The sequence below is a fragment of the Coptis chinensis genome, chromosome 2 (genome assembly GCF_015680905.1).
Source record: "Coptis chinensis isolate HL-2020 chromosome 2, ASM1568090v1, whole genome shotgun sequence".
Taxonomy (NCBI): domain Eukaryota; kingdom Viridiplantae; phylum Streptophyta; class Magnoliopsida; order Ranunculales; family Ranunculaceae; genus Coptis; species Coptis chinensis.
Window position 1 is genome coordinate 44,200,809 of NC_141457.1, and position 72,089 is coordinate 44,272,897.

At 37.5% G+C, this 72,089-nt stretch overlaps 2 protein-coding genes across 5 annotated transcripts; one reads left to right on the forward strand and one right to left on the reverse strand.

The window, feature by feature from the left end:
- Nucleotides 1-2,133: 2,133 nt before the first annotated feature.
- On the reverse strand, nt 2,134-14,213 carry LOC147516156 (phenylalanine ammonia-lyase 1-like). Its single transcript, XM_086588823.1, is given in 5 exon segments — nt 2,134-2,652; nt 2,655-2,686; nt 3,066-4,111; nt 4,144-4,462; nt 13,214-14,213. Coding segments are annotated over 5 exon segments (2,121 nt in total). The 5' UTR covers nt 13,603-14,213; the 3' UTR covers nt 2,134-2,317.
- A 49,436-nt stretch (nt 14,214-63,649) lies between these two features.
- LOC147516157 (phosphate transporter PHO1 homolog 3-like) lies at nt 63,650-71,695 on the forward strand. Of its 4 annotated transcripts, XR_015210956.1 has the most exons (3): nt 63,942-64,916; nt 70,440-70,732; nt 71,397-71,695. XR_015210956.1 is itself a non-coding variant. In XM_086588824.1 (2 exons), exons 1-2 carry the CDS (start codon nt 64,625-64,627, stop codon nt 71,423-71,425), a joined length of 321 nt encoding a protein of 106 aa, XP_086444950.1. In that variant the 5' UTR covers nt 63,942-64,624; the 3' UTR covers nt 71,426-71,672. The 4 variants fall into 4 exon arrangements, 2 of the variants coding, with proteins under 2 accessions (XP_086444950.1, XP_086444952.1); XR_015210957.1 differs by lacking the exons at nt 70,440-70,732; nt 71,397-71,695 and adding an exon at nt 67,017-68,130 and having other exon boundaries at nt 63,650-64,916; XM_086588824.1 differs by lacking the exon at nt 70,440-70,732 and having other exon boundaries at nt 71,397-71,672.
- The last annotated feature ends 394 nt before the right edge of the window (nt 71,696-72,089 follow it).

Consider the following 72,089-nt stretch of genomic DNA (forward strand, 5'->3'; position numbering starts at 1 on the left):
GAAAACACCTATTGGATTATGAACAATCATTGTTCTTATCTATTTGGGGTATGGACAATCACTATTCATACCTCAACATAATGTATGATCACTAAAAAAACACCAATTGGATTATGAACAATCATTGTTCTTATCTATTTAGGGTATGAACAATCATTGTTCATACCTCAACATAATGTATGATCAGTAAGACCTATTAGTATATGAACACTCATTGTTTATACATATTTGGGGTATGAGTATGAACAATGACCTAAACATGAGCTATGAACAATCACTATTAGTTCATTCTTAACATAATGTATGATTAGTAAGAACACCTATTGAAGTATGAACACTTATTGTTCATACTATACCTTAATATGAGCTATGAACAATCTCTGTTCATACCTCAACATAATGTATGAACAATAATTGTTAACTTATTTGGAGTAAGAACAAACACTGTTCACACGAGGAGGTAATACCAAAACGATAGAAAGGATAAAATCGGAAGATATTAATTTCAAATACGGGCTATTTGTCCTTAAGAGCTATTTTCACCCGAAAATCCGGATTGTGAGTGATTTCGAAAAAAAAAAAAAAAAAAAAAAAACGCAGTGTTCTCCAAGGTATTGTGGTTTCTGATGGTCCTGCCTTCGGTGATCTACAATGGCGTTTATCGACACTCCCATTACGTCTGGGTGGTTTAGGTATTTATTGTGCCATTGATGTTTTTACATTTGCTTTTGTGGCATCCCGTTTTCAGACTTCTGAGCTTCAGGACCACATTCTTAGGAGTTGTGGTACAGTGCCTTTGAATGAGATTTTTGATGCTGCTAGCAATGCATTGAGTCTCTGCCTACTTGATTTTGACCTCAATTCTCTGGCTATGAATGCTACCGTCCCCTCAAAACCACAAAAAGTTTTGGCAGAAGCGTTCTATGGTAAGATTGTTGCTAGTCTCGAGAGGGAGTTTGATTTTTCTGTTCGTCAAAAGGCAGTTATGGGATGCTTGCAGTCGGAACACGCAAAAGATTTTCTACTTGCTATTCCGATGGAGGGACTTGGACAGCGAATGTCGCCAGTGGAGTATCGTTCTATTCTTCGATACCGTCTCATGATTCATTTGTACTCTGACAGTGGTTTATGCCCTGTTTGCAAAAAGAGTAGATTGGATGTTTTTGGGGACCATGCAGTACACTGTCGACATTTTTCAGGTTTCAAATACCGACATGATCATGTTAGATACATTTTATGTGATGCATTTTGGAGGGCTGGAGTACAAGTGAAGAAAGAAGCTCATGTTAACTTTCTCACTGATCCGAATGAGGGAAGATCGACTCTTCGGCCTGTGGATGTCTTGATTTACTGTTGGTCTGAGGGAAAACATGCATGTGTTGATGTAACTGGAGTCTCTCCGTTGGTAGGGTTGGGGAATGGTGACTTTGAGGTGGGAGAAGCAGCTAAAAGAGCAACGACAGGGAAGACAGTGAAGCATGAGGAAGCTTGCAGGGCTAACAATCATTGTTTCATTCCGTTTAGTTTCGACACTTTCGGTTTCTTGGAACAACAGTCTGTTGAGCTTCTCAAGAGACTTTAGAAAGTTATGAACAGTAACGTTATGACAGCTGGTTCTAACGAGTTTGTTTTTAGAATGATAAAATTTGCTATTCAGAAAGGACTTGCGGCGCAGCTTGTTGCACGCTTGTCCTAATTATTTGTAAAATTTCTCATCAGTATTAATAAAATTTCCACTTAAAAAAAAAAAAAAAAAGGTGTTTGTTGATTTTGGCGATTTCTTGTTCTTATAATTGTTGGCAAACCGACTCCATTGTTTTCTTATAAACAATTGCAATTAAGTCTAACATGGTTGTCAAATTTCTCAGTCTGGTCACTTGGTCAGGAGGACAACTTTTATGAATAATGAATACAGTTTTCTTATTTGGTTTTAAGAATGGATACTGGATAGTCCTTCCCGTTGTCGGAAAGCCGAACTGCTAAAGCGTAATGGTGCCCATAAGTTGCCTATGGGAATTTCTCTACTGATCTTCACATCTCAATTAGAGATGACAGTGTTACGGGCATGTCGTATCAAATATTTGGAATGATCTGTATAGTACATCATCAATGCAAAGATATGCCAATGTTCAAAGAAACTAACTTTATATATAATTTAAAATAAATAGACATCATTAAGGGTCCGGAGATCACATTTTTCCGGTATAGACATGGTGCTCTTATGAATACATGGTATATCTTACGACATGGACATTGAAGAAGACTAAAAAATCCCCGTAATCAAAACCAAATAATTTCAAATGAAGCTGTGAATGTCCTAACAGATTGGAAGTGGTTCACCATTCCAGTCACTTAGGCAATCGAAAAGGGGATCAATGATCTTCCCTTCGCACATTGCTATAAAGACCTTGTCGAGCACCTCGCCTGGCGATTGGACCATCTCCCCAGTCAGTAATCCAGTTCCCAACTCCTCCCTCACAAACTTGTACAATGGGTATGACCTGCACTCCTTTATCTGGTTAGCAATTGCCAAGGTACCAGTCTCGTACGAGTTTCTTGCGCTCTCAACTTCCTTAGGCAAAAGGCTTTTTAGTTCCTCCTCGAAGGCACTAATCTTTTGGAAGATTGAGTTGTCAAAGTTCCTTTCTTGGTCAATGCATGTTCAACAAGGACTTGTATAAACCTAGTATCGAAAAACAGTAATAAGAAAACAATTTCCTTAAGACGAAAAACGCCGCCGGTATGGCGCAACTCAAGGCTAGAGCCACGACGTGACATTTGACTCCTTATATCTGGAGCTCAGCTCCCACCTCCCGCGCGCGACGTGTGCACTAAGGTTTTCTGGAGCTCCCACCTCCCGAGAGCCCCCAAACCAAGGAGGCCTTGTGTGCGCGCAAGCACCTCCTTATATCTCTCTACACTATCCCTCCATAAGGACACAACCAATATAAACTTAAGAGTCTTAAGTTTAGTAACCAATGTGAGACTAAAGCCCCCCACATTAGAGTGTAGTAGATACAAAAGGTCATGGGTTCAAACCCATGAGGACACAAATTCCTTCACATTTCCAACAGGGGTATGTTGCGCTGCATGGGTCGTCGATGTAGGCAAAGACATACTCGCAATCAACAACCTTGAGCAAGTCCTTTTCACAAAACCTTGAAGGATGAAGTTCGCCGTTAACACCCATTGCTAGAACTTTCATAGCCACTTGGCTCACTGTGTTCTTGACTGTGCTCTTTAAGTTCTCCTCCAAATGCCTCAGGTCGATTGCTTGACATAGTGCAACCAAGAAGCTTGTAGACATGAGCTTCAAAATGTCGATGGCTTCAGCAGTTTTCCTAGAAGAGATTAAGCCCAAGGAGTTCACATCTTGATTGTGTTGTTCTGCACTTTGAACATGATTAGTTACTGGATTAGCAAGGAACTGCAGTTCAGAGCAGTAGGAAGCCATTGCAATCTCGGCACCCTTGAAACCATAGTCCAAGCTTGGATTCCTACCACCAGATAGATTTGAAGGCAACCCGTTGTTGTAAAAGTCATTAACAAGCTCAGAGAATTGCGCAAGCATTAGCCTCCCAATCGATGCAATTGCCAATCTTGTGTTGTCCATTGAGACTCCAATAGGAGTCCCCTGGAAGTTCCCACCATGCAAGGCCTTGTTCCTTGACACATCAATCAATGGATTATCATTGACAGAGTTGATTTCTCGTTCAATGGATTTGGTTGACGATCGAATGACTTCAATGTGAGGTCCTAGCCATTGTGGAGAAGTACGAAAAGCATACCGGTCTTTCTTAGGCTTTTGTAAGGGATCAATTTCATGTAGCTTCTTAGCTGCTTTCACATAGGAACTGCCATCCAAAATGTGTTCCATAATGGCTGCAGCCTCAATTTGACCCGGGTGGTGCTTCAGTTTGTGTGTCAAATGGTCCGTAAACTCGGGTTTACCTTGCATGACTTCAGCGAAAATCGCTGATAGGACTTCTGAGAGAAGGGCTAGAATGTTGGCATCAAATAAAACCATTGAAGCTAGGCCTGATCCTACTGCAGTGCCATTAACAAGTCCAAGACCTTCCTTGGGCTGTAATTCAAAGAATCCACTATTGATCTCAGCCAATTTAAAAGCTTGTTGATCTCAGCCAATTTAAAAGCTTGTTGAGCATCAAGAGATTGACCGTCGGGCCTGACAGCTTTGGAATTGGGTCGTCCAGTTAGAAGCCCAGCAATGTAGGACAGAGGAACTAGATCACCTGAAGCAGTGATTGTGCCCCGAAGTGGTAAGCATGGGGTGATGTTTTGATTGAGAAACTTGGTTATTGCTTCCAATATTTCAAAACGGATGCCTGAGTATCCTTGTAGAAGTGTGTTGATCCGGACCAACATTGCTGCTCTTGTTGCAGGCTGGGGCAGTGTGTGGCCAGATTCAGTCCCATTCCCAAATACTCCAGCGTTCAAGAATCTGATCCAACAAGTTTCAAACAAAAAGAATAGTAATTGAGTTGAAATGATATATAATAAGAGAATAAACCATTATATCGCATTAAGTAAAGGCTACGCTTATAAAAATTAATTGTTTTTTCTTTCTGAAATAAAGTTGGGTCATAATATAGTGGATTAGTTAAAAAGAAAAGTTCGGCGAAGAATAAAAAAAGTGAGCACTGATGGTCAGTGATGGATCAAATAAAATCGATGCTGAAGCAAAGCATGTGCATATAATTGTTTATGTACTTTTAAAAAAAGTGCATATCCCATAATTGTTTATGTACTTGCGGATATTCTTTTCTTTAATAGAAGACACGCTCACACGCCAACACTCTTAAAAGCTGCATACCTTTCTCTGAAATGTCCACAATACCCCCGGATGTCAAATGGTTGTCAGCACCGCTCCGCGTAGAAACTAGTAGAATACAAGATTTCTTTAGGCGCAATATTGACTTGGCTCGAAACCAGGATTTTTTTTTTTTTTTTTTTTAAGATTTAACCTTTTATTAGACCAAACGTAATTTACATAATTCTAAGACATCATAAAGAACTTGCATATTTACAACCATTGGGGGCTGATGCCACCACACAGACGAGAAAGGCGGAAGGAAAGACAGGTCTCGAGCAGGGCTAGGTGAAAAGTGTACAGTTGATTGCCGTGACAAACGAAAGTTCTTTACTTGATCCGCTGCATGCGATGCCAGCGCGTCAACAGCACCATTTGCTTCCCGATAAACCCAACTGAAGTGCACTTCTTGGAAGTTACTCAGCACTATCTTAATCTGAGTAATAATTCGAGCTAGTAACCAATGACAGTTCAAGTTCTCATCCTTTAAAACCTTATATAGCAATTGAGAATCTGTTTCTACCTCCACCTTCATATATCCCACTTCTACCACAATTTGAAGTCCATATAATAGAGCTACAAATTCCGCCTCATTGCTGGTTGCGAAGAAAATTGGTATCGAAGCTCCCATTATAAAACGACCCGCAGAATCCTTGAGAATACATCCTCCCCCTGCATGTCCTGGATTCCCAATCGAAGCCCCATCTGTATTCAGTTTAACCATGCCTTCATTGGGTGGAAACCATTTAATATAAACAAGCACTTTTTCTTTATGCTTCTGACGGAACATGATTTCCATAACCAGCTGTATGTGTTTCAAGGCTCTGCTGATGTATCGAGATGGATGAAGACGCTTACCTTGAAACTTTGTTTCATTTCTCGTGATCCAAATAATCCACAAAACCCCAACAAAATAGCAGTACTGCACGTCCCCATTTTGCATTGTCCTTATATATTTTAATAAACACAGTAACTGGTCCTTAAAACTGCCAACATTCATATTCCTCTGATCAACAAGGCCACTAAAATTTGTTCCACACCAAATAGCTCTAGAAAAGGAACACTCAAAGAAAACATGAGTTTGAGTTTCAGGAAAGCTCTCACACATGGTGCATTCTGGATAAACTTGAAAATGATGAGATGCCAAAATATCCGGCCATTGGGGACGACACCTTGCAAGCATTGCCATCTGAAAAAATCTTTGTTTGAATGAGACTTTCATCTTCCAAACCTGTTTATAAAAATTGTTATCCCGATCCAAAGTATCTCATTCTTTGTAATCAACCTGAATGCAACCATTATATCATTTCACGAGTATTCGCCATTATCCTCCCATTTCCAGATCAAAGTATCCTTCTCATTTGGTGTTAAAGGTATGGAAACAATTCTCTCCACATATTCTACAGGCCAAAATTCATTTAACCTCTCCCAATCCCATGTATTAGTATCCATGTCAATGAAGTCAGAAACAAAGTGAAAAGGACAGTCAAGTGGTTTCTGAGTAATTTCAGGCAAATCCTCAGAATGTGGAATCCATTTTTCCTCCCATGCCTTAATAGAAGTACCATTCCCCAACTTCCAGACCGATCCAGCATTGATAATTTTTCGTGTTTCACAAATCCTTTTCCACATAACTGATGAAGTAGATTTGACTTCCGCCTTCAAGAAACTGGAGTTGTGAAAGTATCTCTGTTTCATTTGATGAGCCCATAATGATGTTGGATTTAGAAGATCCCATCCTTTCTTTGCTAATAAAACATAATTTTGTAACTGCAGTTCCTTGATGCCCAGCCCTCCATTATTCTTTGACATACATGCTAACTTCCACGGGAAATAATGTAGTTTCCTTGTCGCTGGTGTATGGCCCCATAAAAAAGATCTTATGATAATCTCCATTCGATCCAGTATTTGTGCAGGTAAAATTGTACATGACATCATATGAGTAGGCAGCGAAGATAAAACAGAATTTACCAGAGTGAGTCGGCCTGCCTTAGATAAACAATTAGCTTTCCATCCGGCCAGTTTCATTTGAAATCTTTCCAGAAGAGGACTAAACCTGTGAACTCGACCCTTCCCTGTTAAATTTGGTACTCCCAAGTACATTGGCAGGACAGAAGTAGACGGCATCATGAAACTTTTTCTCAAAAAGTAAACGAACCTTCTATGCAATTTGGGGTGATGAATTATTTGCGACTTGGTTCTATTGATAGTCTGACATGAAACTTTACAATACTCCTTTAGCAGATTGTTCAAATGATGCTGCTCCTCAAATCCACACTTACCCAGGACTAAAAGATCATCAGCATACATTAAGTGAGACACCGGCTGAGAAAATCTCCCCAATTTGCAACCATGTATAAGCCCTTCTCTATTCATTTTCAAGAAATTCAAAGACAGTAGCTCTGAACATAAAATAAAAAGGTAGGGCGAAAGGGGATCACCCTGTCTTAGTCCTCTAGATGGCTTAAAAAAACCATGTGCAGCACCATTTAGTAACACAGAGTAAGAAACATTCTGAACACAAAACATTATCTTGTTAATCCAGTCCACTGGAAACTCAAACTTGGTTAGCATCACCCTCAGAAAACTCCATTCAATTTTATCATAAGCTTTCTGCATATCAATCTTCAGAGCAAAATATTTAGCTTTTCTATTCCCATGCCCTCTTATTTTATGATAAAATTCATTTGCAAGCAAAACATTGTCATGAATACTTCTCTTGGGTAAGAAGGCAGTCTGAAATGGACCAATAATTCTTTGCAGGATAGGTCTCAATCGATTGACAATAATCTTAGAGATAATTTTGTAAACCACATTTGTCAAACTGATTGGCCGAAAATGTTCCGGGAGTGAAGGATTCATGATTTTTGGAATTAAAGCAATGAAGGAATGATTTAGGCTGCGGGGAGAAAAGAGCCCGAAAAGGAAAAAAGACTTTACTGTCGCACTTACTTGATCCCCCACCAAATTCCAGAAATGCTGGAAAAAAAATGCCTGATATCCATCCGGTCCTGGAGATTTAAAAGGCTTCATATGCTTCAGAGCAGTGACTATTTCATCAGTATCAACTCCTTTTAACAAGTTAGATTTTTCATCTTCATCAAGAGATGGGGCTTGAACATTGAAAATCTGTGACATAAGATTAGGATCCGAAGTAGTCATTGTGTCTTCAAAAAATTCACTGAGCCTATCACCTATCTGTCTCCTTTCAGTTAAAATGCCACCATTTCTATCTCTGATTGAGTGTATATAATTCCTTTGTCTTCGACAGTTTACCATATTATGGTAGAACCTTGTATTCTGTTCTCCAAATTGGAACCAATCTAGACAAGCTTTCTGCCCCCAATGATTTGCTTTCTGTACCAGTATATCATTATGTTCCAGTATCAATTCATTCTCCACCCTGAATAAATCTTCTGTCTTGTTGTCATTCTCTATCAAACTTTGAATCTCACTCAGCCTCTGTAAAACACAGTCCAACTTATGTTCCACCTCACCAAATACATGCTTATTCCACCATTTTAACTTTTCTTGACAGTTTTGCAGCTTCTTACATAAGACAAAAGAAGGAGAACCTCGCAAGTCATTGTGAAAAGCATCTCTTATCTGTTCCTGACAGCCATCATGTTGCGCCCACATTATTTCAAACCTGAACGGTCGTCTAACCGTTACCCTGTCTTGTAGCAACTTTAGAATCAGAAACTTATGATCAGAACTGGTGGCCAACTCATGATGAACTCTACAGCCAGAGAATCTTGAACGCCAACCTTCATTTGCCATCATTCGATCGATTCGTTCCCATATTCTATGCCTCCCATTCTGTCTATTTGTCCAGGTGTAAATACTACCCACAAAACCCAAATCAAACAGCTCACAATTATCCATCATATCCAAGAAATTCCTCACTTTGGAATAATTAAAAGGTTTTCCCCCACATTTTTCTTCTGGACAAGTTATTTCATTAAAATCGCCCATGAGCAACCATGCTTCATTATTTGTGGGTTTAAACATAGTAAGAACAGGCCACTGTAATCTCCTAATACAAGATTTAGAGTTACCATAGACACATGACAAAAAGAAACCTTCATGTACTCCATTCACTTTTCTTGATATTTTACGATTGAATGAACCAAGAGTCGGACATCAAAACTTCAACAACCACAGATTTTTCCCAAAAGATCCACAAACCACCAGACAACCCGCGGCTTGGAACTACAAAAGACTCAAAATCCCCTAATCTTTTAATTAAACTGACTCCTTTATTTACAGAACACTTAGTTTCCATAACAAACATAAAGATAGGCCTGACATCCTTGATTTGTTTTTTCAGCTCTTCCATCATCGAAGGTCGGCCACTCCCTCGACTGTTCCAAGCTAGTAGACTCATGGAATCTTTGGGGTCTGCTTACGGCCAGAACCCTTAACCGATTGAAGTTTTTTTCCTTTCCCTACTGAATTCTTCTTCTGCAGTATGTTAGGGCGGTCAACCTCCACCTCACATTCATGAATATGAATTTTTCTTCTTGATTCTCGATCCTCCTCAAGGAAACTTTCAACCAGTTCATTGACATTCTCCCTGTCTTGTTTCATCTTATCCTTGGCTGCAACCCCTTGCGATATCTCTTGTCTTTTATAAGAGTAATCCTCCTAATGAACAACCTGATTATGTAGCTGAGCCAAATCAATGAAATGAAGCTTCTTAGGATCAGTTGATATCTGAGCAAATCCAGGCGGACATTCCAGTTCATGCAAAGGATGAAAATTATTGAAATCCATTTGAGTTGAAAAACCCAGCTGTCCAGGGTTATGCGCTTCCACTGCAAGAGGTAGGTGATCATGTGGAATTTGCCATCCAGGTTCATTGCTAGGGCCATCATGCGCATGCAGTTGAGGTGACGATATGTCAATGATCATGGGAGCTTTTAAATGTTCAGCAGTTGTGTTCATGCGCTTTGAATTAACCGAGGAGTCAGCTACATTTGTGATCATCGGAAGAAAAGGTTGGTTTAGATCAGTGGTAAACAGCAAGAAGAAGCCAGAAACAATTCGGTCTCCAAAGGGTTTTGGAACATAACGAGTTTTGGAAGAGTAAAACTGAAACCTTTGTCCTCCTGGAGAAACTCGAACTTCAGTCCCATGACTATCTTCAGTTACATTACAAGCTGCAAAATGATGTCCAATGAAGCCACACTTAAAACAGAAAACTGGGAGGTACTCAAAAACAAAAGATATCCAGTCGACTCCATCTATGGATTCCGGAATGAGAAAGCCAGGGGGAATTGGTGCATGAACATCCAGTACCACTTTAACTCGAACACAACTAGGTTGCATTTCAGTCTTAGGATACAACTCCATAAATTTGAGATCCGACATATCAAAATAACCAGATTCCACCAAGTTCCCCTCAATAATCTCCTTGTCCAAATATACCTCAGGATAGTTATGTAAATGCATCCACACATAAAACTTTGAGAAATTTAACTCCTTGGTTTCATAGAAGTCCATCCATGGGATAATCTGAAAAATGTGCTGAGCTACAATCCAAGGCTGCCCCAGCAGAAGTGCAGCCACCTGTTCCTGAGACTCCATCTTGATTTGATATATTTCACCTTTGTACAAAACCATGTCTTCAATCTTAAAAGGGTACCATGCTTTTTCAAGAGTTGATTTAATAGTGGTCATATTCAGCCTTCCATCCAGAACACGACCAAACAGAGTGGACTTATTATGGTCTACATATATACTCTTCATTTTCTCAGAGCTGGTTATCATTGGAGGATCTGTATAAGGCATCTTCATCTTGGCAGCAAATTCCACAGATAGAAGTTCAACAGAATTTGGGTGCTTGGAGGAAGACAGAAACTTGTTTGTGTTAGGGCTCATGTAAAGAAGGAAGTGAAGAATCTCGATTTGAAGAACTATGAAGAACCAGTAAGCTGCCAATAACCTTTTATACAGCCCAAATTCATCCACAATCCCTCCACATTCAAGAAGTATCAACGCCACCTCATTGCTTACCCATTCATACAAGTCCATCTGTTTGCATAAAACCCCATAATCAGTCCATAATCTCCTTTTTATGAAACTAATCCGCTAAATGGCTACCTCTGTACGCAGACCATCATTACCCATTGATCTCGTAACCCTCACTAAGACAGAAAAGAGTCTAGATTAATGCAGTCATCATAACAAGTAAACTCAGCAAAATCCTGTTTAGAGCTTATAAAGATTTGAAACCCAACTCTGCAGGGAAAAAATCTCCACATAAAAGTCGTGCATTAGACGTCAAATATCAGCTGAGAGAAGAACAGAATCACTGTTTCTAAAACGAAGTAAACCCCCAATGGAAGTTCTGAACCCACATGCAGAAACTGATATGTTTGAGAGAGAGAGCACGAGCATTAACCCATAGCCACAGTTAGCCAATCTAGAGAAGATGTGATAAACACCCAATAAGAATGTCTGAACCAACATGCAGAAACTGATATGTTTGAGAGAGAGAGCACGAGCATTAATCCATAGCCACAACAATGCAATCGAGATAAGATGGTATAACAGCCAATGAGATGCGTTGTTTCCTGAACTAACAATGTTTACATTGTAGGATTTTACCAGGAATATAACGACATATAGAAAGTTGGGCTATTATTAATCATGGGCTTGTGAAGGAGAACTAAAGAAAGTAGGCTTAAACTGCCTAGGATTAGAAAGGTGCGAATTGCTACTCAACTGATAGTTAGACTGATATTGTGTATTGAATTTAGAAGGTATTTTGGAAATTCGGTTTGATAAAAATGAGATTGAAAAACGGATTCATGAATTTGGGCTATGATATTGATAATTGAGAATTTGGGATTTGTGAATTATGATTTTGAATTAAGGCTATGATATTGCTGATTGAAATTTGGATGTGATTTTGAGAATTGAGAAATTAGAATTAGGGATTTAAGAATTAAGAATTGAGAAAGGAGAATTAGTTCGAAACCAGGATTTGGCATACCATGTCTCATTTCAAGTTTTCGTAATAAGTCAAATTAAGTGACCAATTGACTAAGAGCTTGACGTGCACTCCTCTAAAGGTACAAAATACTTGTTTTTGGAGTGTTATCTAAACTGATATTAGGAACACAATCATTAATTCATTTGTTTGTAGAGTATAGCTACTAGTCCATTCCTAGTTCTAACATGCGATTGTTTTTTAAAATCAGTCCCGTGATAATCTGCCGAATATTTGTTGTTAATTAGATTATATACAAGCTATAGTCTATAGGAGCATAGGATCTACATACTCTCCCTGTTGGTCCCGCATATCCTAAAATTGATCATATCATAAATGAGTAAATGGCTATGGTAAACATATTACTGACTCAGTTGGGTGCCTCTCAAGTCGCCTACCTATATTTATAACTAGTATATAGCCTGTGCCGTACCGCCCGTACGGCACTAAAAAACCCCTATCAAATCTCGACTAAAAAAACTCCAATGGAAGTCTATTAGAAATCCGACAAAAAAATCCAACCGAAGCCCACTAAAAATCTAGCCGCATTTATTGATTTCAATAATAATGCAATACTCTTATTCCACACTATTAAACGACCCACACCTTATGAGCTCTACGATTCGCCTCGTCATAAGCTAGATCAAATCAATACTATTCTTGAAATTATCAGACAATGAGCATGCTGCAGGGAGCGTTATTGCATTATTATTATCATCGATCAATTCATCATCAAATCATTTAGAAGAAAGACAGCGTCAGTTTTTAATGAACGTAAAGCGTAATAAAAGGCTCACGTGCATAACTCCAATGACATTAATGTGCTCCTCACCTTTCTTTATTAACTTACTAGTATTTGCCCGTGCGGCAAGATAGATATGCGTCTGTAGCGCCTCCCCTCACCAGATCCACCCACCCTCTTCAGGCACAAATCGCATAAATCTTTTCGCCCCGACAAGATCCGCCCCGTCGGCATGATGTGTAAAAAAAAAAACCCAGCCCAAGTCCACCAACTTAAAAAGCCCAAAAAGTGTAAAAAGGCCTAACATAAAAGGCCCATCCCAAATAGTTATAGTGTCCATTCACAAAGTGTAAATGGCCCAATGTTAAAAGCCCAGCCCATGTAGCCTTTGTTGACCAAATGGTTATGGAGTGACTTAACAAAGTTGCACACACCCCATCATCTTTTAGATCCTCCATGTCATAAAATTAATCCAAAGGTTAGAGGGAGGTGTGGTTGGTCCGACACCACCCTATTTTGTTATATAGATTACAACCAGAAGATATAAAGATTTTCATAAAGATATAGAGACACATAAAACTTGTGATCATTCGTAGAAGAGTTGAATAATGTGGACAAACCTATCAAATTACAAACAGCTCACCTAATGAGTTCATTCTGAAGTGCACCTCCTTGTTTAGTTCTTCTGTGAGAAGTTGAACCAAATCCAGTTGTAACACTATTGCTATCTGTGCCTTTATTCATGCTGTCCATCACCTAATCACTACTTGCTTTCACTCCTGCTCTAGCTGACTCAGATAACTCAACCTTCACATTTGCACCATGTGCAGCAATTCCAGCCACTTGAGATATAGTAAGTGTCTCACCTCCAAGTTTGACAAATGGTTTTCTGAACTTTGCCACCATTTTCTTAACTTCATCAAGGTGACTTCCTTTTAATGACTCAGCTGCCGTGCCCCAGTTAAATGGGTCTTTGTTATTATTAATGTACAGACTCTCAGCACCATTACCATTTTGATGAATGCTAGTCATGTTCTTCAACAGTAAACGTACACAACACAGTGGCAATATATAACCAAAATATATATGCACAAGCAATGAAGTTTCAAGTTTAGGTATGTAGTGAAAAAGCCAAAACGAGATCAAGCTGTTAAGATCTTTGTATCTTGAATGACAAAATAAGAGACAACAGGAAAACAAAAGAAAGAAAGCAAGAAAACTGATGGGCTTGTAAGGAAAGGTAAAGGGTTTGGTTGTTGTATTGTGTATAAGAGAGGATTAGATATTCCTGAGTCTTGTTCAACTACTTTTGCAACTTTATAAAGAGCTGTTGGCTCACCGAGGTTTGCCGAGAATGCCCGAAATGTTAGGTGAATTGAATCGCTGACTGTTAGATTATTCATGTCATCTAACGGTAAGGTGGTCTCCATGACTGGTGCGAGTCGGGAGGAACGAACGTGGGTTGTTGCTCGTCAAGGATAACGCCATAAAGCTTGTAGTTGGTGAGGAGTTTTATTTTGCTGCAAATTAAAATGCGATAGACCATACTTATTCGATCTCTAAGTATTCCTGCATACCAAATGTAGATGTTTGTTAGTTTATTGGACAACGACATGATGATTTGTGTGATGGGGAATGACTGCACTCTTCTTGGAATAAGAATTGCCTACGTATTAAGTTTCTTGGGGTCAAACTTGAATCAAGCCTTACGTAGTTCATCTCTCTCTACTTATAAATGTTTGAGCTGACCTTCCTTATTTGCTCCATGCCGTTACGAAGTGTAGATCCACCTTGTGTGCTATCTTGATGATTCGCCATTATTCTGATGTTACAGAGTAAATGACTCATTGATTGTTGTATTGACTGAGCTCCAAGATTGCGCTAGATGATTTGTTTCTATATATGGCTGTAACTGATGCTGGGACGACCTGGATTTGAGACGTTTGGTACGTTCTAATTGATTGATACGAGTTGATGGAGTACGACCTGGTGTGTGGACACGTGTACTGTAGTGTAGAACGGAGGGTATTTACACCAAGTAATTATATCAACTGAAGTGATTATTCTCGACATATTGAATTTCGATTTGGACTACACTTCACTCTGTAAATGAACTATAAAACTTTTGATGTACGTACTGATCTAGCTAGGCTTTTGATGTCACATATGAATATCTAAATAGCCAATGACTAGATGCTATAAAAATTAAAAAAAATTCCTATAAAAAAAAAAATTAAAAATTTAACGTTACCTGAATAAATCGTCTTGGTTTAACGACGAAAATCAATAAGAGATATCTAACGGCGACTATGCTTCGGTTATAGAACGGAGAGCAGTGCATGGGGGTGTGGACAGTGGAGTGAGACCTCTTTTTATAGAATTATTATAGCCTATACAATAAGATTCTATTGCTATCATGGAACGGATCATTTGTGTTTGTAGAATCTGTCAAAATTTATGCACACAGACACACCATATAGCAGCTTAATGATAATTTTTTTTTTATGCTAAAGAACATAAATTAGAACACCCCTATATCCAAAGATTATATAATATATTTGGATATAAACTACATGTTTGTCTAGGCCATCTCTGCCACCAACCAAATGCGGTACTAGTGCATGTAATTGTCATCATATATTGTTAATAATTCTTTCTTAACTTTACAAATGCCCAGCTACATTGTCTACGGTTGAATCAACTACTCCAGTATTTTTTTCAACAATTTTTAGTTCCAACAACTTTGAATATTATATGCTGCAAATGAGAATTACTTGTCATGATGCTAAAACATGATATGCTTAGTTGAGATCCACCATCCATATGCATTTAGCTTATAAGCCAGAAACTCATATATGTCAACAAAGTCAAATTAGGGTTAGGGTTACCCCCATTATTAGTTGCAATTAGTGTTAAACACCCCCCCTCTATTTTCAAAAATATTAGTGATACCTCTATTTGTAAGATCCAACGGTTGGATCTTGCAACCGAGTAGTTTAAATCAAAAGTAAAAATCCTGCTCACATGATTCCCTTGGCGAGAAATTTCCAATTGGTTGTTAACTAGAGTTCTAGCCTTTTGGTTTGGAATGAAACTCTTGCTCGAAATAAATTGCAACGTGCATGTGAGTGAGGTGTTTGAACGAGTGTACTCGAGTGTGTGTGAGAACCAGTTTTTGCACGTGTAAAAGTACATTTATCAATTGGCGCCGCTGTCATCCTAAAGGCTCGAGAAACCGCATACCAAGTTGGAATAGCTCAACTGGGAACCCCCCACTCCTACCCTTTCATCTCTTTCATTTTTCATTTTGCATTTGGTTTTTGTTAGAATTTTACTCGTGTTTTGCTACTGATTAGGTACTGTCATTTATTTAGTTCTAGCCAACTGCCCATAGTTTAGAGCACGCACGCACCCTTGATTGACCTGTCCAGAGCGCGCCTCGTTTCTCGATCCAATAAAAAGACTGCCCGCATACCAATTGTACCGAGTGCGCCCCACGCCTTATTTTGCCTATTTTAGAGCGCGCCCGCCCTCCAAGTAATACTGATCAGGTTGAGTTTTTTTGAGGACATCCCAATTCACTTCTCGAACCTGGAACCGTACTCGGATCGTGTTCCAATAGAATAAGAACGTGCTTCAAGGCTGTTGAAGGTGCTTATAACACCCCGTGTTTTTATTTAATATTTTCTTAGTACAATAAATAATAAAAATAATAAAAAGAGATAAAATAAAATAAAAGGATAAATATTATAAATAGATAAGGTAAAAAGGATAAAGATTATAAAGAGATAGGGTAAAGTGGATAAAGCCCATTCCATATTTTTCGGGGTGGTTTTAAAGTTAAAAGAAAAAAAAAATGATTCACACGGGGAAGGGATTGGACACACAGAGAAGAAAATAAAAATGGAGTTTTTTCACATAAAGAAGAAGAGGGGATTCTTGCTGGAAATCTACTGATAGATAGCTGCTAGCAGGAGCGTATCACGGGTGAGTAGTTTAAACATATTCTTTAAAATTTTATTTGATTGATAATCATATGATTCTATTAGTTATTTACTTAGTTTATATATTGGAACCTTGTAATGAAAATATTGGTGTGGTCAAACAGAGTTAATTGGCATTCTTGCGAACTCAAGCCTTACTTTGGTTATGCATAAATAGTCATGGGTATGTTCTCTATGGTCAATGGTGGCTGGCATATATATAAATATTTGGAAGTAGGTTTGCGTGGTGCCTTCTTTTTGTTTTTGAGTGTCACACCCACGTGTTAAAATTGAACCATCATATTGTATAGAATGGAAACTTTGGAGAGAGCGGAAATTAAGCTATGGGATGCACATTTTTTATATGAATACAACCCACCGTCTGGGATTATCAAGGCATTTTTTTATCTCACCATTGATTATGTACAGCCCTTCCGAGGTGGTGTGTTCTTCTAATGAGCTATTTATTTAAAACTTATATGTAATTTGCTTAGAAGGCCGCATATCTAGATTTAGGTGACCTTATTTGTATTGTATGGCAGCTTCAAACATTTTTCGGCCCCTAGATTTAATTGATAGAGGGTGTATAGTGGTAGGCCCACTACCTTGTTTTGTTACACGTATAAACTTAAGGTATTTAGTGAAGGTTTCCCAATATACTGCATGGGATGTATTAGCTAAGCAAACTTAAGGTCTTTGTTGTTTAACAACAATTTCTTAGCTATCTGGGTTTCCCTTTCCTTTATGTTTTGTCTTTCCTTGGGAGAACTTGAGGTGGAGGTCCATTTATATTTTGGAAATGGGAACTGTACTCGTGAGAAACAGAAACATAAAGGCGGTACATACCTCACCTACCTGAGAAATCTACTTGTCTAATATATAAGAAGTACATGCTGAATTTGCTTAAGAAATGTTTGACTATAGTTACTGTGCACCTCTTTATGTTATTAGATGTGCGTCTACTGGGAATGTCCATGTTTGATTTCTACACACAGCTACAGAGTGAAGTAAATTCATATACAATTGAATGAGATGTGGTCAAAAGTAGAAATGTTTGACTGAGATACATGAATATATTTTTCTCTGTCCCATGATTAAATACCGAGTGTTGTCGCTGGTCTGATTTCGAACTAAATTATGATTTAGTTATAGTTTGAATTAGAATTTTAAGAAAACATAAAAATATAAGGTCTGGAAGTCTGCTTTCCAACCCAATCGACCTCGTTGCATTCCGAGGTTTGTGGATATGGTTACGGTGTTCGGAAGTTAGCACGTCAGAATTTTCTGACTGCAGAAATCCGGATCTGTGCCTGTTTTCGAACCACGTTTTCATATAGTTAGGTTCGGATTCAAAACCTCGCCAAAACATGAAAGAGTGAGTTTTCTGAGTCTTCTTTCCAACCCAATTGGCCTCGACGCATTCCGAGGTCTGTGGAGATAGATATAAGGTATAGAAGTTTGGTTGACAGAAAACAGTGCGTCAGAAATCAGTTTCTACGCACTGTGTTCAAGTCCAGTTTTAAAATAGTTAGGGTGAGAGTTAGAATTTTTATAAAACATAAAAAAGTAAGATTTGGAAGTCTGCTTTCTATTCCAATTGGCCTCATCGCATTCCGAGACCCGTGGAATTAATTATGATGTTTGGAAGTTTGACTGGCAGAAAACAATGCGTCAGAAATCAGTTTCTGTGCACTGTGTTCGAGCTTAGCTATCGAACATTTAGAATGAGATTGGGTATTTTTGTAAAACATAAGAAAGTAAGTTCTGTGTGTTATCTTTTCAACGCAAAAAGCCTCGATGCATTTGGACACCTGTGGAAAACGTTGTGTCATTCAGAAAATAGTCCGTCAGAAATCTAGTTTGCTGAAAATTAGGATTTTTACCGTTTTCAACTTAAGTTTTCTTCTAGATAGGCTGAGGTTGGGACTTCGAGTTCTACATGAAAAAGTATGTCTACATACCCTAGTTTCTAAATAATTAAGTTACATGTCCTTTGGATGAATGTAGAAAAAAAACTATAGCATTGACTATGTGGCTGGTAAGAACTACGAAGGCTTGATTCCAATCTTAAAAGATTTGGATACGTAGGCAGCTTTGAGCAAAAGTGCAGCCACTACACTATATCTATAATATATATATATATATTAGTTTATGTGATAACTATGTGATTTGTGTTAGAAATTACTGTTGTTTTGAGACTACATAAATATATATGTGTGAGATAGAAGTTGTATATGAATATAGACTTTAGTATATGTGGATATGTTTTGGACATTTGTGTGTGTGGACTTGAATTTGGACTAATGAACTATTTGTTTACGATATTGTATATATGAGTGTGGTTATGTAAATTGTATTTGTTTGATTATAAGTCTATTTACATTTAATAATATTTAAGTGTTTGATTTGCCTTGTCGCGCGAAAATGACTCTCTGTATGTGTGGTCTATTTTGACACGAGTAATGTTAGTATAATTATAAGTGATAATAATGTTTTAATGTGTCGCCCACATCTTTAGAACTCTCCACGCCTCAGGATTTGGTAATGAAAAGAAATGTTTATGACTTGTGATGTCATGTGATAGATGGGTATTCATTGAATGTGCCATGAATGACCCAATCGTTTGGACTGCCCTAGAGAGGAACTAAGGTATTCGCCTTGCGGGTTGGTCGTATTCCTTGAATGTACGGGAATGTAGGTTTGGGTATTCCTTGAATGTGGCGGGAATGACTCAGGGCATTTATTGAATGTGCCATGAATGGCCCGTTAGTGTTATGATGGGTATTCCTTGAATGTGGCGGGAATGACCCAAGGTATTCATTGAATGTGCCATGAATGACCTGATATTTTGTTATGCCCAAAAGAGGCTTTGTGATTATGTGTATGGAAAGCCCAGAGATGGCTGTGACTCACAAGTTACGAGTTTACAAGATGAAAGTATGTTTCCTGGAGGCGATATCCCGCTTGGGACGTATGTCTTGTAGTGGTACTCGGTGTGAGTGAGGCGCACGGATATGTGTGATTTGACAAATGTGTGTAGTGCAAATCGTGGAGTAGGAACTAAAGGTTGGGCTGTGTCTTTGAATAAAGGAGTCAACAAGATAATTAATAAGCAAAGTAAAAATATTGATTTTACGTGTGATGGAGTTATTGCATATGATGTCTATAATTTCTTATGAGAAATGTTTACGTGGTTTGTATGAGTTGATACTCACAAGGGATGAATGTACTCCTTGGTTGTGACTTTTCCTCGTTCTCATAAGTAGACGAGTGATACTAAAGTAAAAATATATGAATTGTGTGATGTTATGGATATGAAGTGTGACGGTGAATACTACTAATAAATGATTGTGAGTTCTATGTGACTGTGAATTGACTATAACTTGATATGTTATTACAAAACTATTAATGACTTGTGATAGTCTGAGATCTATGATTATGCACGCAGAAACTTTATGACGTAATGATGTCATATGAATGACTACCCTTGATATAGGTATTATGATAAGTGGTATTCCCGAATATCTTGGATCTAAACTAGGTCATATCAATTAGACTTAAATGTCTTAAATGAGGTTTGGTTATGAATGGAATTTTGACTGGCTGAGATAACTCATTTTATTGTAATGTCTAACTCTGTTTTGCAGGAGGGTAGGATCTATTAATCTTTTCTGCAGGGACGTACATATCCTACCCTAAGACGACGTGTTGGCTTAAAGGTAAGGTATACCAAACTCATTTTTATTTGGTTATCATATGTGCAGTTAATAAATGGAATGTAAGTGGTATTGTATTGTGAGTTATTTTGGAAAGTGGGAATGACGAGTACTATTATATGAGATTATTGGAATTTGTATGTTGGGGGTGAAATCTTACTTGGGAAGAAACTACACGCCGTTTTTGGAAAACGGAACTATATTGTCTTCCAAGTTGAAATTGTTTGTAATGTTATATTTATTCATTTGAAATATTATTATATATATTTTTGTTGTTAGTCTACTCATACCAAAATTCAATTTGTTGACCCATGTTTGCTTTGTTTTGGTAACGTGGGTGTGTTCTTGGGAACATAGATGGTGGAGTCAGATGGATGAAGACACGTGACTTGGATTTGCTCTTGGAGTCTTCGGTTTAAGTTTTTCGAAAGTGTACGGTTTTGAATTGGAAACAAGTGTAATAGAGTTGGTTAATAAAAATATATATATATTTGTAAATGAAGCGTTGTTCGTTCAGTTTTAATTTGATCTCAGATTTTAATAGCGTTGTTGATAATATTTTGGTGGGTTTTGTTTCACCCCGGGTTTTCAGATGATTGAATATCAGTTTTAAATTTTTCTGAAAATTTGGGGTGTGACAGTGCTATTTATAAGCGTAGCAAGGCCACTTCTAGGTTTCAACTCCTAATACTCCCGTATCTCTATATTACCATGTTATATATTACGATTTACATGATAGTGTATATATACGTATGAGTGGAATTTGTTTGCATGTTTAGCATATATATATGTATCAGTGGACGTTGTTGCATGATAGATACTATTCATATGTCTATAGTATTTGTTTTGTATGAAGCATGTGTATATTAGCATGTATAACTGATATTTGCATGTTTGACATATCTAGATACGTATGAGTGGTTTCGATTTGCCTGTTAGCGTAGATTTACGTATACGTAATATATATTTGCCTATTAGCATCCATATACGTATTATTGATATATATATTTGCATGTTAGTATAGAAGTATATAGATGATACATCTTTGCCTATATATATACGTATGAGTAGAATCTCACATACTAACATCATATAGCTACGTTTGAGTGGACTATGTTCGCATGATTAGATTTTATATGCATATTGAGTAACTTACACTTGAAAAAAAAAGAATAATAATAATGATAAAAAATAACATAAAAAAAAAATTATTCCTTTATCCTATACATAATTTGTAAATAACTTAAAAAAAAAAAACATATTCCAACAGTGTCTAGGAAACTTGAAAGATTGATGTTCTCTAATTAAGGAACGTGCTTGCATGGAAAACCTCTCTCATATCTCTCTTGTGACCTGGCTGTTGGTATATGCACACGTATTCATCGCCTTGCTGCTGCTATTAGCAGAAGCTCAGGGTTACGTTGTTCACCTCAAATGCTTACATCTATGAAAAAATTCATGTAAAAATAAGTTCCTTTTGTGCCTTAGATTTAAATTTATGCTTGCATGAGATTAAGGTCTAGTAATAATAAATAATTTGAACATACTTATCGTAGGAGAAAATACGATAAACAATTGCGTAAGTTCTCACCTCAACAAAGTTTTTCATCTGTTAATAAAAATCATCAAAATCCTTTGACGCCATTAATTCCATTCGTTATGGCCGACGAAACAAATCCTCCAGCAGAGAAGCCCCTTTCGGACTTCTATACTGCCTTACAGGAAAGACCTTCTTCCTGCATCAAACTCGAGGATATTGAGGGTGATTTTCGAATTCCGCCCAACGTTTTCAGATTGTTACCTATTTATCATGGTTTAGACCATGAGAAACCGTACAATCACCTTCGTAGGATTCAGCAAGTAGCCACCACTTTCCAACATCCATCTGTCTCCAACGAACAAGTCTTGCTGAGGTTGTTTCCTTTCACCTTAGCTGATAAAGCTTTAGTTTGGCTAGTAGGTCAACCGCCACAATCCATCGACACATGGAACAAACTTGTGCAGTCTTTCATGGTCAAATTCTACACTCAGAAGAAAACTACTAAAATGCTTTAGAAAATCCAATTCTTTCACCAACATCCTCATGAATCGTTTATCGAAGCATGAAGTCGATTTACTGATCTTCTTTTGGAATGTCCCCATCATCAACTTGACACCGTTGTTCTCGTCCGTTCATTCTTTAATGGTCTTTCCGATCATAAAAAAGAAACGCTTGATATTATGAACAGTGGTTGTTTCATGGACAATGGGACTACTGAGGCGTACACTTTTCTTGAAAAACAAGCAACGAAAGGTACCCATTGGGTTAACATTGATTCTTCCAAATCATCTAAGGACAATGTACCCAAAGCTACATCTGTGTTTGAGGTAAAACCCGATCCAGAATTAAAACCTTGATCGAATCCCTAACGAAGAAGGTAGATGCTCTCGCAGTTCAAGTGAACGATCAAAAACCAAAATAGGTCATGAACATTAATTAACACTTCCCCAATGTCTTCTTTGCCTAAGTCCTGACCATCCTGATGCCTATTGTCCGTTGTTATATGATTCCACTGCCCAAACATCTGAAGAAGCTTGTGCGTTCAACATCCCTAATGCACCATGGAGCCAACATCTGAATTTCGCTTGGCGACCAAATACACAGCAGATTGCTCCAGGTTTCACCAATCTGCCTATTTGACCATCCACCAACTATACTCCATACCATCAAAGGAATAATCAGCAGTACCAACAAGGTCAAAATCAATTTCCACGCAATTCAAATCATACCTACCAAAACAATCGTAACCTTGTTCAATGAATCAAAGTTATGGCTATCATCCTCCGCCCATCAACAATAATCGTGAATTAGTTCCTGTTGCACCACCATTGTAACTCTATGCTGATTAGACGAGTGAAACTTTTTTGGCTTACATGAACCAACAGTCTAAAATCCTGACTTCTATCCAGCAATCTCTGCAACTCTTATTGTAGGATAAGAGTCAAAAGTGCGTGTTTCCTAGACAAGCAGTTCCAAACCCTAAGCCAACAAACACTGTCTTTGAACTCAACAATGCACCAGGTGCAAGTAATCTAAACCAAGGTGAGGTGAATGCAGTCACTACTCTTCGTTCTGGCAAAATCGTAGATAATCAAATACGTATGCTAGATGATCACCCAAATGTAGCTGAACCTCCCAATGTATGTTTCTAATGTTGAACTTACACGGGAAGCAACTCTTCCAAACAAGTCACCGTCTACCACACTGGGAAACGAGCAAGCTGATCCATATGCTAAATTCTGACCAAAGGCACCGTTTCCTGCACGTTTGGTAAAGGACAAACCTGATGAAAATTTTGATGAGATTCGAGAAACGTTCAAGAATTTGACCATCAACTTACTGATAAGCACCCAAAAGTGTATTATGAAACCCCATTGAGACATATAAATTTGGTTCATTATGTGTTTAATAATCATGAAATAAATATGTTTTCATACTTTTGCGTGTATTTGCGATAAACATGGAAATATTGGTTAAACTGCAATAAAGCACGAGGAACGGTATATATGAATTCTCCCAAATCCACGTTGAAGCATCAAACTTCCAAAGCTCCTACCTCTCAAACCCGGGACTCGAATCGACAAGAGAGCTGCTTTCGGACAATCGTATGCGATGAACTCTACGCATAGGCGGGAAGTTGTAAAAGCCAAAAATACCGGATCGCCAATCGATCACATGGACCCACTATCTTGGGGCCACAAGATTGGATGAGTCATCAATCATGGAGCATGTCAAGACAAAGATAACAAATTATTGGTGCAAAGTTGACACCTTGCATGTAATAAATTAGATTAGGTGTTAATAGTGAAAAAAAAGGCAAGGTGTCACTTTGTTTTAATGTGGTAGATAAAAATGAATCAATGTGGTTTGATAATTCACGTGGGAGGAAATGAGATTTCTCTCAAATGGAGAAGAAATTAGACAAATGTGGGGACACTCCAATTACTCCCTTGACTTATTTTTCTCACATGACATTATTTTAGTTCCTTAGTGAAAATGAGAAGTTAGTTTTTGATTTTATTGAAAAGCTTGTAATAGTTTTAATGGAGGAACACTTGTTCTTCTAAGAAAGAATAGAAGTGAGTTTGGTTATGGATTTTCTTCTCTCTCTCTCTCTCTCTCTTTTTCTTTTTGAGTTTTATTAGTTCATAAGTCCTTGTCCCAAGGATCATGAGCTAACTTCCCTTTGGGGAGTTAGTCTAACTCATGTGAGGTAAACCAATTGTTGGTTTGGTAGGTTTAGGAAGAACAACTAACTCTACATCCTACCCCAAAATGGTAGTTGGTGTAGAGTTTAGTTAGAAATCAATCAATGAGCTTAGAGATAAGTCATTGTTTGGTTTCACTTGCTAGCATGTATGAGTTCTTTAGTGAGCCATGCATGCTAGGGATCAAATCTATTTTTCCGTTAGGGACTTGTCTATGAGTTTAGGAAGAATCAAAACCTATTTCAAATCAACACTAATGGTAGTTCACATGAGGAGGATTAACTCTCCAATTTCTCTTTCAAATTTCCATTTCGGTATTAAGTGCATGTTTTCATTTTAATGTTTTTATTAATAGGAAGGAAAAATCTAGCATTAATAATTACTCCTTACTCTTTAGTTCCCTTATTGTAAATTCCAATTTGTAGTTGTTCTAAGCTTTAGTTTAGTTCGAATCTTTATTCCAACTCTACGAAACGAAGATCGTGAGTAAGGAACCTTGATTGCTTTTTCACCAATTTAGAGAGTTCAAAACTCTAAGTAGTGTCCAAGCATATATCAAATGGCGCCGCTGCTGTTCTAAAGTCATAGAACGTGTGCTAAAGATCGGAAGTTGCATCAAGGGGGAACCCCCATTCTCTTCAATCCTTTCCTCTTCGTTCGTTTACCTTTTTTTTTTTTTTTTTTTTTCCGTATTTTTACCACGAAAAAGACCTGTTCGCTAAAAAATTTTGCGTTCCACTTGCAGGTACCAAAAGTTAGGACTGGGAAACAAAACTCCAGAAGATTATAAGACTTCTGAGAAAATTTGGATGTGTTCTGAATTACTGGACAAGCGTGCGCGGGTGTAGAGTCGCGTGCGCGAGTGGGACCCGCGTCCGCGGGTGAATTTCGTCAGTTTTTGCTCCTGTTCAACCAGCAGCATCTACAGATCTACATTGATCCATTTCCAGGCCTAAATATCATACCTTGTACCTGAAAATATCGATAATCCTTTGGGATTAATCGCGTCGACAAATTGAAACGTTTGTAAGACGGGCGAAAACGCGGGAAGCTACATGTTCCAATTTTCAATATTATTGTAATTTATTTTTATTATTATTATTATGTTTTTCTGCATGTATGCCATGTATATAGTATTAGGAAAAATTTATGGATTATTATTTAAGCTTTAGCCTCGAATTATGCATGAATCAAATTCGTATACCGGTAAATATTTATATACGATTACACGGACATGAATTGCATATGAATGTATATTTACATATTAATGGTATTGTATTGCATGGGTATATGTCTTTCTACGTATAAATGTTGCTTGTTAAATGTTTGATATTTCTCTACGTATACGTACACGGTATTGTCTAATATGTCGATTTTGTCAAGAAAGAGGAGAACATTCCAACGAGGGTTAAAATCTTAGTTGGGTAAGTTGTTTCTAAACCCTACGGGGTAAAGCTGCTCTCTATAGGACATTCGCAATCTCAATGAGTATTGTCGAAATCGATTTATTATGCAATACAAGAGTCGATTTTAGTTTAGGTATAAAACTTTGCATGTTTAGTTTTGTCATCTATTCTCACATTATGTATAATGTATTAGGTATGCTAATGTATTTAGATACGTTATGAGTGATTCAAATTAAGCTGTTCTTGTTGATATACATTTACGTAATATCGATTTACAAATTAAGCGTACATATCATTATTCTACTGATGTATATTTGCATGCGTATGGAAATATTTATCGATGACACAAGCTTGCCTATTCGTATAGCTATAAGTATGAGTAGAGTACCTTCACATGCTACTGCACCTAGTATTGTATGAGTAGATCGTATTTGTATGTTTGTATTTTAAACCTTGCATAAATCTTAAAAAAAAAAAAAAAAAAATTAAATTAAAATTAAATTAATAATTTAATACCACCTTTGCATAAATTTTAATTCCATAAATCTTAATCATATTCCAATGGTGTCTAGGAAACTTGAAAGATTGAGGTTACTTAATTAGAACCGTGCTTGCACGGAAATCCTCCCTCATATCTATCTTGTGACCTGGCTGTTGGTTTATGCACACGCGTATTCCTAGCTTCATCAAGTTTCGTTAGCGTTGAAAGCTTAGGCATATGTTGTTCAACCCTAATGCTTAAGATAATAATAAAATTCGAGTCCTCATAATTCATTCCGTAAGTTAGATCTAATTTTATGCTTGCATGAGATTAAAGGTCCGGTTCCACTAAAGAAATTGAACAAACCTATCGTCGAAAAAATACGATAAGCAATTTAACGTAAGTTCTCACATAAAAATTGTTCTTCTTCCTCGCTAATTACCTTCATCACAATCCTTCGTTAGCCATCAACTTCCGTCATTATGGCCGACGATCCTCCACCAGCAGAGAAGCCCCTCTCGGACTTCTATACTGCATTACAGGAAGGACCTTCTTCCTGCATTAAACTTGAGGACATTGTCGGTGATTTTCAGATCCCACCAAACGCCTTCAGTTTGTTACCAATATATCATGGTTTGGAGCACGAAAAACCGTGACAATCATCTTCGTGAAGCTTCAACAAGTGGCAACAACATTTCATCATCCAAATAGCTCTAAGGAACAACTCTTGCTTCGATTGTTTCCATTCACTTTAGCGGAAAAAGCATCAATCTGGCTAGCAGGACAACAATCACAATCCATAGACACATGGAATAAACTAGTTCAAGCTTTTATGCTTCAATTTTACACTCGAAGAAAAACAACCTAAATGCTTGAAAAATTCAATTCTTTCGTCAAAATCCTCATGAATCCTTTACGGAAGCATGGAGTCGTTTTACTGATCTTCTGTTAGAATGTCCTCACCACCAACTAGAAAAAGCTGTCCTTGTTCGTTCATTCTTTAATGGTCTGTCTGATCATCAAAAAGAAACTCTTGATATAATGAACGGAGGTTGCTTCATGGACAAAGGAGCTACTGAAGCTTATACTTTTCTTGAAAAACAAGCGAAAAAAGGTACACACTGGGGTAACACTGAGCCGTCTAGATCATCAAAGGATACTGTTACAAAAGCCACATCTATTTTTGAGGTAAAACCCGATCCTGAAATAAAAAATTTGATAGAATCCCTAACTAAAAAAGTAGATGCCCTTGCAGTTCAAGTAAACGATCAACTACCAAAACCAGTCATGAACGTTGACACCGCTCCTTGTGTCCTTTGTCTTAGTCCTGATCATCCTGATGCATATTGTCCCTTGTTATATGCTTCCCTACTCAACAAGCGGAGGAGGCATGTGCATTCAACATGCCCAATGCACCGTGGAGACAACATCCGAATTTAAGCGGCCAAGCCAAAATAACCAACAAATGGGGGCTCCTCCGGTTTCGCTTAATCAACCTGCTTCGACCTACCAATAATTTTATTCCATACCGCCAAGGAAATAATCAACAATACCAACAAGGTCAATTTCAAAATAATTCTAATTATCGGACCAACCGCACCTTGTTCCAATTAATCCAAATCCCAACTATAATCAACAACTTCTAAGCAATAATCGAGAACTACTACCACAATTGCCTGACTGCGCCAACCATTACGGATAGGACAAATGAGACTTTCCCGGCTTACATGAACCAAATAAATCCTCAAATTTTAACGCCTATCCAACAATCACTTCAAAGAATTGGCGCAAGAAAAGAGTCGAAGGTGTGTTTCCTGCACAAGCGGTCCAAACCCTAAACCAAAAACCACGACCTTTGAACCCGACCAATGCCCCCGGTATACAAGCACCCCACCCAAGGTGAGGTCCATGCAATCACGACTCTACGATCTGGAAAAACTGTAGACAATCGATACGTATGCCGGATGATCAACCAAAAGAACGGGGAGGGTTCCAAGGAATCTATTTCTAAGAATGAACCTACGGAAGATTCCCCGGATTCAACAGAGTCAACACCTCCGAATGTAGGAAACAAGCAAGTAGACCCCTTTGCCAAATTCACCCTAAGGCACCGCGTTTCCAAAGACGCTTTAGCAAATAATAAACTGATGACAATTTTGCTGAAATTCGAGAGACTTTTCAAAATTTAACAATAAACTTACCTTTTCTCGATGCCTTAAAATTATTATTACAAAACATGCAAAATTTCAAAAGATATGTGCACCACAAAAGAAGAACTAATGTTCCTCAACAAGCGTTCCTCATCAACAGTTTCCCTCCATCACCCAACACAATGGTATAGTAAAATACAAGGGGCCCCGGTAGACCAATCCGTTCCATGCACCTTAGGTGACAAATACACGACTTTCTTGCTTTCTACTAGACCTAGGAGCTAGTGTGAACTTACTTCCATATTATTTATTTAAACAACTAGGTCTTCATGAACTTGAACCTACCACCATGACTCTACAGTTAGCGATCGTTCCATAAAGTATCCAAAAGGAATTGTGGAAAACGTCCTTGTAAAAAGTCTAAGATTTCTTCTATCCCCGTAGACTTTGTTATTTTGGATACAGAGGTTGCATGTGATTCCATTCCTATCATCTTAGGACGTCCGTTCCTTGCCACTTTGCTAATGCTCTTATTAATTGTCGAGATGGTTCCATGACCATGTCCTTCGAAATCTTTCGGTCGAGGTGAATGTGTTCAAGTTGATGAAACAACTTCCGTGAGCGACATTAATGGTGAGGTTAATGGGGTTGACAAAGATTCCGCGAAGAGTATTTTACAAACTCTTTTCCGAAGATGAAGTGTACCCGATTTCTTTCCTTTAAGCGACTCGAGTTTGAGGGCGATGATTATACACAAAGAAGTAAATGAGTTATTAGAGTCGGTATCTTATTATTTGACCCTACAACGGTGATGTCAAGTAACTTGATGATCATCAATCTGCTTTACTACATAGATGATGACCTTCCTCAAGAATCTTTAATACCCACTCCACCCCCCCGAATTAAAACCACTTCCTTCGAATTAAAATACGTCACTTGATGTTTGATGGTCGCCACCCGCTATTATTTCTTCACAATTAACCGACGATCAAGAAGCTCGTTTAATTAATGTCATTCAACAACATCGCTCGCTGTTGGATGGTCCCTCGATGACATTAAAGGCATTGAACCTAATGTGTGCACCCATCGCGATACACACGAAGAAAATGCAAAGACGTCAAGGTGAACCACAAATACGCTTAAACCCTACCATGAAAGATGTGGTCCGAGAGGAAGTGTTAAAATTACTAGATCGGTATTATTTACCCTATCTCTGATAGTGTTTGGGTGAGTCCTGTACACGTAGTTCCAAAGAAATCTGGCATTACAGTTGTGCGAAATGATAAAGATGAATGCATTTCCGCTCGTATCCCAGTAAAATGGCGAATATGCATTGACTATCGCAAACTTAATGCCGTCACTCGTAAAGATCACTTTCCACTTCCATTCATCGATCAGATGCTCGAACGTTTAGCCGGTCATGCCTATTACTGCTTTCTTGATGGTTATTCCGGTTATTTTCAGATAGTCATAGACCACACCGATCAAGAAAAGACAACGCTCACCCGCCCATTTGGTACATTTGCATATAGACGAATGCCTTTTGGCCTTTGCAATGCACCTGGTACTTTCCAACGCTGCATGCTTCATATTTTCAGTGATATGGTTGAACGGTTTATGGAGGTATTCATGGACGACTTCTCAATTTATGGAGATTCTTTCGATAGCTGTTTATCAAATCTTGAAAAAGTATTTACACGCTGTGAAGAGAAAACCTTGTTCTTAATTGGGAAAAATGTCATTTCATGGTTACTAAAGGAATAGTTTTAGGACATATCGCTTTCAAAGGACGGAATCGAAGTCGACAAAGCTAAGATAGAAAAAAATTGCTTCACTTCCTATACCAAAACAGTTCGAGACATTCGCATTCTTAGGACACGCAGGTTTCTATAGGAGATTTATTCAAGATTTCTCAAGGTTGCTAGACCTTTAACCAATCTCCCCGCTTAAAGATGCCGCTTTTGATTTTTCGTTTCAGTTGCAAACAAGCCTTTGAGGTATTAAAACCGCATTAACTACCGCTCCCATAATTCAACCACCGATTGGTCTAAACCTTTTGAATTAATGTGACGCTTGTTTAATTATGCTATTGAGCTGTACTAGGGCAACGCCGAAGATAAGCCGGTTGTCATTTACTATCGCGAGTAAAACCTTTAATGAAGCTCAACGAAACTATACCACCAATCGAAAAGAGTTTCGCCATTGTATATCGTTAGATAAGTTTTGTCCTTACCTAGTGGGTTCTCCAACTATTGTCTACATCGACGACCATGCGGCACTTCGTTATCTATTAGCTTAAAAGATGCAAAACAAAGGTTGATCCGATGGATTCTCCTTTTGCAAGAGTTTACTCTCGAAATTAGAGATAAAAAGGTAGCGAAAATGTGGTTGCGGACCATTTATCAAGACTTGTCGGTGATGTTGATAATCGATATCTTGAACCTATCCGCGTGATTCCTTTCCGGATGAACACTTGTACTCTATTTTTTCGTCCCCTTGATACGGACATAGTAAATTACTTAGTTACCGAGGAAGTTCCTTTATCTTGGTCTCAGTAATGACCGGAAAAAGTTTTTATCCACTGTGAAATTCTATTTCGGGATGATCCCTACCTCTTCAAGTATTGTTCGGACCAACTAATCCCGCCCGTTGCATTCCCGGACCGGGAACACAACGATGTGTTATCCTTCCGCCATGAACAATCTTGTGGTGGTCATTTTAGTGGTAAGAAAACTACGCCAAGGTTCTACAATGTGGTTTTATTGGCCAACACCGTTTAGAGATGCACATGAGCATTGCAAAGCATGCAATCGCTGCCAGACAATTAGGTCGCATTACTCAACGTAATATGATGCCCTTAAATCCAATTCTAATTGTGGAAATCTTTGATGTATGGGGCATCGACTTCATGGGTCCATTTCAAATTCTTATGGCTTCCTATACATACTTGTAGCGGTTGACTATGTGTCAAAATGGATTGAGGCATTGGCATGTCGTGTTAACGATCATAAAACAGTCGTTTTGTTTGTAAAAGAAAATATTTTCTCTCGATTTGGTGTTCCAAAAGCTATAATTAGTGACGGGGAAAACATTTCAATAATAAAATTTTGAATCATTAGTAAAGAAATATGGAGTCACGCACAAAGTGGCAACTCCATTATCATCCTCAAACCAAATTGGTCAAGTAGAAGTCTCTAATCGAGAAATAAAATCCATTTTGGAAAAAAAACGTCAATCCATCTAGGAAAGATCGTCTTCTACGATTATCCGATGCCTTGTGGGCATCTGAATGCGACTTTTAAGACACCTATAGGGATGCCTCCGTATGCGCCTCGTTTTGGAAAACCTTGTCATCTGCGCGGTTGAACTTGAGCACCGTGTTCTATGGGCCATCAAAAGCCTCAATTATAACACTAACATGGCGCTTAAAAAAGAAAATTGCGATTAAATGAGCTTGAGGAAATTCGAGTGATGCCTATGATCTCTCAAATCCTATAAAGCCAACATGAAAAGAGTGCATGACAAGCACATATTGCGAAAAGAGTTCAAAGTCGGTCAAAAAGTTTTGATGTACAACTTAAGATTACACATTTTTCCAGGAAAATTAAAAACTCGATGGTCTGGTCCTTTCACTGTCTCTGCTATCACCCCTTATGGGGCTATTTCTGTGAAAAACGAAAATGATGGTAGCGAATTCTAAGTAAATGGCCAGCGCCTTAAACATTATCATGAGTTGCGCTCTCCAGATGTCGAAGAGACTCTTCTCAATGATCCAGTCTACACATACTAATAGATTCGCTGGTGTACTTCTTTCCATGTATTTAAACAGGAAAAGTATGCCATTAGGGTAGCCGCCCTCTTCTATTTTCTTTTTTAAAATTCCCTAGAGTGTGTGGTTTGCAAGCCGGAACCTTAGTCCACGAAAACTCTACTTGAACTGAGTATAAATGTCTTCGATAATCGAGCAAACGTGCCTCCGGAAAACAATGGGTACCAAAAATTTCAACTCCTTCTTTCTCCTCCCTTTCTATTCTCTTCCTCGCGAACTCCAACTCATCATTTGGTCCAAATCTTACCCATCTCGAATTGGTAATGGTCGTAGTAGTACTTTTGTTCGAAGCGATTTGCGAAAAAAGGATGGGGTGGTGTATGAACCGCCAAACTCCTTTCATCGTCTGTGTCTTGATCTTTTATCCGGATGAGCCCAGTTATAAGGTATATTATTGTGCGACACCACCAACAGGATAAACTTCGTCGTTGTCCCGCTGCTCCACAGGTTGGGATTCGCCTTGAGGATCGGCGTTAAAAGACTCACATTCGCCTTGAGGATCCGCGTTAAAAGACTCACATTCGCCTTGAGGATCCGACGTTAAAAGACTCAACATGTATATACACGCTTTTTTTTATTAGCACCCAAAGATGGTGCCCAAAGAGAGTCGTGATATGCACCATCGGACATTTCATAGTTCATGCGGGCAATGGTTTCCCCAGAACCAACCCAGCTTTTCTATGTGGATGTTTTTGGGCGGTTTGAGGCTATACCATATGTACTAAGGGTAATATTATTATTAGACCATTGCACATTGGTCAAGGATGGTACCGGCCCTAAACCCTAAGCCCCCAAAACATAAAGGATAAGCCCCACATCGGCCGGATTGGGTTCACCGAGCATTTCCATATGAAAGTTGCCCCGAGTTAAGGCTGTTTGTGATGTGTTGTTTTATTTGGATTTCGGTGTTGTTGACACGTTCTTCTCGACTTGTACATTTGTATATAAAGGATAAATAAATAAAACCAAAGATTGTTAAAAAAAAAAAAAAAAAAAAAAAAAAAAAATTGATGTTTGAATGTGATTTTTCATATTCTAGTGGATGGCATTTTAATCTTCGATCGTTTGATATCTCATCCGTTAAATTCGAGTTGAAACGAATTGAATTTCCACGCTTTGAAATTTCGAACTTTTCGACATAAGAGGAATTTCTGTAATTCATTTGTACTTGGGCCAAAATTTTGACCCGACCCAAAACCAAGATCCGGTATTTTCGCCCACGCTACAAGGCACCGCGCGTCCACCCCCACTTCTTCTTCCACAAAAACGGATCTTGGTCCCTCACCATCCACTTCAGCTGCATACCAAAGAGAGAATTGACCCAAGACGCCGCCAAAACTCCACCAACCTCAACCCCCTTCCTCCAAAGACCACCTCCTCCACCTCCTCTTGCTTGCTATTTGCACCATCAAAATCTAAATTATACCGCTATGGCAGCACGAAGACGAATTACAAATCGAGAAAATTTCACAAATCTCTATAATTCGGGATGTTTCACCCATTTTTGATGAGGAAATTGAAAGTAGAGAGTGAGAATATCTATTGCATCGAATCAGCTCAATATTCCGAAGAATTGGTGTTGAAATTTTATAATAATGGAGGTTTCGGGGTGACGAATTTTGATTACGGCGGATGGGATGGAACGTGAACTCCGCGATGGAGTTGATTTCAATACACGCGATTCGATTAACTCGATAGCCGACCACGTTATTGTCGAGTATCCGACCACGAGGGATTTGATGTTTGACACGCTTCTCGGGGGAGTACAACATCGCTCGAATCAGCGTATACCAGCATTATTTCGGGACGTAACCAATTAGCCGTCCACTTTCGATGGTTGGCGACAACGCCATTGAACTTCAAAGACGCCCGACGTGAACAAGACTTTCTTGCACCTGCGTGGATCCTACAGAGAGGAAGCACACTTTTCGTATGGTCCACTTCACGGGCCATATTCTACGACCCGCGTCAAATAGGTCAGCTCCTCTTCTGCTGTACTTGTTACTTTCAGCTTATGCTTAACTTAGGGTTCCAAATCACTACTTTCATTGAAACAAAGTCTTTCGAGAATTTTGGAATTTTTGAGACTTGTGTTTTAGACCATTAAGGACCCAAGAGCTAGAGATGACATTGAGCATGATAACGCATTACCTCCTCCTCCGCCTTCACCACCACCGACTGTTTTTAATGAAGATACCATGCGCTAATCAATACTCCTATAGATGCCTCTTGAGGAACATGAATTCTAGTATCGCGGGGGATGTTTCTTCGCCAGAAGAGATGATTACTTCCCGGAATGAATTCCAAAAAGAAATGAGAAATCGCCAAGGCCAATTCCAGAGAATGATGATGGCTAATCGGCAACAATTCCAAGATCGGGTTTGCTGATATGAGGGCCACATTCCTGCCCTGATCATTTCAAATGAAGTTAAATTAGGGGTCAAGACGAAACCCGTTCATCTTCTCGCTAACCCTAGGATTCCCAAGAGTTTATTTTTCTTTGGTTTAGAAATGACTATGTCATTTATTTCCCTAATGCATCGCATTTTTATTTTTAGTGCTAAATTATTATATATCGGTTGATTTCTCATAATTTTGTATCTCCGAACAGTTTAAATGAGAAATTATTTATGTTATCGCTAATATAGTACTTTCAAAAATATGAGTTTGCTCCTTGATTCATTGGGCCTACTCTCAAAGCCCAACGGTCAACCCAACGGATCGATCCAAACGGTCACATGCCCAACGGTCGAAAACCAAGTTATAAATACTACTCTCCTTTTCCTCTTTCACTCATTCCCTTCTCTCAATCTTCACAACTTCTTCTTCACAAATTTTCAATTTCTTGACAATAATGAATAAACTAGAGCGATGGGAAAAGGAGCAACGAGAATGGGCTATCACATTAATCGTGATAACAGTGTTTATCATTATTCTCTTGTCACTCATGCATAACTTGATCCGAACATCTAGATCTATGTAACCGTCCCTTTTTTGTTTTTCATTTTGTATATTAGTATGGTGTGTTAAATAATTCTCACACATTTGTACGCAGGTTCGATTAAATGGAGAAGTTCCAGTATTAATTAGTTGTGTATATTAGTTGTCTTTTCCTCTCTAATAAATATATATATATATATATATATATATATATATATATATAAACAATAAAAATTAAATAAAAAATAAAAAAAATAAAATATAAAATAAAAAATATATATATATATATATATAAAATAATAATAAAAATAATAAAAAATAATAATAATAAGTAAATAAATAAACAAACCATAACAAAGAAAGGCCATCCAGATCTCACCAAATAATTAATGGATACACATAGTGTTCAGAGAAAATCGCAAGACGCTACAAGGTACACATAACACTTGTCACATGCATTTCGATTATTCTATCCATATTCTATTACTTGAAGTTATGATCATCATTTCAAATTACGTGTAAGTCTAACTACCCCGCTGAAACTTTCCTCCGTGATTTTCTAAACATTAACCCATCTCATTAATTGTATTTGGATATCCGACACGACAAAGACTTACCGTGGATCCCCTATGATCTTTGTTCATAATCACATGGGTTATTAAATACACTTGGACTCGGATTGGTATAGCCTCATAGATTGCCTATAAATCTCTTCTTTTTAAGCCATTCTTATTCATACAATTTTCACTATCCTTCCTCAAAGAATGGCTCAACCAAGAAAATAACGGCAGAAAAGACTACCTAAAAAACTTTCGAGAAGGCGGTTTTCTCCTTATTTTGACACTGAAATCATATACGAGGGATGGGCGCCTTTTCTATATCATTCAAGAGCTAGTTATTCCCGAGAATTGGTTTTGATGTTCTACCAATTTAGCGGTTATGAAGATGGAAAATTATACTTCAATGCATATGGACAACGATTGAATTGAATAAGGAAATGATCTTCGACATACTTCAAATCCCAATAAAACCGGGGAGTCCCTTTGTTCAAGAGTCATCATTCGATTCGCGAAAAACTTTATCATGAGCTACCGATATCTCATGGCGACGTCCGAACATACACATCACATGGTTCTTCAACGCTCTTTGAAACAGAATCAACGTGTTGTGCTCAATCGGGTTGGGACATAATGTGGTAGGTACATCACACCAAACTGAAGTCACAAAGCCTCAACTTCACCTACTTTGATTTTGCAAACTCAAAGAGATGATTTTTGTCCGATCCAACACCTCGAACGTAATCACCAAGAAAACTAGAAGGTCAGCAGTTCTACCCACTTTGGTTACGCTAGATTATGATGCGTTGGGGTTATCCAATAATATCTCCGAGAGACACCCTTCAAAGAGCATATATAAAGGTACTTCAAACAGACTACACTCCGTTGGTTTTGGACCCGATGCTCGATAGATGAAAGAACACCTCAAGCTCAAATTACGGCGGTTTATTTGATGAAAATGCCATCTTTGAATATTATTAATCCCATGGAAGGCATTAAACTTCTTCATCGGTTTGAGGGAACTACACTCGCCGTCGAATATCATCATCACAACTCTTCAGATTTCCAAGATCGTCAACAACGCATGATGTCAATGAGAGGAGATCTTGGAAAATCATTCTCAATTCTTGCAAAATCATGCTCTCCTAATGGAAAATCAAACTGCATTCTCTCAGCCCAAGGGGACATTCAGATCAAATTTCGGCAAACAAATAGATGACCTAAACAAATTGTGCAAAATATGCATCTCCTAGATCAATATCGAATCCATGATATTACTAAGTCAATAAGTATATAATCATATATGTTATTACGCGTTTTCCGTATGACTATGTATTTTATCTTATCTTTTGTTTTATTTTGTATGAAATGCTTAGTAGGATTGTCATCATTTCCATTGGACTAATATAATTTTAACATGTGCTACCTGGAGGGTCTATTTTCTTACATACTCATTTTTTCCATCCGATTCGCATTACCTAGTTTATTACTTCATCCACTATGGCATCTTCATCAAACCACGGCATCTTCATCATCCATGGTCCCTCCCAAAATCATTCCCTGAGCAATCCTTTCAAATATGATGGATTCCAATGCCTATGGCCATCTCTTCCATGATTACATCACAAACATTGGGTGGTCTTCCTAATTTTTCAACCCGACCAAACTTATTCTCCTAGTTTGGCTTCGCATACTTTTATGCTAATATGGATGACACACTGAAGATTCAACCATCGCATGGTTTTTTACTTAGACGGATTCATTATCCGAAGTTGGTGACACACCTCGTATCTTTTCTCTCAACAACAACTTGCTCTAACTTTTGGACCTTCCATATCGAACCCTTTGCATCTTGGCAAGACATCTTTCATAATTCTTACCGCCTTTCGGTGGCAAGCGCGTTTGGCGACTCTTGGCGGTGATGGTCTTGAGATCAAACGAGGAGATGGCCATGCGCCATGGCGCAACATCACCATTCCATTAGCAAGCATGACCATGAACATGGGACTGCACCATGTTATTTGTGTACTCCTAAACATTATGGGAGATTGGCATTTTTCTACCGCCAATGAGGCCGCTATACAGATTCACATTACCAGCTTCGGGGTTATGCTTTATTTAACATTTTGGACCGTATCGCGAATCTTTCGGTCGAGGTAGATATGTTGAGTTGATTAAAACAACTTCGAACTGACATTAATGGGTAGAGTTAAAGGGTTAATGACATTCCATGAAGTATTTTACAAACTCTTTTCACGAAGATGAAGTGTAATTTTCTTTCCTTTAGCGACTCTGAGTTTGAGGGGCGATGATTTATACACAAGAAAGTAAATGAGTTATTAGAGTCCGATTATTATTTGACCCTACCGAAGCGGTGATAAAGTAGCGGATGATCATCAATCTGTTTACTACATAGATGATGGCCTTCCTCGAGAATCTTTAATACCACATCGCCCACCCACGAATTAAAACCGCTTCCTTAGAGATTAAAAAATCACGTCAGCTTGATGCTTGATGGTCGTCACCGGTTATTATTTCTTCACGATTGGCGGCGATCAAAAGCTCGTTTAATTAATGTCATTCAACAACATCGTTCTGCTATTGGATGGTCCCTCGATGGCATTAAAGGCGTTGAACCTAATGTTTGCACCCATAGCTTACACAGAAAATGCAAAGGCGTCAGCGTGAACGCAGGTCCTTTAATCCCATGAAGATGAAAGATGTAGAGGAAGTGTTAAAATTACTAGATCACGGGTATTATTTACCCTATCTCGATAGTGTTTGGGTGAGTCACCATACCGTAGTTCCAAAGAAATCGGCATTACGGTTATGCGAAATGATAAAGATGAATGCATTTCCACTTTCATTATCGGTAAAATGGCGAATATGCATTGACTATCGCAGGCTTAATCGCCGTCACTCGTAAAGATCTTTCCACTTCTTCCGTTCATCGATCGGATGCTCGAGCGTTTAGCGGTCGTACTATTATTCGCTTTCTTGATGGTTATTAGGTTATTTTCGGATAGTCATAGACCACCGATCAAGAAAAGACCAAGCGTTCACCTGTCCATTTGGTACATTTGCATATAGATCAATGCGCTTTTGGCACTTTACAATGCACCTCGTATTTTCAACGGTGCATGCTTCATATTTTTCAGTGATATGGTTGAGCGGTTTATGGAAGGTATTCATGGGCGACTTCTCAATTTATGGAGATTCTTCGAGAAGCTGTTTATCAAATCTTGAAAAGTATTTACCGTTGTGAAGAGAAAAACCTTGTTCTTAATTGGGAAAAATGTCATTTCATGGTTACTAAAGGAATAGTTTTTAGGACATATCGTTTCAAAGGCCGGAATCGAAGTCGACAAAGCTAAGATAGAAAAATTGCTTCACTTCCTATACCAAAAACAGTTCGAGACATTCAGCGGCATTCTTAGGACCATGAGGTTTTATAGGAGATTTATTCAAGATTTCTCAAAGGTTGCTAGACCTTTAACCCGATCTCTTGCTTTAAAGATGCGCTTTTGATTTCAGTTTCAGTTGCAAACAAGCCTTTGAGGTATTAAAAACCCCGATTAACTACGGCTCCCATAATTCAACCACCTGATTGGTCTAAACCTTTTGAATTAATGTGTGGCCGAGCTTTAACTATGCTATTGGAGCTGTCTTGGGGGCAACGCCAGAAGATAAACCCCGGTTGTCATTTACTATGCAGTAAAACCTTTAATGAAGCTCAACGAAACTATACCACCGAGAAAGAGTTTCGCCATTGTATATCGTTAGATAAGTTTGTCCTTTACCTAGTGGGTTCTCCAACTATTGTCTACACCGACCATCGCGACGCCGTTATCTATTAGCGAAAAAAGATGCAAAACAAAGGTTGATCCGATGGATTCTCCTTTTGCAAGAGTTTACTCGAAATTAGAGATAAAAAGGTAAGCGAAAATGTGGTTCTGCGGACCATTTTATCAAGACTTGTCGGTGATGTTGATCGATCGAACCTATCTGTGATTCCTTTCGGATGAACACTTGTACTCTATTTTTCGTCCCCTTGAGTGCGGTGACATAGTAAATTACTTTAGTTACCGAGGAAGTTCCTTTATCTTGGTCGTAATGACCGGAAAAGTTTTTATCCACTGTGAAATTCTATTTACGGGATGATCCTACCTCTTTCAAGTATTGTTCGGACTAACTAATCCGCCCGTTGCATTCGGACGGAACACAACGATAATGTTATCCTTTACGCCATGAACAATCTTGTGGTGGTCATTTTAGTGGTAAGAAAACTACATTAAAGGTTCTACAATGTGGTTTTATTGGCCAACAACTTTGTTTAGAGATGCACATGAGCATTGCAAAGCATGCAATCGCTGCCAGCAATTAGAATGATTACTCAACGTAATATGATGCCCTTAAATCCAATTCTAATTGTGGAAATCTTTGATGTATGGGGCATCGACTTCATGGGTCCATTTCAAATTCTTATGGCTTCCTATACATACTTGTAGTAAAGTTGACTATGTGTCAAAATGGATTGAGGCATTGGCATGTCGCGGCTAACGATCATAAAAACGATCGTTTTGTTTGTAAAAGAAAATATTTTCTCTCGATTTGGTGTTCCAAAAGCTATAATTAGTGCCGGGGAAAAACATTTACGTAATAAAATTTTGAATCATTAGTAAAGAAATATGGAGTCACGCGACAAAGTGGCAACTCAGTATCATCCTCAAACCGATTGGTCAAGTAGAAGTCTCTAATCGAGAAATAAAATCCATTTTGGAAAAAAGCATCAATCCATCTAGGAAAGAATTCCTACGATTATCGATGCCTTGTGGGCATACTGAGCGACTTTTAAGACACCTATAGGGATGCCTCCGTATCGCCTCGTTTTTGGAAAACCTTGTCATCTGCGGTTGAACTTGAGCACCGTGCTCTATGGGCCATCAAAGCCCCAATTATAACACTAACATGGCAGCGAAAAGAAAATTGGTAGTTAAATGAGCTTGAGGAAATTGGATTGATGCCTATGATCTCTCGAATCCTATAAAGCCAACATGAAAAGAGTGCATGACAAGCACATATTGCGAAAAGAGTTCAAAAGTCGGTCAAAAGTTTTGATGTACAACTTAAGATTACACATTTTTCGGAAAATTAAAACTTCGATGGTCCGGTCCTTTCATCGTCTCTGCTATCACCCGCCTTGGGGCTATTTCTGAAAAACGAAAATGATGGTAGCGAATTCTAAGTAAATGGCCAGCGCCTTTAAACATTATCATGAGTTGCGCTCTCGGATGTCGAAGAGACTCTTCTCAATGATCCAAGTCTACACATACTAATAGATTTGGTGTACTTCTTTCCATGTATTTAAACAGGAAAAGTATGCCATTAAATTAACCGGGCCCTCTTCTATTTTCTTTTAAAATTCCCAAGAGTATTGTGGTTGCAAAGCGCGGAACCTTAGTCCACGAAAAACTCTACTGTAACCGAGTATAAATGTCTTCTCTCGATAATCGAGCAAACGCGGTGCCTCGGAAAACAATGGGTACCAAAATTTCAACTCCTTCTTTCTCCTCCCTTTTCTATTCTCTTCCTCGCGAACTCCAACTCATCATTTGGTCCAAATCTTACCCATCGAATTGGTAATGGTGGTAGTACTTTTGTTAAAGCGATTTGTTAAAAAGGATGGGGTGGTGTATGAACTGGTCAAACTCCTTTCTGTCAGTCTTGATCTTTTATCGAGATGAGCCGGTATAAGGTATATTATTGTCGACACCACTCAAGCGGGATAAACTTCGTCGTTTGTCCCGTTGCTCCCCCACGGGTTGGGATTCGTCTTGAGGATCGGCGTTAAAAGACTCACATTAAATCTTGAGGATCGGCGTTAAAGACTCACATTCGCCTCTTGAGGATCGGCGTTAAAAGACTCCAACATGTATATACACGCGTTTTGTTTTATTAGCACCAAAGATGGTGCCCAAAGAGAAGTCGTGATATGCACCATCGGACATTTCATAGTTAAATGCGGGCAATGGTTTCCCCCGGCCAACCACCCCGGTTTTTATGTGATCATTGTTTTGGCGGTTTGAGGCTATACCATATGTACTAAAGGGTAATATTATTATTAGACCATTGCACATTGGTCAAGGATGGTACCGTCCTAAACCCCAGCCCCAAAACATAAAGGATAAGCCATACCGGGTGGATTAGGTTCACCTGAGCCGACATGAAAGTTGCCCGAGTTGTTTGTTTTGTGATGTGTTGTTTTATTTGGATTTCGGTGTTGTTGACGTTCTTCGACTTGTACATTTGTATATAAAGGATAAATAAATAAAACCAAAGATTGTTAAAAAAAAAAATTGATGTTTGAATGTGATTTTTCATATTCTAGTGGATGGCATTTTAATAATCGATCGTTCGATATCTCATCCAAATTAAATTCGAGTTGAAAAGCAATTGAATTTCCACGCTTGAAATTTCGAACTTTTCGGGACATAAGAGGGAATTTCTGTAATTCATTTGTACTTGGGCCAAAATTTTGACCCGACCCAAAAACCAAGATCCGGTATTAGCCCAAAGCGGGCACCCACGCGCGTCCACCCCCACTTCTTCTTCCACAAAACGGATCTTGGTCCCCCACCATCCACTTCAAGATAGCTGCATACCAAATAGAGAATTCGACCACAAGACGCTGGCCAAACTCCACCAACCTCAACCCCTTCCTCCAGCACCACCTCCTCCACCTCCTCTTGCTATTTGCACCATCAAAATCTAAATTATATGCTTATGGCAAAGACGTAAGACTAATTACGGTCGAGAAATTTCACAAATCTCTATAATTAGGGATGTTTCACCCATTTTTGATGAGGAAATTGAAAGTAGAGTGAGAATATCTATTGCATCGAATCAGCTCAATATTCGAAGAATTGGTGTTGAAATTTTTATAATAATGGAGGTTTCGGGTGACGAATTTTGGATTACGGCGGATGGGATGGAACGTGAACTCCACGATGGAGTTGATTTGAATACCGCTGCAGATTCCGATTAACTCGATAGCCCGACCACGGTTATTGTCGAGTATCCGACCACGAGGGATTTGATGTTTGACACGCTTTCGAGGGGAGTACAACACTGGCTCGAATGCGTGATACCAAAGATTCGGGCGACGTAACCAATTAGCCGCCACTCAATGGTTGGCGACAACGCCATTGGAACTTCAAAGACGCCCGACGCGTGAACAAGACTTTCTTGCACTCGCTGTGGATCCTACAGAGAGGAAGCACACTTTCTGTATGGTCCACTTCACGGCCATATTCTTACTTAAGCGTCAAATAGGTCTCCCCTTGCTTGTCAGACTTGTTACTTTCTTATGCTTAACTTAGGGTTCCAAATCTGCTACTTTCATTGAAACAAAGTCTTCGAGAATTTTGGAATTTTTGAGACTTGTGTTTTAGACCATCGGGGACCAAGAGAGCTAGAGATGACATTGAGCATGATAACGCATACCTCCTCCTCGCCTTCACCACCCGGTTGTTTTAATGAAGATACCTAAATGGCGAATCAATACTCCCTATAGATGCCTTCGAGGAACATGAATTCTAGTATCGCGAGGATGTTTCTTATAGGAAGAGATGATTACTTCCCGTAATGAATTCCAAAGAAGAAATGAGAAATCGCCAAGGCCAATTCCAGAGAATGATGATGGCTAATCGGCAGCAATTCAAGATCGATTCTTTTACCAGAGGCCACATTCCTGATCATTTCGGTGAAGTTAAAGGGTGGCGAAGGCGTAAACCCGGGTTCATCTTCGCTAACCCGGGAGGATTCCCGAGAGCTGTTTATTTTCTTTGGTTTAGAAATGACTATGTCATTTATTTCCCTAATGCATCGTGATTTTTATTTTTAGTGCTAAATTATTATATATCGGTTGATTTCTCATAATTTTGTATCTCCGAACCGGTTTAAATGAGAAATTATTTATGTTATGCTTAATATAGTACTTTCAAAAATATGAGTTTGCTCCTTGATTCATTGGGCCTACTCTCAAAGCCCAACGGTCGAACCAAACGGATCGATCCAAACGGTCACATGCCCAACGGATCGAAACCAAGTTATAAATACTACTCTCCTTTCCTCTTTCACTCATTCCCTTCTCTCAATCTTCACAACTTCTTCTTCACAAATTTTCAATTTCTTGACAATAATGAATAAACTAGAGCGATGGGAAAAGGAGCAACGAGAATGGGCTATCACATTAATCGTGATAATGTTGTTTATCATTATTCTCTTGTCACTCATGCATAACTTGATCGGAACATCTAGATCTATGTAACCGCCCCTTTTTCTGTTTTTCATTTTGTATATTAGTATGGTGTGTTAAATAATTCTCACACATTTTATGCAGATACGATTAAATAAAGAAGTTCAGATTAATTAGTTGTGTATATTAGTTGTCTTTTCCTCTCTAATAAATATATATATATATATATATATATATATATATATATATATAACAATAAAAATTAAATAAAAAAATAAAAAAAATAAAATATAAAATAAAAAATATATATATATATATATATAAAATAATAATAAAAATAATAAAAATAATAATAATAAGTAAATAAATAAACAAACCATAACAAAGAAAGGCCATCCGGATCTCACCAAATAATTAATGGATACACATAGTGTTGGAGAAAATCGCCTTATTTACAAGGTACACATATAACACTTGTCACACATGCATTTCGATTATTCTATCCATATTCTATTCTTGAGTTATGATCATCATTTCTGAAATTACGTGTAAGTCTAACTACCCCCGTGAAACTTTCCTCCAGTATTTTCTAAACATTAACCCATCTCATTAATTGTATTTGGATATCGACATGACAAAAGACTTACTGTGGATCCCCTATGATCTTTGTTCATAATCACATGGGTTATTAAATACACTTGGACTCGGATTGGTATAGCCTCATAGATTGCCTATAAATCTCTTCTTTTTAAGCCATTCTTATTCATACAATTTTCACTATCCTTCCCTCAGCAATGGCTCAACCAAGAAAAATAACGGCAGAGAAAGACTACCTAAAAACTTTCGAAGAAGGCCGGTTTTCTCCTTATTTTGACACTGAAATCATACGTCGAGGATGGACGCCTTTTCTATATCATTCAGCACTAGTTATTCCCGAATTGGTTTTGATGTTCTACCAATTTAGCGGTTATGAAGATGGAAAATTATACTTCAATGCATATGGACAAACGATTGGAATTGAATAAGGAAATGATCTTCGACATACTTCAAATCCCAATAAAAACCGGGGAGTCCCCTTGTTCAAGAGTCATCATTCGATTCCGCAAAAACTTTACTGCGAGCTACCGTATCTCATGGCGACGTCGAACATACACATCACATGGTTCTTCAACGCTCTTTGAAACAGAATCAACGTGTTGTGCTCCACTGGTTGGGACATAATGTGGTAGGTACATCACACCAAACCAAGTCACAAAGCCTCAACTTCACCTACTTTGGATTTTGCAAACTCAAAGAGATGATTTTTGTCTGATCCAACACCTCTGGAACGTAATCACCAAGAAAACTAGAAGGTCAGCAGTTCTACCCACTTTGGTTACGCAGATTATGATGCGTTGGGGTTATCCAATAATATCTCCGAGACACCCCTTCAAAAGAGCATATATAAAGGTACTTCAAACGGACTACTCCGTTGGTTTTTGGACCCCTGATGCTCTGATAGATGAGCAGAACACCTCAAGCTCAAATTCTGACAGTTTATTTGATGAAAATGCCATGCTGAATATTATTAATCCCATGGAAGGCATTAAACTTCTTCATCAGGGTTTGAGGGAACTACACGCTTCGTCGAGGAATATCATCATCACAACTCTTCGTGATTTCCAAGATCGTCAAAGCAACATGATGTTGAACAGGGAGGAGATCTTGGAAAATCATTCTCAATTCTTGCAAAATCATGCTCTCCTAATGGAAAATCAAACTGTACTCTCTGCCAATAAGGGGACATTAGGATCAAATTTCGGCCAACAAATAGATGACCTAAAATCACGGTGCAAAATATGCATCTCCTAGATCAATATCGGAATCCATGATATTACTAAGTCAATAAGTATATATAATCATATATGTTATTACGTTTTCGATGCATTACTATGTATTTTATCTTATCTTTTGTTTTATTTTGTATGAAATGCTTAGTAGGATTGTCATCATTTCCATTGTGACTAATATAATTTTAACATGTGCTACTCTTGGAGGGTCTATTTTCTTACATACTCATTTTTCCATCCGGTTGCCGTACCTAGTTTATTACTTCATCCACTATGGCATCTTCATCAAACACAACAACATCTTCATCATCCATGGTCCCTCCCAAAATCATTCCCGAAAGCAATCCTTTCAGTCTATGATGGATTCCAATGCCTATGGCCATCTCTTCCATGATTACATCACAAACATTGGGTGGTCTTCCCTAATTTTTCAACCCCGACCAAACTTATTCTCCTAGTTTGGCTGCATACTTTTATGCTAATATGGATGACACACCAGCATTCAACCATCGCGCATGGTTTTACTTAGACGGATTCACAATCCGAAGTTGGTGACACACCTCATATCTTTTTGAACAACAACTTGCTTCTAACTTTGGACCTTCCATATCACTTAACCCGCTGCATCTTGGCAGTACATCTTTCATAATTCTTACCGTTCCTTTCGGTGGCAAGCGTTTAGCGACTCTTATGGTGATGGTCTTGAGATCAAACGAGAAGGAGATGGCCATGTGCCATGGCTAACATCACCATTCCATTAGCAAGCATGACCATGAACATGGGGACCGCCATGTTATTTGTACTCCTAAACATTATGGGAGATTGGCATTTTTCTACCGCCAATGAGGCCGCTGCGTCGTCGATTCAGCACTAGCTCGGGGTTATGCTTTATTTAACATTTTAGGTTGTGTTGTCTCCAAACAAACGAGCTCGACTTTTCAGGGATAAGTATATACTTTTACCACCACCGCTTGCGAATCATGAAGACACATTTCCCACGGTTTGCAGCTACTTTTCATGATCGGGTCAAAGGTGGATTCCATGTGCCCACAAGAAAGAATCATTCGCTCATTAAGGTTTTACAATCAATGGAAGCGTCATTTCGATACGAGGCATGTTTGATGTTACCCAAAGGACGAAAAAGATGAAGACCAATTTGGGGAATCCGGAGACAAAGAATGGGCAGAAATTTGGCGACTATTATCTATTGGATGTGATGCTAAGGAAATGCATTTCCTTAAAGAGGGCGCCTTGGACCTTCACGTCGATCATTTGGATGGTAAACTTGAGTTTGCCATTGTACATATATCTAGCTAAACCTTTTGTTTGGTGTGCTATTGTTTTTCATGTTTCGTATGCTATGGTTTATTATATCGTGTGCTATGTTTAGTGTGCTATTGAACATTTTCTTGTTCTTTCTGAATAATATATTATGATCTCCAACCACTCTGTTCCAGCAATCTAGCCCTAATTTTGCTCACGGTTATCAGGTACTTTCTCTCTTTAATTATTGATCCTTCGAGGACTAAGCATCATTCTGTTTGGGGGTGTTTTAAACCTATAGCAAGAATTAGGCATCTTGTAGCCTATATATAGTTTTTATTTTCATATTAATAATTGTACTTAGTGACAAAGTCTTGTTTCCTTTTCAATGATGAAAATTGTCTAGAAATCTCACATTAGTATCCGAATTAGGATTTGTTTTTAAGAAATTTTAGATAATACGTACGCAATAGTTTATACATCTTTTCATGAATATTCATGTACTGAGTATCATTGATTGTACATAGCAGTAAGTTTCTGGAAACAACGGTTAGTTACTTAAACTATAAACCCCCGTGGAGAATCTAACCAAAAGCCTTGATATGAGTGATTTGTGTGTGATGACGGAGAGGAGGAGTTTTTCCGATTAGAGGAAATTACGATCTACTTACTTGATCACCACACCAACCCTAGGCGAGAATTTAGGCCTTCTTTAGATCGACATAGCTAAAAATTCTTACCTGTTACAAATATTACCGCTAGTCACTCCATGAACCTTTCATCAAACCTTTCACTTTCACCACAAAAATTCCTTACCCATCTATTAAACCAAATAAAAGAACCTACCTAAGTGATGAGTATGAGAAATAGGATAAAATGTGGAAAGAATAAAGAGAAAGACTTGTCCCAAATATAAGTCGGTTACTTGCTTTTAAAAGGAAAATAGAATCATGTTCTTAAGCCTTATAAAAAAAAAAAAAAAAATCCTTAGTATCTAGAGGCTTAAGAACAAGGTTGGAAAAACTCGTTAGAAGAAGGGAAAGGAAAAAGGATTTTTCTAGTATAAATATATGAAGACCCTATTCTCTCATACTCAGAATTTTGATTATCCATTTCCATTTTCTTGTACACTATCACCTAAGCCCCACAATACCTAATAAAGACCTCTAAGCTCAATTAGGGTAGGGTGGTGTGATAATAAGTAGTAGACGTGATTGATCGACACATCGCCTCCTCGACCGTCATTGAGATAAGGAAAACGCAGCCCACCGCATTAACCGGAGTTAACAAAACCCGAGTGGAAAATTTTGAGTGAATATGTGTTTCAACACATACCTGTGAGAACCCATTTAGGTATGCTCTCCAAGGATCCAAAACAACCCCGCTAGTATATTTCAATGAAAAGTTCTTTGCATGAATAATCATATGTAGATGTTTTAATTATTGAATACATATTAACTTGAGTTTCAAAGAAATAAATCCTCGTTCCTCGCTAAGGAGATGTATGGATATCCGAGATTAATTTAGGAAACAAGTTTCACACCGAAGTCGCCAGTAGTATAAATAAAGTTTGTGAGTATCTTTTCTCGAAAACTCTCACGAGGTTATAACTCGTCCACTAGGGAATTCCTAGTGGTTTAAGGCCTTGTTGCATATGGTCAATGCAATCGCTCGCTAAACGAGAATTAGTTTAGGACTACACATTTTGGCCACTTATCTATTTTAGTGTCTTCTTTTGCTTCGGAGGACAAGCAAAGTGCTGTTTGGGGTAGTGTGATAAGCACCCAAAAGTGTATTATGAAACCCCATTGAGACATATAAATTTGGTTCATTATGTGTTTAATAATCGTGAAATAAATATGTTTTCATACTTTTGCGGTATTTGCAATAAACATGGAAATATTGGTTAAACCTCGCAATAAAGCACGAGGAACGCAGATATATGAATTCTCCCAAATCCACGTTGAAGCATCAAACTTCCAAAGCTCCTACCTCTCGAACCCGGGACTCGCGACAAGAGAGTCTGCTCGCACAATCGTATGATGAACTCTAACGCATAGGCGGGGAAGTTGTAAAATTGCCCAAAATACCGGACTGCCACTGGACTGCACATGGACCCACTATGCGGGCCACAAGATTGGATGAGTCATCAATCATGGAGCATGTCAAGACAAAGATAACAAATTATTGGTGCAAAGTTGACACCTTGCATGTAATAAATTAGATTAGGTGTTAATAGTGAAAAAAAAGGCAAGGTGTCACTTTGTTTTAATGTGGTAGATAAAAATGAATCAATGTGGTTTGATAATTCACGTGGGAGGAAATGAGATTTCTCTCAAATGGAGAAGAAATTAGACAAATGTGGGGACACTCCAATTACTCCCTTGACTTATTTTCCTCACATGACATTATTTTAGTTCCTTAGTGAAAATGAGAAGTTAGTTTTTGATTTTATTGAAAAGCTTGTAATAGTTTTAATGGAGGAACACTTGTTCTTCTAAGAAAGAATAGAAGTGAGTTTGGTTGTGGATTTTTCTTCTCTCTCTCTCTCTCTCTCTCTCTCTCTCTCTCTTTCTCTTTTGAGTTTTTATTAGTTCATAAGTCCTTGTCCCAAGGATCATGAGCTAACTTCCCTTTGGGAGTTAGTCTAACTCATGTGAGGTAAACCAATTGTTGGTTTGGTAGGTTTAGGAAGAACAACTAACTCTACATCCTACCCCAAAATGGTAGTTGGTGTAGAGTTTAGTTAGAAATCAATCAATGAGCTTAGAGATAAGTCATTGTTTGGTTTCACTTGCTAGCATGTATGAGTTCTTTAGTGAGCCATGCATGCTAGGGATCAAATCTATTTTTCCGTTAGGGACTTGTCTATGAGTTTAGGAAGAATCAAAACCTATTTCAAATCAACACTAATGGTAGTTCACATGAGGAGGATTAACTCTCCAATTTCTCTTTCAAATTTCCATTTCGGTATTAAGTGCATGTTTTCATTTTAATGTTTTTATTAATAGGAAGGAAAAATCTAGCATTAATAATTACTCCTTACTCTTTAGTTCCCTTATTGTAAATTCCAATTTGTAGTTGTTCTAAGCTTTAGTTTAGTTCGAATCTTTATTCCAACTCTACGAAACGAAAATCGTGAGTAAGGAACCTTGATTGCTTTTTCACCAATTTAGAGAGTTCAAAACTCTAAGTAGTGTCCAAGCATATATCACTTACCATTTATCGAGGCCGTCAAACAATTGTTAAAACATGCAAAGTTTTTGAAAGATATATGTACCACTAAAAGGAGAACCAATGTTCTTCAACAAGAGTTCCTCACATAACAGTTCCCTTCCATCACGGAAACAAATGGAATTGTCAAATACAAGGACCCAGGCAGACTCACTGTCCCATGCACATTGGGACACAAATATACTACTATGGCACTACTAGGCCTAGGAGCAAATGTGAACTTACTTCCATATTACCTGTTCAAACAACTAGGTCTTCATGAGCTTAAACCTACTAACATGACTCTACAGTTAGCCGATCGCTCCATCAAATATCCCAAAGGCATTGTAGAAAATGTCCTCGTAAAAGTCCAAGACTTTTACTATCCCGTTGATTTTGTCATTCTGGATATAGAAGTTGCATGTGACTCTATTCCGATCATCTTCGGGCGTCCTTTCCTTGCAATTGCAAATGCCCTTATAAACTGTCGGGATGGTTCCATGACTATGCCCTTCAGAAATCTTTCTATCGAGGTAAATGTTTTCAAATTAATGAAACAAATTCCAGATGCTAGCACTGATGGTGAGATTAGCATGATTGATAGTTTCGCGCAAGAGTATCTAACAAACTTTTTTCTTGATGACGAAGTGCACCGATTTCTTTCATTTGGTGTTTCCGAATTTGATGTTAACTTATATAGTAAGAACGTCAATGCGTTATTAGAGTCAGTACCACTATTTGACCCTACTACTGTGATGTCTAGCGATTTTGAAGAACATCAATCTGTCTTCTTTATTGAAGACGACTTTCCTTAAGAATCTTTGATCCTAACTCCTCCCACCCCTGACTTAAAACCTCTTCCTTGGATTTGAAGTACGTACATCTTGATCCAGATGGCAGTCACCAAATTATTATTTCATCCAAATTGACTACCGATCAAGAAGGCCGTTTAATTCATGTCATTTAAGAACACCATTCTGCAATAGGATGGTATTTAGATGACATCAAGGGCATTGACCCTAGCGTGTGCACCCATCACATACATCTTGAAGAAGGAGCAAAGACATAACGTGAACCGCAATGTCATCTGAACCCCGCCATGAAAGATGTGGTGCGGGAGGAAGTTTTAAGATTACTTGATGCTGGAATAATATATCTTATCTCTGATACTGTTTAGGTGAGTCCAGTCCATGTTGTCCCCAAAAAGTCTAGCATTATAGTTGTGCGAAATGAAAATAATGAATGCATATCCACTCGTGTCCCAGTGAAATGGAGAATTTGCATTGACTATTGCAAACTTAATGCGGTGACACGTAAAAATCAATTCCCTCTTCCCTTCATTGACCAGATACCTGAACGTTTAGTGGGTCATGTATATTATTATTTTCTTGATGAATATTCAAGCAATTTTCAGATTGTCATCGATCCAGCTGATCAAGAAAAAACAACTTTCACTTGAACCTTTGGTACCTTTACATACAAACGAATGCCTTTTGGCCTTTGTAATGCCCCTGGTACATTCCAACGTTGTATGCTTCACAATTTTAGTGATATGGTTGAATGTTTTATGAAAGTTTTCATGGACAATTTCTTTATATATGGTAACTTATTCAATAAATGCCTATCAAATCTTTCCCAGGTTTTTGCGCGTTGTGAAGAGAAAAATCTAGTCCTTAACTGGGAAAAATGCCATTTTATGGTTACCAAAGGAATTGTTCTAGAACATATTGTTTCCAAGGATGGAATAGAGGTTGATAAAGCAAAGATTGAAAAGATTGAATCTCTTCCTATACCACGAACGGTTCGGGACATACGTACCTTTTTAGGCCACACCGGGTTCTATAGGAGATTCATTCAAGATTTCTCCTAGGTTGGTCGACCTTTAACAAATCTCTTGATTAAAGATACAATATTTGATTTCAATTACAATTGCAAACAAGCTTTCGAGACTCTGAAAATTGCCCTGACTACAACTCCTATCATTCAACCACCTAGATTGGTCTAAACTATTCGAACTTATGTGTAACGCTAACGACTATGCTATTGGTGCAGTACTAGGTCAACACCGAGACGACAAACCCATTGTGATTTACTATGCTAGTAAAACTCTTAATGAAGCTCAATGTAATTATACCACCATTGAGAAAGAGTTTCTAGTTGTTGTTTATGCCTTGGATAAGTTTTGTTTGTACCTGGTTGGATCTTCGACAATTGTCTACATTGACCACGCAGCACTTTGTTACCTACTCACAAAAAAGGATACAAAACAGAGATTGATCCGATGGATCCTTCTTTTGCAAGAGTTTACTTTGGAAACTAGAGATAAAAAAGGTTGCGAGAATGTTGTTGTGGACCATTTATCAAGGCTCATCAGTGATGTTGATAACAATTCAGACCCTATCTGTGATTCCTTCCCTGATGAGCACTTTTACTCAATCTTTTCATCTCTTTGGTACGTGATTAACTCTCAAATGTGCGTTTTATTACCCTTACATTATTGCATTACAACCCTTCTTACGTTTAATGAAAAGACAACTCATAGCTTTTATTGTCTTTTTCAGGTTACAGAGAAATTCATACCATTTATCATAAAAACTGCATCTTAGCACCAAAAGGAGCCTTAATCACGCTTATTATGAAGACCAGAAGCTGTTATAAAAAAGTGTTGAAAAAGTTAAAGGTCAAAGTCAAAGGTTAAAGCCCTCAACTCAGAATACTAGAGATGGAGGTCATAAGCACAACATATAGCATTCTCTAAACCTATCTTGATCAAGAAGAATCAAAAAGTGAAAGGAAAAAGGAAAAATATAAAGTAAAGGGTGATGTGTCTCAAATATAATGGAGAAGGGCAAATCAAGTAAAAACATAAAGTAGGTGTATATAAACTAAAAGTTAGGGAGTGAGAAGGCACCTAGACTTAATCTAGTGTCATGTAGGATTTAATTTCTAGTCTTTTACATTTTCAAGTCATTTTACTTTATTGTTCTTCAGTTCAATCTTGTTATTTTGCTTTATTTCAATCAATCAATCTTCCTTTGTTGTTCTTTGTTTCAGTCTATCATTTCAATTCATTCTTCAATGTTTTGTGTTATTTTATTCTTCAAAAAACTTAAGCCTTCAATGTTCTTCATTCAACTAGAAACTAAACAAGTCCTAAACTAAGTGTCTACCTTCCTTTCTTCAACTCCCAACATTTAACCTCTAAAAAATCTAGGTGAACCACATCAAAAACAAACTTTGAGATACTCAAAACTAGCCTACTTCAGTACGCTGATATAATGAACTACCTTGTTACTAAAGAAGTCCCTTCTTCTTGGTCTCGTGCTAACTGAAAAAAGTTCTTCTCCACTGTGAAATTTTATTTTTGGGATGATCCCTACCTCTTCAACTATTGTTCAGACCAACTTATACGCCGTTGCATTCCCGACTATTAACACAATGACGTGCTATCCTTCTGCCATGAACAATCTTGTGGTGGTTATTTCAGTGGTAAGAAAACTGTGGCCAAGGTTCTACAATGTGGGTTTTATTGGCCCACACTTTTTAGAGAAGCACATGAGCATTGCAAAACATGTGTTCGCTGCCAGTAGCTGGGTCGCATTACTCAACGCTATATGATGCCTTTAAATCCAATTCTAATTGTGGAAATTTTTTATGTCTGGGGCATCGATTTCATGGGCCCCTTTCCAAATTCTTATGGTTTTCTCTACATCCTAGTAGCTGTTGACTACGTATCAAAATGGATTGAGGCAATATCATGTCGTGCTAATGACCATAAAACTGTCGTATTTTTTGTAAAAGAAAATATTTTTTCTCATTTTGGTGTCCCTAGAGCTATCATCAATGATGGGGGAAAACATTTTTATAATAAAATTTTTGAGTGCTTAGTAAAGAAATATGGAGTTATGCACAAGGTGGCAACTCCGTATCATCCTCAGACCAGTGGCTAGGGCTGGAAATGGAGCGGGTTCGGGTCGGATCAGACTATATCCAAGCCCAGATCCATTTTTTCAACACAAAACCATATCTGGATCCATGACCTGAATGGATCCAAAATGTCATACCATATTCAAACCATTTCTTTAAATGGTATAATCGGATTCGACCAGACCTGACCCGAATTGCAAACCACAAGTTCTCAATCACCCAACATTTTGATAATAACATAATAAGTGCAAAAGTAAAACACATGAATTCTTCTTTTGGATTCGGATCTAGGAGGATCCGAATCATTTAGAGTAGAACCATATTTGAATTCAAATTAAAAATGGATAATCCATATCCGAACCATTTTCTTATTCGGACTCATTATTAAGGTCAAACCTGTTGAAATGGGTTTGGATCGGGTCGGATTCGGGTCAAAACCCGCACCATTTCCAGCCCTACTAGTGGCCAAGTGGAAGTCTCTAACCGAGAGATAAAGTCCATTCTGGAGAAAATAGTTAATCCATATAGGAAAGACTGGTCTCTCCGATTATCCGATACCTTGTGGGCATATAGAACGACCTTTAAGACACCTATAGGGATGTCTCCTTATCACCTAGTTTTTGGAAAACCTTGTCATTTGCCGGTTGAACTTGAACATCGTGCTCTATGGGCTATCAAAAGTCTCAATTATAATATCAATGCGGCAGCGAAAAGCAAAAATTGCAAATAAATGAGCTTGAGGAAATTCAGAGTGATGCATATGATCTATCAAAATCCTATAAAGCCAATATAAAAAGAGTGCATGGAAAACATATATTGCAGAAAGATTTCAAAATTGGTCAAAAAGTTTTGCTTTACAACTCAAGATTATACATTTTTCCAGGAAAATTGAAAACACTATGGTTTGGTCCTTTCATTGTCTCTGGTGTAACCCTTTATGGGACAATCTCTTTGAAAAATCTAAATGATAACAACGAATTTCAAGTAAATGGTCAACATCTCAAACATTACCACGAGCTACGGTCTCCAGATGTCGACAAGACTCTTCTACAAGATCAGTCTACAACGACTGATAGATTTGCTTGGTGTACTTTATTTCATGTGTTTTAAAAAGGAGTACACCATTTTGGTAGCTGGGCCCTCTTTTCTTTTCTTCTCTCATATCACTTGAAGTGTGTGGTTGCAAGTGCCAGAACCGTAGTCCACAACAACTCTATTTCAAAACTGAGTATAAATGCCTTTTGATAATCGAGCAAACGTGTTTGTTAGTTCCTTCTTGGGTACCTTGTTCTACTCTTTTCCTCACGAAATTCAGTTAATCATTTGGTGTAAGTGTCACTCATCATGGATAGGTAATGGTCGTAGTACTTTTGCTCGTAAATGATGTGCGCGAAGGATAGGGTGGTGTATGCGTTGTCAAATGCCTTTCTGCCCCGATCTTCAATCGCTGGGCTATACTTGCCGGTATAAGGTATACTGACACTAGCTGAGTAGGATAAAATTAGCTGCCACGTCGTTGCTCTCACAGGATGGGAATCGTCTTAAGGATTTGTCGTTAAAAGACTCAACTCGTCTTGAGGATTTGATATTAAAAGACTCAACATGTATATACTCGTGTCTTTTACAATTCACCTTTGTGCAATTGCTGCACACAAAAAGATTTTATGTAGGCTATCATATGTTATCTACTAGGGACACGGGCAATGTATTCCACCCAGACTAACCCCTTATGGGACGGTTTGAGGCTTATCCCTATGTACTAAGGGAAATATTAGTCCAACGCGCTCTGTGCAAGGACCAGGACGGTATTGTCCTACACCATTGGCCCCCAAAACATAAAGGTGAAACCACAGTCTGGCTGGATTGGGTTTGTTTATGAGCTGACATGACAGTTGTCTAGGATCATTACGATTGAAATGAGTTCAATAGCCGTACCAGTGATGGTAACACGTTAATCTTCCCTTGTATATATATATATATATTGCATTGTGCCTAATATATTGTATATTGTGCCTAATATTGCATTGTGCCTAATATAATCTTCCCTTGTACATTTGTATATATATATATATATATATTGCATTGTGCCTAATGATTAAGTCCAATGCCCAACGGACTAATCCACAATTATGCCCAACGGTCTGATCCACCACTAGGCCCAACAACTCTATCCAGCACGCTTTCCCCCAAACGGCCATTAATTATTATTTCCTATAAATATCGACCACCCTCACACTACTTCACTCATCCAATTCTCTACCTCTCCACATATTAATTATTTCACACTCTACTCTTTTATCGCATAATGGATCCGGTCGAAAAATTTGAAAAGCAGCAATGTGATGGTACTTTCAAGGTTTTCATGCTAACAATGTTTATCGTTATCATACTTTTGATTATGCATCTAATCCTCCAAAATATGTAGATCTATGTAACATACATCTTTCTTTTTCTTTGTTGTTTTTGAATATTAGTATCGCGTGTTAAATAATTCTCACATATTTGTACGGTTTACGTATTAAATGGAGAAATTCCCTATGTTATATTTGTGTGTATTATTTGTATTTTTACTTCATCATAAACAGAAAAAAATAGAAAACCCATCAAAAATAAAAAAAATCGAAAACTCACAAAAACAAAACAAGCTCGAATAATTGTGTTCAAATTAAGTCGCGCACGCTAATTAGGTATGCCTAACCACTGTCGCACATGCAACTCTGTAAGCTTTAATCAGCTTCCATTATTGAGGTTTGCTACATCATTTCAGAATTTACATGTAGGTCTAACTACCTTATCGTCCCTTCCTCCGTATGTTCTATCTTTTTGCATGCCTCGATAACAATCTTAGGGACGTGACTTTAAATACCCTATTTGACAACTCAAGATAGAAAATATGTTTCGGTCTAACTATCCTGTGAAACCTTCCTCCATATTATCTAATATTTGTGAACACCTCTTAATCGTCTTGGGAATCTGACATTAAAAGACCCACCTGGGAAATTCTCATTTGCAACATACTGCCACATAAATGTGATGCGACAAGAGCACATGTTTTATCAGCAGGTGTGAAGAACATATTTGATTCCCTTGTGGTGGGACCTTCTCGTTGCTTCACGCAACGTGACTATTTATTTTTGGACTTCTCACTACGCTGATTGATAGTCTGTCAGGATTCCCTGCTATAAGTCACATCTCTCTTGACTCCATCGAGGATCATCTTCATCGAGCATGGCAACTCCAAAAATCATTCATGAGTAATCATTCCAGGCTATGATGGACTCCCTTGCTTATGGCCTTCACTTCCATGACTACATCACCAACATTGGGTGGTCTTCCCTGATAGGGTTATATACTAAAAGCATTATTTTAGTATTAACTCTAATTCTTTATATTTTGAATGAGAATCATATGGGCAAATGTTATGCATATTATATATGTTATTAGTTATATGCATGTGTCTAATACTTTATGTTGTAGATGATATGGTGTGTGGTGACACACAGAAGGTCATATCATTAGTACACTACACCAGAAAAGGTGTTTACCAACAGTTATATCCGTTACTTATATTTTTACTAACGGTTATATCCGTTAGCTCTGGGGCGTCACTGTCACTTGGGCCAAATTTAGTAACGGATACAACTGTTACTAAAATTAATTTTAGTAACAGTTATATCCGTTACTATAATTCTTTGTAACGAATAGCCAATTGTTGATAGCACGTTTAAATTTGTAATTTCTAACGGATGTAAGTGTTAGTAATGTTTTGGCGCCGCTTCAATTACTTTTCTAGCGGGAAAAAAAATTTAGTTTGTCACGGATATATCCGTTAGTAATAAATGTGTCACATACTATTTGTAACGGTTTTTGTAACGAAAATATCCGTTACTAAACTTTTGCCAATAAAAAAAAATAATTATATTTTTTTCCCTGGGTCAAAAAGCTTCCACCTTGCACATCTAGCTCTAGCACATCTGATTATTCCATCTTATAGAGATCTCATTCCACAAACTTAATCAACATATGAATAACAAGAAACAAAACCACTAATTAATTAAACATTATTATAAAAACATAGACATCAATTCAAATCCCAATTTACAAATCAAACTTATATAAAATTGACTTCATCTAACCTAATCTTAGAATGTCTAATATGTTGTCATAGAAAATCGCATTGTATTGGTCGTCACTGCTCGCCTTTTATTGCTCTCCGAGTGTTCCCAATCAATTTCTAGGGTCGTTTGGTGAGCTGGCGCCTGACCTTAACTAGCTCAGTTGTGTGCATCCTTAAGTTAAAGTTGGTCAAAACATTAACCCCTTTGTTTTAAATTGGTACAATGTCGTAAGCAGGAGCAACCATTTTTTGAGTACCTAAAAAAAAAAATCAAGGCACATGCAATTAAAGGAATAAAACCAAGTAACAAGTGAATAACAAAAAAAAAACATCCGATTCAATACTAAAGGAATAAAGCCACAATCAAAATTCCAATTTACGAACCAAACATATATAGAAATGACTTGACATAATTGTATCCATTTAAAGCTACATGATAAGAGAACACAAACACTAAAAATATCACATTAGTCTCAAACTAAAAGTGTTATTGGTCTCAAAAGTACTGATTACATCTAGAAAAATCATAACTAAACAATGAATGAGATTAACAAGGACATACATTAGGTATAACGTGGAAACCCCGCTATCATAGCTTTTAGAATCAATAAGTTGACCTGAAGTGTCCTGTGACTGGCCTATGTGTCATCCTAAATCTGGACCTTAATGAAAATGAAGCTATTTTGTCTCAATAACCACATTCTGTTGTAGCCAAGAGAACATGCAAGTTTGCAGACACAAAACCAAAGTCACTATAATGAAAAGAAAGTGAAGTAAAGATAAAAATAGAGAACTAACCATTCATAACATAAGAAACACTCACCCTGAACAAGCATACCACTCAATTATTGTTATCATCAAGTCCATCCCACTTTGGGGAAAAGTTCAACCTTCCTGTCACATTGTATTCAAACTCTTGACCAAAGCCTCTATAGAAAACGCCCATCACCCATTGTAGTTATGGGTGTGAGATTATGTGGATGACAATGTTCAGCATGTATGACATCTCTCCTAATCCCCATAACCAGTTTTCCATCAGACCAGTCCTCCCAACTGTCCCTATCTAGTTTTGTGGATATCATATCACAAATATCACTATAACCTACGAAGGAGTGAGCATCTTGATATATAACTCATCCAAATGCAAGCACAAAGGCAGCGGAGCAACAACTAATAAATTATATTGTTACTTGCTAAATAATGAGAAACATATGCAAATAAAGTTGAAAAGTGGGCAATGTCCAATATGATCTGTAGCCATGCAAGCTTGCTCATGCTTCTTTAAATAGAACAAAGTCAGACCTACTGATTGTATGATCTGTGATTTTATCAAAATATAGCTACACAGTCCATCAAGACAACATTCAAATTACGTCCATCTATGAAAATTAACAAAGAAAACTTGCATATATCAAACAAGAACAACATATATACCTGAAGCTCCCTATACAATACATGTTTAATAGGCAGTTTGATTTCAACGGGAAGCCTATCCTCCTTTTCTTCAGATTTCATATTATCAGAAGGGGCAACAAGTGCTACAAAAAGAACATGAACGGTATACATTTAGCTTCAATTTTGATACAATACACTAGCAAAAAGAAATTTTCCAATCCTCAAATTAAATTTGGTACAAGCCAAAAGCACGGGGAAAATCTATAAAAATGATGAAAGGAAAAGAATGAATGTCCTCGTGCCATATCAAGTACATACACTATCATCCTATTTGTTCTTAAGTAAAGTTTAACGTAATGATCCGAATGAGCTTTTCACATATCTTATATGAAGCATATAAAAATTGAGCTTTTGTGATAATATAGAACAACTAGATAACTCGGTTTACAGTGTAATACTAAAGCAGTAAACTATCACAGTTATATTGAAACAGGGAATGGTTATATTTGACACCTATTTAGACTTCTATGTGTGCATCTCTCTTTTAGAGACAAACCTACACAACAAAGTCGGGGCATTTTTTTGTGGATATGACCTCCCCAACATGGATATAAAGGAGAGCGGAGAGCCTTCGTGACCAAGATAACCTCCTCCTATGAAGCTAAGTTACTCTCAAAATGTCTTCAGATCCACTTCACCCAGAACCCCCGTAGATAGAAAAAGGTACTAAATTCATAAACAAAACTGTGAGGAAGTACAAGGACCAGACATACTAAGAAGCCCGTCTAAATGGAGTGGCGACCAAATATACCAAGAGAAAGGACAGAACAATAAAACATGGTTTATAGACCACATCCCTTCTACCTAGATGACGAAAACTGACAAGAACATTCTACTACAATCAATCAACGGTGACGTCACGTTAAATAATTCTACATCTCTACTACAATGTTCTCCTTAGCAACAAGTGAAATATTGTATAATCAGAACATTGAATACTTGATATGAATTATAATATTCTTTGCCACATTATCCATGACATATAATCAGATTCATGTTACTCATACTAATTAAGTAGCCGATTGAAGGCAAGTAAAATTGATCATTATACACCCAATTACATGTCCATTTACTTCCATTACTACAAGACAAAAACTTGGATACATTGAAGAGTTTTATATACATGCATAAGGGATTCTTTGTCATTTGAAGGGTATATGATATATTTCTTTTTTTTATCAGAAACTTGGATTAGATGGAGATGCAGGGATCGAACCCTTAATATATGATATGATGTATTTCAGTAGTTTGATTCTTATCTTTTGGAACGAAAAAGGGAACAAAAACAAAAGACAGTAACCCAATCACGCATGACAAGAGATACATCTAAAATCAAGAAAAACGTGTCCAAAATGTGGTGTCCTATGCCTAGTGACTAGTGTGAACACAATTTTTGAATTCTTAAAGGATAGCAAACTGAAGCATTGGGGTGTCCAAACTCAGAGTATTCCTGGGAGAAATTGTGGAAAGTCGTCCTGAAGATTTGTGAATATTAGTAGTTCCATTATCCATGGTGGCATACTCGAGAACAGCTGGCCCTCCTTTTAATTTAAGCTAAACACGCAAAGATGAAATGACAGAACTATATAAATCTTAATCAATTTAAAAAGTAAATCAACAATTCTGTCAGAAAGACAATATTAAAAAAATGCCTCTGCGGAATAATGTCAACAGACTACCTATTGTACATAACCTCGTAACAGATATACATATTATTATCTTGGTCGTGATTATCAAGTTCTAATAGTTCTCTTCACTGTTATCACAGAAAAGCCTCATTCATTTTGTTACGGAAACAAAGTCATTAAAGGCTAATATACACATATAATACATCAAAACAACACAAAAATAAAGATTTAATCTTTTACCTCAAAGTTAGACTTAGTTGCAACAGAGAAACTATAGCAAAACCAGTAGACGACAGATCCCTTCAATAAGTAAACATTACAAATATGAGATAAAGAAAAAAGGGAAGGAATTTATAACCGAAAACACGTGATAGCAAAGATAGCTTATTGAAAATCGTCTCTAAAGAATTTGGGTTCCCCACTTGAAGAAAAATTAGTCTCTTTAAAATACCTTGGAACAAAAAATAAGAAATTAAAACACTGGATTACCAAATTTGAAGAGCACGGATAGAAAAGAGAACGAGAGTGAGCTTACCAAGATGTTCATCTTCCTCCTCTAATACCTAATATGCTGATGCAATTGGGGTTAGATTGGAATTGGTTGCTTCGGCCGCGAAGTCCCAGACGGTCTCAGTTAATTGAGAGAGAGAGAAGGTTACTATGATTCATAGTTTAAACTGTTAGGGTTTACAATGAGAGAGAGAAGGAGTCAAAGAGGGGAGATGGGCGTGCCTTCAATTCTTTTCTTTCATTTTCATTTTCTTATTTTTTATTTTAATATATTGTTTTGCTATTTCTTCTATTGGTTTTTTATTTTACTCATGGATACAAATGTTATACAATACCACGCTAACCGTGACGAAGTTATTCAAAATTAATAAAATTATTATTCACGATATTTTCTAACGATTGCTTCATTTACTAACGGATATTTCCGTAATAGACTTGGTAACAGATATAATCGTTACTAATGTAAAAATAGCACCTTTAGAAAATAGCAGTTTTGGTGTAGTGGTACCTTATAAAGTATAAGTAAACGTTTACAATTTAGATGGATTTGGACAAACTATTGGTAAGGTTGTAGTATAATCCCTGGTATTAGTCTATCTTGACTACAGGATTACACTAGTACATTTTGGGTGTATTGTACAGGACCAAATAAAATTGTTTATCTTTATACTGACTTAAGATTTTAGAATCAATAATAAACTAATACTTTCAAACAATATTTTGATCGAGAAGAAGCTTTATATTTGAATTGTGAATGGGGGGATATAGAAGAATTCCTTAAAACTTGTCCGAGTACGTTAAGACCATAAAAAATTATACAAATTCGTGTGGAAAAAGAAAATGTAAAAAGATTTATCGGAAAAAGACAAAAAGTCTGAAAAGAGATTGCAATTGCAATTATTGAAATTTGGTTAGCTTATCTAAATGGTGAAGTTTGGCGGCATATTTTGTTGTACAAATAAAACTGGGGAATTGATGCTCTCTGACTCCTGAATTCAAAATGATATGAGAGAATGACCCACTAATTGGTGTGACCACGAACCATTTGTCAGCACGTGCACAAAGTCCTCAATGTCGACGTTGGTGGAATCCACGTGAGTAGGTGACCATTCATAACTAGGAAAAAGCAAATATTTTCCACATTTTAGTTCAACTCGGCTAAAGGACTGAGGTAAAGTTAAGTCTGACTAAACAGTTTACTGCCACAGATGGACTGATCGAGTAAAATAGATATGCCTCGAGTTCCAAGTGAATTGAACACGTGTCGATTAATCAACTACTTCCTTATCATCAGTTAAGGGAGTTTTAGGAAACACCTCAAGTATGGGACAGTTTGAGCTAGACTATCAAGGACAGTCGACACGTGGTAATATTGTACTGAAACTTTGAATTTGAGAGTACAGTGCTGGACTATACAGCTTTTAAATCCCTTTTAAATTGCAATCCAAGGACCATGTGGGTACGGTCAAATGTGCAACGTCATTTTTAGCTCCATAGGCCCATAGCTAGCTCAAAAAGAACTGGCAAAGTCCAGTACAGCAACAAAACAATATATCGGAAATATCAGCCATCTAATTGTCCCTAATTGATATTGAGAATTTGAGACATCTAAATTTAAGTGATAAACTGATGTAGTCCCAATAGTTAATCCTAAAAAACCTATCATACTACCAAGAAGCCAGAGCTCGCTTCTTGTAAACCTGGTGACGTGGAGTCCAAGTTTAATCAGTACATTAACATTTCTAAAAGTATATTGCATACTCTAACTAAGCTTCGATACCTAGCGAACTTTCAAAGTTGATCGGCTGATGCATGCATGAAACTACTCATATGAGGTAGGTACTTTGGCAGGGTTAGGGTTTTTTTTGGGGGGAGGGGGAGGTACTGTTATGGCCTTATTTAGGCCTATGAGGCCCATAGGTCCGAAGGAAGAGGCCCATAGGTCAGCAGTATAAAAAGAAGATGATGAGTGAACAGAAAGGGGGGATTTGTTTAGGTCAGGGATTTTCTAGGTCGTAACAATGGCGCCGTCTGTGGGGACATGAATAAAAAGTCATTATTCTCTACCGCATCGTTTGGTTCTCTAATACATCTCTTTTCATGTTAAAAATCTCCTTATAGTTGTCTTCTTTTACATTTTTCACACTATCTTCTGTGTTACCCATCGTTTGAAATTAATATTTGAGCTAGTTTCAGTGATGGGGTTGTTGGAAAATGTTGTCTGAGTGTTTTTGGAGTTAGTTACAACTTATCTTCTCAAAAAGTTGAGATTTTTATTTTTTATCTATTCTTTATAATAAGATTTCAGCGCAATTGCTAGTTTGCATGAGAATGTACCCCACTAAGTCAATGCTTTGCTTGTTCTTATAAAGCCACTTCTCTGTCACAAGATCACAACTTCAACCATTGTCTTCAACTTTGTCTGAGACCACCTTTAGCTCCATAGTTTCTCGCACTATAACCACACCTCATTAAAGAGTCTCTTGCATTCCTATTGATTGTTGGATCTAGCTTACCAAAAGGAGCAGGAGGAGTTTATGAGACTATGTTTCTTAAGCCTACTGTTGAAGGAGGGGAGAAAGAGCTTGTGTTCTTTAGGAAATTAGATGATGAGTTTAATAAGATAAATCAATTTTATAAAACTAAGGTGGAGGAGGTGATGCAAGAAGCTATATTCTTGAACAAGCAAATGGATGCACTAATAGTATTCAGGGTTAAGGTTGAGAATGAAGGAAGGAGATCTGATTTATCAGCTGAGATGAATCGTCTTGCTTCTGATGTTGCTGCCTCAGCTGCAGCCGTCTCTGCCTCTGCACCTAGTGGTGCTAAAACATCTGGTAAGTACTTGAGAAGTTCTCGATCAATTGGCAATTTTGATACCATTTTGGTTTATCAATTTATCGTGCCGCTAATTGGTCAGAATTATGAGTAGGGGTAAACATTTTTTTTTAGCAACTTTTAAAAGTAAATATGACTATCCATAGTTCCATATATTCCGGATTATTGTCCAGAAGCAGGAGATTTCTGTAGCTTCATATGATTTCACGCAAGAAATTTCTCAATAAACCACTGGGTCTGTTATTTTTGGATGCCAGCAAATTTAGTTTTTAGATAGCTAAGACACTGAATAAAAAATCGCTGAGTTATACTTTCGAATCCGATTCGAATTCGTATTTGGGCCAATCCGAAACATAAAAGGGGCGCAAGTCCAGGACGCGGCGTAAGAGCCAGTTTGAAACATGAAAAGGGCGCAAGTCCTGGACGCGGTATTTGGGCCAGTCCAAAACATGAAAAGGGGCGCAAGTCCTGGACGCGGCGTTTGGGCCCTCCAAAACATGAAAAAGGTTGCAAGACCGGGACGCGGCGTTTGGGCCCTCCGAAACATGAGAAGGTTGCAAGTCCTGGACGCGGCATTTGGGCCAGTCCGAAACATGAAAAAGGTTGCAAGACCGGGACGCGGCGTTTGGGCCCTCCGAAACATGAGAAGGTCGCAAGTCCTGGACGCGGCATTTGGGCCAGTCCGAAACATGAAAAGGTCGCAAGTCCTGGACGCGGCATTTGGGCCAGTCCGAAACATGAAAAGGGGCGCAAGTCTTGGACGCAGCATTTGGGCCCGTCCGGAACATGAAAAGGTTGCAAGTCCTGGACGCGGCATTTGGGCCCTCCGAAACATGAAAATGATGCAAGTCATGGATGCGGCGTTTGGGCCCCTCCAAAACATGAAAAATGCGCAAGTACGTCCTGGACGTGGCATTTGAGCCAGTCCGAAAAATGAAAAGGGCATGAATGGTTGTCCTAATTAATACTTGGGGGCAACCTAAGCAAGGAAAGAGCTAAGTATCCCTGAGGACTAGCAGTACTTGGGGGAAAGATGATATTCGGATCCAATAGTTACATTTGTTAGTTGATCCCTGGTTGGTTACCAAACCAGCCAGCATCAACTTGGGGGCATGCGAATATAACAAATATCATATATAGATACTCAAGTACTTGGTCAAAAGGAAATAAAGAATTATGAAGAAAATGGTGACTGGCGTTCATAGAGATGGAGGGTGTTCTCATATCACAATATATTCGTGTTTAAAATAATTTGTTCAAACGTGGAAACATATAAGAAGGGGTTTTCTTTTAAGGGGATGGTTTTCTATGGAGCTTTTCCTGATTCGAAAACTTATAGTAACCTTCTTAAGTTCATGCTTAAGCTTAGGGAAGTGCGAGAAGTTTCAGTCATTTGAGAAGGTGGATCAAGGAAGAAGATGTCACTAAGTTACTTTATGTAGCGGGTGTGAACTCCTGGCCAACATATTCAGTACTCAGAAACACTCTTATTTTTCTGTTTCGTGATTGTTCTGTATATATGGGTCTTATTTCTTCTTGGGTACTTCATGTATTGCACTGGTCTGTCTTTAGTTTGTGACTATGATCGTGGACTCTATCCTTTCTAAATCCTTTATTTCTTTTTCGGGTTGCTTGGGATAGATTTGAATGAGAATCTGTATTGTGTACCTTACTTCATTTAGTCAAACGCTAGAAGATTATTTCTGCTACTATACACTGATTTCATATTATATCTTTGATGAAAGGCTATTGAATATGTTACATCTTTTTTGTTTCTCAAGAAGTTTCATACTTGATATAGTTTAATTTGTTTCAAATGAAATCATATTAGTTCCAACATCTGCCTTTGAAGGCAAGAAGTTGTAACTGTAGACGTGTGGTGTCCATGACTATGGGTAAACAAATGATACTTTATTTTTGTTAGTCAGCAATGGACCATCCTCTAAATTCTTTATCAACTTGTTTTCAGTATTTTTGCTTGAATACATCTGCATGGCTAAACAAGTGGTTTTCTATTTCGATCTTTGTACGCAATGAAGAGTAGTCTTTTTCTCGATTTCTCTTTATTGTAGATCATTACAATTCTTTTGCAATAGTAGTTATCTCAGATTCCGTTCCTGTCTTATCAAACTGCTAGGGAGTAATTCTTTATGAGGGGAATCGTTTGAAAAAGTACTGTGACATCTTTCACAAGGCACGAGTCTTGATTATCAAAATAGTACAAAGCAAGATAGCCTGTGGGTTGAGTGGATATTGAGGAACAAGATAAGAGGAATCACTTCTGGACCACGAAAATCAGGAATAATTCCTCGTGGACTTGAATGTTTTTTGGAAAATAGAGAGATGGAAGCTATGCTAGTTCGCTATTTCATCATGGATTTAACTCACACCTCTTTCTCGCTTAGTATAGGGCTGGCCGGCTGGGTGGTAAGCCACTGCTGATGCGCAATACCTCTCATGAAAGGACTGAAAGTGGTACTGAACGGGAGGCCTAATTTAATTCTATAGTCACTGAAGGATCATGTAACATCTCAGATATGGACATGAGTGGGAAGTAAAAACAGAGAATACAGAATACCAAGCTATTTGCTAGTGCAGAAAAGCTTTTGATGTTTGGAAGAGCATTGCACGAGGCACCTCAGCACCTCAGCTTACAAGGCTCTGAAACGTGAAGGACGACTAGGGGGATGGTGTAAAACTACATGGGGAAAATTACATTCTATTCATCTTTTGTGACATTGCAAGTTTGATATGGAGCCTTGGTGAGACAAGAACGACTTGTTCATAGAAAGATCATGAGAAACCTCTAGTTGTATCTTGTGAAATACCTATAGAGTTACAAGCCCTATATTTTCCTGAGTATCAATTATTTAGATAGTATGGGAAGACATACCAAAATGTATGGATTTTGACAGAACTTCATATCTTTGCCTTGCTGAATGGAGCCGGATCAGTCAACGGTGGAAACTGAAGAACAAGCATTTGAAAATTTTCTGACAGCCAATTCTGTATTCTATACAGGCCAGAAGAACAAAACGGGTTTAAGCAGCTAAAACTGAAAACCAGTTAGCAGTTAAAACTGAAGACCACGTATATGATATAGACTAAGTATAGTTTCCAAGATATCAAAGAACTAATATGATAGTTGTTAATGTATATTGAAGTTCAGGTAAGTTTGGTATTAGGAATAAAGATAAGTGTACCGTGATAGAATTTGTGGAAATGGAAATAGTAAAACGAACTCTGGCACCACAGGCCAAATTAATGGTCCGCGGTACCAAGAGGGGGCAACTGTTATGGCCTTGTTTAGGCCCATAGGTCCGAAGGAAGAGGCCCATAGGTCAGCAGTATAAAAAGAAGATGATGAGTGAACAGAAAGGGGGGGGGGTTTTTTTTTAGGTCAGGGATTTTCTAGGTCGTAACAGGTACTATTTTCATATATTATAATTTATAAACATGATAGATTCTATCAAACGTGCCAATGTCCCAAACAAATGGAGCCTAAGTGGGAAGAACATATACAGTGAACCTGATCAGATCACGTTTTGTTATTAACATGAACATAAATTATTCATTATAAAATATAAAGTATTTAAGAAGCTTAAAATACAATATCGATATCTATGCTTAGACGGTTAGACATGGTTTCCTGATCTCTGATTTTAGACAATATTTTCAAATTATTACATTGAAATAGTTGTTCTCGAAAGTAATAAACACATTAATTAAATACGTTGGTAGTTAATTTGAAAGTTGAGGGATTAGAAGAAAAGTTAATTCCTGAAAAGTTACGCATATCTGGAAATGGCAAGAAAGATGAATACCATTAGAAATGGTGTTTCTTTGATAGTATTAAGTGGTGATTTGAAATTTATCCCATTGTCTTGCATATGGACCAAAACTCTTTGTTTTTCCTTTGGTTATTCTTCTCGATCTTCTCCTTCTTAGCAGTACAACCTTCAGTGTATTTCCTGTTTTACCAAATGATAATAAGTGGTCGGGCCTCCGCCCAAAAAGGGGGTGGGGGACCCCAAATTATATGCGAAAATTTAAATTTACACAGTTTTAAATTTAAATTTACATAGTATTTTTACCTATGTACATTTGTATTTACATATGTATTTAATTTTCATATGTAAATTTAAATTTACGTTGATGACGTTAGCCTCGGTTTTTTGGACTTGGGGTGAAATTAAAATTCAAGTTGACTTAGGGTGATTTTTTTTTTTTAAAATTGGGCTCTCAGCCCCAATTACTTGAAATAAAAAATGTTGCCACTCAATAATTATGGATTAACTACTTTTACCTAAATTTATTTTTGGCTCAAGGACATTGAACAATTTTTTAAATTTTGAATATTTCATTTGCACCCTTCTCACTTTTGATTACAGCTCAAGGACATTTGTAATTTTGGCTCAAGAATATATGTATAGTAAAGGGGACAAAGCTGATAAGGACAAAATTCCGAAATAATTAATCCAAAAAACCACTTTTATTTCAAAAACACTCTCAAGGACATTAGTTGACTCGTTTGAAAAAGACAATAGTACCCCAGTATGCACAGATGTCGGTGCATACCTAAGCATCACAATAAAATAGTATGTATCAACGTCTATGCATACCAAGCATCACAAGAAAATGGTATGCACAAGTGTGCAAGATACCACTGGCTTTGATATATCCCCACGCCCCTGTACATACCAAGCATAGAAGGGTAAAATTGGAAATAGTGAAAAAAAAGTATGTCCTTATTAATAATTAAAATGTGAAATATGGTTTTTCTAGTAGTTACTAGCTATTTGGCCCGGCCTATGGCCGGACTTGCTACATAAATAGCTAATGACTCAGAAGCCTAAAGTCCACTTGAATAAATAATATATGTATATTGATAGCTAATGACATTGCTTATAGTATATGCATATTTTGTTTGAAGGGTTTATATTTTTCTAATATTTTTTGAAGTCTTTTTTTGGGTTATTATTGTATCATCTAAAGTGATTAACGATGAAAAACTTTCTCACATTAAGAACTTCATTGACAGTTGCAGTCAAACAATCAATTTCTTTGATAATGGTGGGCACCCCTATAACTTGATTAGGATGCAAGTTGTTCCACATTGATGTCTGTAAATTTTACAGTGAACAACTTAGCATATGATTTTATAAGTTTGGGCTTTTTTTTATGTTTTGTAGAGATTATTCATGTAAATTTCGTAAATTTTTTTTGTTCTCCAAAAGACAAATGGTTAGCAGAAATGTATGCTCAGTATAATTATGAGTGCATTACTGTTTTTAGTTTTTTTGAATATCTAATTAAAAAAATCAAGCAGAAGAGATATTGTATATACGGTGGTGTATCTAATGTTTATGTAAATAGTGAAACTCAAAAGTTGGTTCTAAGGATGAGGAACATATTAGATGAGTAAGGGTTGTTGGGTTGTTTTTTTTTTTTTTTTTTTGTGGAATTTAATTACTTATAATGTTATTAATTTGATGTTTTTTTTTTTGTTTTGTTTTGTGAAGTGTTCGTGTTCGTTCGTATGCTATAAAGATGTTCTGGGTAAATAATGAAGTGGATAATTTACTCGAGTATTATAAGAATAACTTTGAAGGATTAAGTTTCTTGAATTGTATGGAATTTTTGGTTGAAGTTCTTATGAAGTATATTAATTTGGATGAATCTGATGAAGAGGTTGTTTGTCCTCGTCTTAAAACGAAGAGCATTCAAGAACTTTATGATGATGGAAGTTCAAGTGGTCGAAATGTGGATAGTAAAAAAAGACAAAGAAGAATTTAGCAGTAAAAGTTGTTGATAGGTAATATTTTTTTATCATATATGATTTCGTACATGTGACTTAGTGAAGGGGGAAGGTTTTGGTTTCAGTGAAGTTTTATTGGATATGTCACAGTATTATTTAATATGTTTACTAAACATTGTCTCAGGTTGTCTAACAAAACATTGTCTAGGTTATTTTTTTGAATTTCAAATTGTTTAGTTTAATTCTACCTTTAAAACCCTTGGGATTTTAAGTTAAGCTATTTTACACATCCTTTTGTTTGTTGTTTAACTTAGTTGCCATGCCCTAGGGTAGGTGTGATAGTTGGAATTGCTTACAAATGCATTAGAGAAGGGCATTGTATAACAATGACATGGCTTTAGGTGAAATTGGTTAAGTGTTTTGGCAATTGAACAGAAGTAGTTAACATATCTGTATGGAGTCTCTTTACATTCTTAGTGATGTATACACATGTACCATTAAACACCCGCTGGTGGTTATATCTAGGTCCATACAGTCCTAAAATGTTTGTGTTACAGATTGGGTTGGTGATAGGCTTTCTTTCCCTTTGGAATGTCTCTGTGCGTGTGTGTTGTTGTATAAACCCTCCAAACCACGTTTTTAGGTTATTCCCTTTATATCACCTACTTGCTGTTTCTTCTTCTTTCTCCTAATTTATGTTATGATTGAATTGATTTGACAGGTTTAATAGTTAACCTGCATCAGGAGTAAAATGGATAAGAAAGTCCAAGGCTGAAGCACATATGTTGGCTGCTGAGGTAGCTGTGGATATTATTAAGAAATACCAACTGTTGTTTTGTTAGTTTTAGAAAGTTGGTGTTAGTATTTTTTTGTTTGGATGACACTTTTTGTTGTTTTGAATTGTAATATGTCTTGATACTTTGCAAGTTTGTGTGTTTCAGTCAATTAAATTATTTTCTAGCTTATGTTGATCACATTGTAATGCTTACTGTCAGTTTTACGTCTTAGCATACATTATATCTATTAGTCCAGTATTTATGGAGATAAAGACTGTGTCCTTTGGCAGTAGATTTCTGAGTTAATTATGCCTTTAAACTCTATTAGAGCTGTCAGAGTCTATATCTAGGGTTATTGGTTATTTCTTTATATAGAGCTATTTTCAGTTTCCTGTTTGCAGAAATTCCAAATGACATGTTGATAAACACTATTTGTTTATGCTATTTTGTAATAGCTCCAATTATTAAGTCTTTTGGCGTTGTTTTAAGATTCCCCAAAAGAAATGAAACTGTGAGTACTTTTCCTTCTAAATAGAATTAATTATTTATTTAATTTTATATTTCATTTTCAGTATAGATTAGAAGTTTAGAACATGCTTTAGTAGAGCGCCTTGTGTACCCAAGACGCAGCTCAGCTG

Coding starts and splice junctions, on each gene's coding strand:
- LOC147516157 (XM_086588824.1), top strand. CDS start 64,625: ATGTTTCTTAAGCCTACTGTTGAAGGAGGGGAGAAAGAGCTTGTGTTC. Junction 64,917..71,396: donor TAGTGGTGCTAAAACATCTG/GTAAGTACTTGA, acceptor TTGATTTGACAG/GTTTAATAGTTAACCTGCAT.